At 33.1% G+C, this 72089-nt stretch overlaps 5 protein-coding genes across 8 annotated transcripts; 4 read left to right on the top strand and 1 right to left on the bottom strand.

Annotated features, from left to right (window-relative positions):
• Positions 1 to 12937: 12937 nt before the first annotated feature.
• On the top strand, positions 12938 to 15708 carry LOC108487361 (laccase-11-like). The gene is made up of 6 exons (XM_017791682.2): positions 12938 to 13451; positions 13533 to 13684; positions 13765 to 14009; positions 14090 to 14218; positions 14298 to 15221; positions 15312 to 15708. The coding sequence occupies exons 1-6, from the start codon at positions 13344 to 13346 to the stop codon at positions 15440 to 15442; spliced, it is 1689 nt and encodes a 562-aa protein (XP_017647171.1). The 5' UTR covers positions 12938 to 13343; the 3' UTR covers positions 15443 to 15708.
• A 387-nt stretch (positions 15709 to 16095) lies between these two features.
• Positions 16096 to 19046, bottom strand: LOC108487560 (uncharacterized). Its single transcript, XM_017791933.2, has 4 exons — positions 18258 to 19046; positions 18049 to 18151; positions 16769 to 16950; positions 16096 to 16597 (listed from the first exon to the last, which is right to left on the bottom strand). The coding sequence occupies exons 1-4, from the start codon at positions 18869 to 18871 to the stop codon at positions 16336 to 16338; spliced, it is 1161 nt and encodes a 386-aa protein (XP_017647422.1). The 5' UTR covers positions 18872 to 19046; the 3' UTR covers positions 16096 to 16335.
• Positions 19047 to 29126: 10080 nt separating this feature from the next.
• On the top strand, positions 29127 to 32341 carry LOC108487609 (uncharacterized). The gene is made up of 4 exons (XM_017791989.2): positions 29127 to 29335; positions 30279 to 31066; positions 31405 to 31833; positions 31934 to 32341. Exons 2-4 carry the CDS (start codon positions 30283 to 30285, stop codon positions 32128 to 32130), a joined length of 1410 nt encoding a protein of 469 aa, XP_017647478.1. The 5' UTR covers positions 29127 to 29335; positions 30279 to 30282; the 3' UTR covers positions 32131 to 32341.
• Positions 32342 to 33109: 768 nt separating this feature from the next.
• LOC108487012 (GTPase ERA-like, chloroplastic) lies at positions 33110 to 37952 on the top strand. 4 transcript variants are annotated; one of them, XM_017791206.2, is made up of 10 exons: positions 33110 to 33615; positions 34077 to 34222; positions 34427 to 34567; positions 34640 to 34753; positions 35460 to 35585; positions 35898 to 35996; positions 36090 to 36191; positions 36592 to 36672; positions 37211 to 37319; positions 37615 to 37952. In XM_017791206.2, the coding sequence occupies exons 1-9, from the start codon at positions 33243 to 33245 to the stop codon at positions 37295 to 37297; spliced, it is 1269 nt and encodes a 422-aa protein (XP_017646695.1). In that variant the 5' UTR covers positions 33110 to 33242; the 3' UTR covers positions 37298 to 37319; positions 37615 to 37952. The 4 variants fall into 4 exon arrangements, with proteins under 4 accessions (XP_017646695.1, XP_017646696.1, XP_017646694.1 ...); XM_017791207.2 differs by lacking the exon at positions 37615 to 37952 and adding an exon at positions 36873 to 36933 and having other exon boundaries at positions 37211 to 37556; XM_017791205.2 differs by having other exon boundaries at positions 37211 to 37952.
• Positions 37953 to 46471: 8519 nt separating this feature from the next.
• Positions 46472 to 47161, top strand: LOC108488002 (uncharacterized). Its single transcript, XM_017792322.1, has one exon. It carries the CDS (start codon positions 46472 to 46474, stop codon positions 47159 to 47161), a length of 690 nt encoding a protein of 229 aa, XP_017647811.1.
• Positions 47162 to 72089: the final 24928 nt, after the last annotated feature.

Consider the following 72089-nt stretch of genomic DNA (forward strand, 5'->3'; position numbering starts at 1 on the left):
TTTTCTAATAAAAAAAAGGGGTCAAAATAAGTAGCCGAACCACATGAGATGTGTAAGTTGAAGGATGCATGTGATATTGTGTCAGGGGATGGAAGTAGGTTAAAATTAAAGAGAGGTTAGACTGAGATGAAATCCTTAGTCAAATGACAACGGCGGCTTCACTTAATAATAAGAGTATATAAAATCTAAATTGGGTGAGTAAGTGGATGTTTTTGAATGACATGTGCCAACTTCTAGAACAACATCCACACTTTGATATTTACTATTTAGTTTTTCTTGAATGTTAGTGATTACATCATCAAATTCTGTTTGTCTTTTTCTAAACAATGGACCAAAAATTGAAATGAATAAATTTTGTGTGGATCTTGATATTAAATTAATTTTATCTAAAAAAGCATTTGAAATTTTAAAATTTTAGGTTGGGTTTGATTTTAGGAATTAAAATTTATTTTTTGTCTTTTTAGTAAATAAAAAGGATTATCTATTTGATACATTGACAAAGATTTTTTATAGTCCATAAATAATTTTATAAAACTGTTTTTTTAAAAATATTTTGCTATACTTTTATAGATAACTCGTCAACCCTTGACTCTATTTGTAAAGTCTAAAACTCAATTTATCAAATATTTTCTCAATAAAAATATTGAAGAAAAACTATTTAGTATACTCTTTAAAAATGAAAATGAAAATTAAACAAAAAATTATTTTCACTACAAATATTTTGTAAGACCGAAAAAGTTGAGGATTGTAACTTTAAAAAGTAAATTCACCCATTTTAAATTCATATAAAACACAAATAATTTTTTCAATATTTTTAAATATCAAACTTTATTAACATAGTTTGAATCCATATAAATGTAATGCATTTATTTCATGAGAAAATATTTGGCACAATTTCACAAACAGAGCAAAATATAAAAAAAAATATACAGAGCTAAAAAAGGACATAGTAAGTGTAACGTCCCCCCTACCCGAGACCGTTGCCGGAGTCAAGCAGGAGACATTACAAAACTTATCTTAGCACTTAAACAGTTTTCGTAGTAAACTATCCATCTGTGTCACAGTCGCTAAAAAAATCATATCTCGAGTTACGAAACTCGAAATCCAATTCCGTAAAATTTCCCTGAAACTAGACTCATATATCTACTTACTAATTTTTTTCTAGAATTTTTGGTCAGGCCAATTAGTACAGTTTATTATAAGAAGTCTCCCCTGTTTCAGGGTTCAGCTACTCTGACCCTTGTGCACTACGAATCAAATTTCTTCCTGTACAGAAATCCAATGACTATTCCATTTGTTTCAATTAAAAATAGACTCAATAAGGAATCCATACAAATAAAGTTTGAGTCCTAATTCTTAATACACAATTTATGGTGAATTTCTAAAGTCAGAATAGGGAATCCAGAAATTGTTCTAACCCTGTTTCACCAAAACGTAAATATCTCATAAAATACAACTCTTTTACCAATTTTGTTTCTTCCATATAAAATAGATTCATTAAGCTTCAATTACATATTTTATTCATCATCTAATTCACTTTATACTATTTTTGGTATATTTTCAAAGTTGGACTACTGTTACTGTCCAAATCTGTTTTAGTATAAAATGTTGATAACTAAGTTTATAACATCTTCATTTCTTCTTTCTACAACATTTACCAACAATTCCTCTTATTACTCTTCACTAACATATCAAAACATACCATTCTTAAGGTTTTGGTAACATTTACAAAACATACCAAAATATCATTTAACAACTTAGATACTTTCAATATAACCAAAAGACATCCTAGGTACAATGCCATTTTCCAAAAGATAGAAACTTCACCAATTTGAGTTTGGGGATCGGCTTGTATCTTTGAGTCCTTATACTTTCAGTACCTAGCTCACAGACGAAACAAACCGTCGCTGAGAATACTCTCAGTGGTATTTCCATAAACAATAGCTTAATCAACTTTAAAACATGGTAATTCAAACACATTATTGCTATTATTCAATATCAATCAAGACTTTAATAACCTTTACTTTATTTACCCTTATTAACATAACTTTCGGACACTAACGGATACACGGATCCAACCCACACTCGGGATAAGCACATAGTGCTTCATCGAACAAATCCGAACTTTAACATTATAGTACACAAAGTACTTCATCGGAACAAATCCGAACTTTAACAAGAGTCGACACATAGTGTCTCATCGACTCAATGTCGAATATCCCAATACTTCCAATTCCTATGACATGTCAACTATATCCGACTAGCCCGACACTCATAATAGGGTATTCAAAATCACATTCATTTCAATATGGTAAAAATACTTACCTCATTCACATTTTCATACAATATAAATATCAAATATAGCAATAACGATTAAGCTCGGTTTATAGAAATACAAACCACTATTTATCGAATTTAATCGATATCTTCGTTCACTTTCTCTTTTCCTTCTTTGATGACGTATCCGTGCTACGTTTGCTACTAACAATCATACAATTAAAATTCATTAATATACTAATTCATAAAACACATTTTCACTTTCTATCAAACTTTTACAAAATTCCAATTTCGTCCTTTTTCCATTACTAATCTTTTTCTTTAACTTAAGCTTCATATTCTCTTTTAATCAACTCATTAACAATTTCTAACTCATAAAATTCATTATAAAACATAAATTTTGAGCTCTATTCAACTTAATCCCCATTTAAACCTAACTTAGAATTCTTTTAATAAATCACTCAATTTTCACTTCTAACTTCAATTCCTATCAATTTAACCCATAAAACCTCAATTTATTCAACTAAATCAATATCTAAAATTTTCTATTTTTCTTCATTTTAACCTCATACATGTAGAACTTTGAATTAGGCATCCATAAACATAAAAATCATAAGAAAATGAGCTAAAACAACTTACCAATTAAACTTTAGGGCCTTAATCCTCAAATTTCCCTTTTCTTTGTCTTTCTTTCTTTCCTTCTTTCTTTCTCACGTTTGCTCTCTGTAACTCTTTCTATGTTTCTTTACTCATTATTATTTATTCATTATACTATATTATATTATTATTAACCTATAAAAATATAAATTAACATGTGTAATAGCTATAACATAAAATATCTTATAGCTATTACACATATATACCAACTATTACACATGTTATATCATACATTCACACACATGGCACTTAGGGTCTAATTGCTAGATTAGTCCTTTTACTTCTTTAATCTATAATTAAACTTTTATTCCTTATGCAATTTAATCCTTTAAACTAAATTCAAGCTACTTCACTTAATTAAACACTAAATAACCATTCAACTATAATTCATAAATATTTCTAATAAATATTCATGAATAAATTTCACTAAAACAAGACTCAAGACTCAATTTTCGATACCGTAACTTTCGGTTCATTACAATTCTCTCCCTTAATAAATTTCGTCCTCGAAATTTACGAAAAGAGATGGGGTATTGAGATCTCATCGTTTCTTCGGTTCCCATGTAGCTTCTTCAACACTGTGACTTCGCCATAGCACTTTTACTAAAGGAATACGTTTATTACGTAATTCTTTTACCTCTCGTGCTAGAATCTCAACCGGTTCTTCTTCATACGATAAGTCAGTCGAATCTCTACATTCTCGGTCGTAATAACATGTGAAAGATCCGATCGATATCTTCTTAGCATAGAAACATGGAAGACATCGTGCATTTTCGTAGTTCAGAGGTAAGGCCAATCGATACGCCATTGGTCCAATTCTCTCAATAACTTCGTAAGGCCCAATAAAACGAGGACTTAATTTTCCTTTTGACCAAATCTTAGAATTTTCTTCCAAGGTGAAACCTTTAAAATACTTTATCCCCGATCGAGTATTCAATATCCCGTCGTTTCAAATCTGCATACGATTTCGCCTATCAAAAGCGCTTTTCAATCTTTCCGAATTTTCTTAATCAGATTTTCCGCTTCTTGAACCAATTCAGTCCAATCATCTTCTTCTCATTCATTCATCTCTAACATACGGTGATCGGCATCTTCGTCCATACAAAGCCTCATACGGTGCCATCAGATACTTGATCGAAACTATTATTATACACAAATTCGCTAATGACAAATAATATTCCAGTTAGACTCAAAATCAATCATACAGCTCGAAGCATATCTTCTAAAATTTGTATTACCTGCTCGATTGACCATCGATCGTGGATGAAAAGTCGTACTAAAATGAAGTCGAGTATCGAAAGATTCATGTAATTGCTTCCAAAACCTTGACGTAAACCTTGGATCTCTGTAAATTATTGATTTTGGAATACCATGTAATCTAATGATTTCCGAACATAAACCTCAAGAAGTTTCTTTAACGACCAATCGGTTCTCACAGCTAAGAAATGAGCTGACTTCGTAAGTCGATCAACTATTACCCAAATAGCATTCTTTTTACTTGTAGACATCGGTAATCCCATCACAAAGTCCATCGTTATTCGGTCTCATTTCCATTCGTGAATATTGATGGGTTGAAGTAATCCGATGGAACTTGATGTTCTGCTTTCACTCGTTGACAAGTCAAACACTTTGCCACATATTCGTTATATCCTTTTCATTCCGACCACCAATACAATTCACGAAATCACGATACATTTTCATACCTCCGGGATGAAATGCAAATGGACTATTATGAGCTTCTCAAGAATTAACTCTTTCAACTCGTAATTATTCGAATGCAAAGTCGATTCGAAATCTTAAGCACCATTTCCATCAATGCTAAAATTTTCATTGTACCATTCAATCATCTCTTTTCTTTAACAACTTATCATCTTCTAACTGCGTCTGATCCGATCCGATCAAACATTACGGCTTTATTCTTAATTCACCAAAAGGCTTCCATCTTCAAGTGATACTAAGTTGTGCAAACATTGCTCGTAATTCAATCGCAGACTTTTCTACTCGGTCGTCGGCTACTACATTAGCCTTCCTCGGATGATAGTCTATGACACAATCATAGTCTTTTAGAAGCTCTATCCAACGCCTTTGTCTCGATTCAAATCTTTTGTGAAAGTAGATACTTCAAACTTTTATGATCCAGATAAACATAGCACTTTTCACCATAAAGATAGTGCCTCCAAATCTTCAAGGCAAAAATTACAATGCTAATTCTAAATCATGAGTTGGATAGTTGCGTTCATGCGGTTTCGATTGCCGTGAAGCATAAGCAATGACTTTCCTGCTCGCATCAAGACACATCCCATCCACTCAATGAAGCATCACCGTACACTACAAAATCTCTTTCGATTCGGTAAAGTCAACACCTGTGCCTCTGTTAACATTCGCTTTAATGCTTCAAAACTTTTCCGACATTGCTCATTCCAAACAAATGGAATATTTTTCGTAGTAGCTTGGTCATCGGTAAGGCTATCTTTGAAAATCCGTTGACGAATCTTCGATAGTAACCACCAATCTGAGAAAACTTCGTACTCGATACATTCTTAGGAACTTTCCACCGAATAACCGCTTCAATCTTCTTTGGATCCACTCTAATTCCATCCATTGATACGACATGACCAAGAAACACAACTTCGATAACGAAATTCACACTTGCTCAATTTTCCGTACAATTGCTTTTCTTGTAGTATTTGCAAAACAATCGGAGATGTTGCTCATGATCTTTTTCGACTTGGAATACACCAAAATATCATCGATAAAAACTACTACGGACCGATCCAAGTATGGTTGAAAATCCGATTCATAAGATCCATAAAAGCGGCGGGGCATTTGTCATCCAAATGGCATCACTAAAATTCATAATGCCCATACCTCGCATTTTAATGCCGTCTTCAATATGTCGCACTCTTTTACTTTCAACTGATAGTATCCCGACCTTAGATCAATCTTTGAAAATACGGAAGCTCCTTTCAGTTGATCAAACAAATCATCTATTCGGGGAAGTGGATACTTGTTCTTGACAGTCAATTTGTTGAGTTGTCGATAATCAATGCACAATCGCATCGACCCATCTTTCTTCTTAACAAATAACATTGGAGCTCCCCATGGTGATGTACTAGGTCGTATAAAACCTCTCGTCCAATAAGTCTTGCAACTGTACTTTTAATTCCTTTAGCTCAAGAGGTGCCATACTGCACGGAGGTATCGATCTGGGATCAGACTGGTAGACTTCAATCACAAATTCTACCTCTCGATCGGGGGTAATCCGGTAATTCCTCAAGGAATACATCGAAAATTCACATACAAATCCAATTTTACTACATCGACTTTCAACCGAATCCGAATTAATCACATATGCTAAGAAAGCATTACAACCTCGATGAAGAAGCTTGCTAGCTTTAATGGTCAAACAATACGAATTGATCCACTAGTCCGAATACCATTTACTTCAATTCTATCTTCACTTTCATTCGAACAATAAACTTCTTCTTATAACGGTCTAAAATCACTCCATGTTCTGATAACCAGTCCATTCCCAAAATAACATCAAAGTCGCCAAATGGCATAATCAACAGATCAACAGGGAATATTCTATCTTGAATCATTAACGAACATCTTTGACATATATGGTTCACTAAAGTAGTTTGTCCCAGTGGACTAGACACTTCTATTATAACTTTAGACAATTCAAACTCTAATTTTTTTGTCTCAACTACTTTCGTATTAACATATGAATGTGATGACCGTGGTCTATTAAAGCATAAACGGTCTTGAATTCAATAAGAATATACTGTCACCACATCGTGAGCATCTTTCTCTTCTCGAGTCCTCACAACATACGCCGAGCTGGAGCTCTAGCTTCAGATTGTTGTGTAGCACTCTCACTAGTTCTTCTAGTACCACCTCTAGCAAGCGAACTACTTGGCCCGATCCCGACCTCTGGAAGCAAATTCAGATCTTTGCACTCATGCTTGTGTTGTTCCGATATCTTTGGGCAATCTTTAATAAAGTGATCGGTAGCTCCACAACGGAAACAACCTCCATCAATTTTCTACACTCCTCTTTGTGTCGGTTTCCACAATGCTCACATATTGGAATTTCAGATTCGAATCGGACTTGATATCGCCAGAGACACACGAGTCTGTCTTTTCGACCTCGATCACTCCTTTCGATCGAGAACTAAATCTCAATTACCTCGTGATTCCTTTGACCGCTTAGGTCATGGACTTGAACTAACCATTCGGGACGTTTTTCAATCGAATGAGCAACTTCGGACTTTTTATCCCTTCCAAGAATTTGTTCAATCATCTTAGCTCTTTCCATTAAATCCATAAACTCGGTGATTCTAAGAGGCATCAACTCGTAGTCTAAATTCATCACGTAATCCTCTTAAAAATCTTTTACATCGGTTCGACTTCAATTGGTACAAACTCGATGGCATATCTGTTCAATCTCGTAAATTCTCGCTCATAATCCACTATAAGCATCTCACCTTGTTTCAGTGTTAAGAACTCTTGTCTTTTGTCTTCTATGTACATTTCTCCCAAATACTTATTTTGAAACTCTTTTGAAAGAAGTCCCAACTTATCTGTTCCTCAAGTACATTCTCAATCACCGATTCCCACCATACTAAAGCTTCCTCTTGCAGTAATGAGACAACACACACTAAGCTTTCTTGTGGTGTACATTCAAGTTGCTTCGAACTCTCTTTGTAGTCTTTAACCAATTTTCAGCGAGAGTCGAATCAATTCCTTGGCACCCAAAAATTCTGTAGCTCCATATTTTCTCAATTCTTTAATTGGAGCTCTTCGGTAGTAGGGATAGAGGACGTAGTAAGCATAGTTCCTACCGCTTTTGAAGGGCATCGGCGATTATTCTAAAGACTTCATTTGTCACTTCCAACATTCAGTTGATTTCCTCTGGATTCACACTTGGAGTTGCGAGACTCGATTCATTCACATTATACGGTTCATCATCTTCACTATACATCTCTTGATCAATATCCTCAATGCTTTTATCGACATTCTTAATGCTATAAAACAAAAATATTCAACAAACATATCAAGATCCAATCCCAACTCAAATTTGACTCAAGAATGGCATGTACCTCTAGATTCCCATTGACATTCGATTTAGTCCTAGAACCGAATAAACCTAAATAGCTCTGATACCAATCAATATTGTAACGTCCCCCTACCCGAGACCGCTGCGAGTCAAGCGGAGACATTACAAAACTTATCTTAGCACTTAAACAGTTTTCGTAGTAAACTATCCATCTGCATCACAGTCGCTAAAAATTCATATCTCGAGTTACGAAACTCGAAATCCAATTCCGTAAATTTTCCTGAAACTAGACTCATATATCTACTTACTAATTTTTTCTAGAATTTTGGTCAGGCCAATTAGTACAGTTTATTATAAGAAGTCTCCCTGTTTCAGGGTTCAGCTACTCTGACCCTTGTGCACTACGAATCAAATTTCTTCCTGTACAGAAATCCAATGACTATTCCATTTATTTCAATTAAAATAGACTCAATAAGGAATCCATACAAATAAAGTTTGAGTCCTAATTCTTAATACACAATTTATGGTGAATTTCTAAAGTCAGAATAGGGAATCCAGAAATTATTCTAACCCTGTTTCACCAAAACGTAAATATCTCATAAAATACAACTCTTTTACCAATTTTGTTTCTTCCATATAAAAATAGATTCATTAAGCTTCAATTACATATTTTATTCATCATCTAATTCACTTTATACTATTTTTGGTATATTTTCAAAGTTGGACTACTGTTACTGTCCAAATCTGTTTTAGTATAAAATGTTGATAACTAAGTTTATAACATCTTCATTTCTTCTTTCTACAACATTTACCAACAATTCCTCTTATTACTCTTCACTAACATATCAAAACATACCATTCTTAAGGTTTTGGTAACATTTACAAAACATACCAAAATATCATTTAACAACTTAGATACTTTCAATATAACCAAAAGACATCCTAGGTACAATGCCATTTTCCAAAAGATAGAAACTTCACCAATTTGAGTTTGGGGATCGGCTTGTATCTTTGAGTCCTTATACTTTCGTACCTAGCTCAAGCGACGAAACAAACCGTACGCTGAGAATACTCTCATGGTATTTCCATAAACAATAGCTTAATCAACTTTAAAACATGGTAATTCAAACACATTATTGCTATTATTCAATATCAATCAGACTTTAATAACCTTTACTTTATTTACCCTTATTAACATAACTCGGACACTAACGGATACACGGATCCAACCCACACTCGGGATAAGCACATAGTGCTTCATCGAACAAATCCGAACTTTAACATTATAGTACACAAAGTACTTCATCGGAACAAATCCGAACTTTAACAATGAGTCGACACATAGTGTCTCATCGACTCAATGTCGGAATATCCCAATACTTCCAATTCCTATGACATGTCAACTATATCCGACTAGCCCGACATCATTAATAGGGTATTCAAAATCACATTCATTTCAATATGGTAAAAATACTTACCTCATTCACATTTTCATACAATATAAATATCAAATATAGCAATAACGATTAAGCTCGGTTTATAGAAATACAAACCACTATTTATCGAATTTAATCGATATCTTCGTTCACTTTCTCTTTTCCTTCTTTGATGACGTATCCGTGCTACGTTTGCTACTAACAATCATACAATTAAAATTCATTAATATACTAATTCATAAAACACATTTTCACTTTCTATCAAACTTTTACAAAATTCCAATTTCGTCCTTTTTCCATTACTAATCTTTTTTCTTTAACTTAAGCTTCATATTCTCTTTAATCAACTCATTAACAATTTCTAACTCATAAAATTCATTATAAAACATAAATTTTGAGCTCTATTCAACTTAATCCCCATTTAAACCTAACTTAGAATTCTTTTAATAAATCACTCAATTTTCACTTCTAACTTCAATTCCTATCAATTTAACCCATAAAACCTCAATTTATTCAACTAAATCAATATCTAAAATTTTCTATTTTTCTTCATTTTAACCTCATACATGTAGAACTTTGAATTAGGCATCCATAAACATAAAAATCATAAGAAAATGAGCTAAAACAACTTACCAATTAAACTTTAGGGCCTTAATCCTCAAATTTCCCTTTTCTTTGTCTTTCTTTCTTTCCTTCTTTCTTTCTCACGTTTGCTCTCTGTAACTCTTTCTATGTTTCTTTACTCATTATTATTTATTCATTATACTATATTATATTATTATTAACCTATAAAAATATAATTAACATGTGTAATAGCTATAACATAAAATATCTTATAGCTATTACACATATATACCAACTATTACACATGTTATATCATACATTCACACACATGGCACTTAGGGTCTAATTGCTAGATTAGTCCTTTTACTTCTTTAATCTATAATTAAACTTTTATTCCTTATGCAATTTAATCCTTTAAACTAAATTCAAGCTACTTCACTTAATTAAACACTAAATAACCATTCAACTATAATTCATAAATATTTCTAATAAATATTCATGAATAAATTTCACGAAACAAGATACTCAAGACTCAATTTCCGATACCGTAACTTTCGGTTCATTACAGTAAGTGTAGTAAAAACTAACCCTTATTTTAATTTTTATGTTTCCATCATAAAAGTATCAAACATATTTTTTATTTCTATTTACCAAATATGTTTTTCAATTTCCAGGAAAGAAAAATATTAAAAAAAATCAAAAATCAAGGGAAATCTTATATTTTAAGATCAAATCTATTACAAATTTGTGTTTAAAAAGGAAAAAGATTATCCCATACAGAAAAGCAAGTTAAGGGTAAGATATGTGTTTTTATAATACATATTAAAAATATATATTCGATATATGAGTAGTAAAATTGAGGTTGAGATTTGGTCACATGTCTTATTTGTTTATTTATTTTTAGATACAACTTAAGAATACATAATAAAATTTCAACTTACTTATAGTGTTAAAATATTCCAAATAACAAGTGAAACACTTGCTATACTTTAATTTCGTCTCTCAAATTTATAAAACTCCAAAAGCTATGTCTTTATAAAAAGGAAAAAGAACTCAGTGATAAAAAATTATGTGAAGATTTGCATCCAAAAAAACAATTTTAAACATATAACTTATGTAAGTGATGTGGAATTGATGATTGAAATGCAACTTCAGTATAGATAGAAGGATAATGCGTTTCAGTGTAATCAAATTCATACCCTCCTACATTGATAACAATGTCTATACCAATTGAACTAAGATTCAATTGACCATTTATATCATTCTCTTTCCTCTAACTTCTTTTGCTTTTCTTTATTGAATTTTAACTTTTAAAATAACTTTATTAATTTAATTTTAATAAATTAATACATATGGTTTCAATGCATTTTATATTTCCGTTTCCAATTGCAATTTATTTACTTTTACTTATTTTGATTTAGAGGTTTTTAAACTTTTTTATTTATTATTTTATTATTATTATATATTGATTAAAATATTTAAATAATGTTACAATAAATTTTTAATTATGTATTAAATTTTCAAATAATTTATAAATTGAATTATATAAAACTTTTAATTTAACGAAGATAGCAAGGAGCAGCGATAACATTTTAAACTAATGCTTTTAATATTTTAAACACTTTAATATTTTTTAACTTTAAAATACATATATTTTTTAATTTTTATTATATATATTTATTTTAATTTATTATCCTTTATAGTCATTTATTACTATCATCTTGTGATTGAATCCAAACACATATCTCATCACTATTTTTAATTTCACTTTTACAATATTTTATCTCACTGCCGTAATAACTAATCTCATCACAACTATTATTTTTAATCTCACCGCCAAAACCTAAAGTTTTGAAGTTGGCGAGAGGGAGAGGTTTGTGGGTTTGATGCACAGTGCTCAACAATGGCCCTCTTAGTGATATGGTTTTGTTGGTCTCTTGGGCTAATTAGGCTCATATAAGTTAAACAGTTTGGGCTTTGCTAAATGTTTGGATGTCTAATATGTCTTTGCGGGCAATGCATCCAACTTCGGATAGCTGCAACCCAAAAATTAGGATAAATTCTATAATAAGTCACTCAATTATTAATATATTTTTTTGGTCACTTAATTTTATATTTTTCTGTATTAGTTATTAATGTTACCTAAATTTAATATTTTGGTTACTCTTCCGATAAACCACTAATGGAATGACATAATAACAAATTTATCTCTTCAATATTTACAAATTTTATCAATTTGATTCTAATTCTAAAAAATAAAAACCCTCAATTTTACACATTCTATCAATTTAATCTTGATTATTAAAATTTAAAAATAAAAAAATATTTAGAAGTACTTTTTACGATAAAATTATTATTTTAATAAAAAATGTCACCTTAGAAAATGAAAAAAAATATTTATGATTTTGTATGTATTTTTTAATAAAGTTTTATTGAAAAATGAATTTTTATTTATAATTTGGATTTTGATATTTATGCGATTACTATTTACAGGTTTGAGAAGCAAGATTGTGATTATTAGTGAAACCCATATAAGGAGAGTGAGAAAGATAAAGCTGAAATGAAAAAATTGCTAATAAAAAGCAGGTATTTCATGATTATAATAAATCCATCCAAAAACAACTATTCCACACAATGTTTCTCATTTCTTTACTTTAAGGTTGATATTCCTCCATTTCCATACTTCTTTTCTATTTTCAAAATGGTTTGGTAACAAGCAATACAAAGTTTCTCTGCAAAGCATATGTGCCCATTAATAAGCAAACTCAGACTTAGAAAGAAATGCTACAAAATGCTTAGAAGTAAGCCTTTCTCTATTAGTTTTTTAATCAATAAACAATGCTAAAAAGAATTCCACTAAAAATTTTGGTTAATTCGATTAATTATTGATGGTTGAATTCCTTAAACCAGATTTAAAATATAACATGTCATTTTATAAAGTAGAAAGGAGCATGCAACATGAGGTTAAAAAAAGTGCCTTCCTTAGCGGTAAAGCTTGGTGTTGTATGTAGGATTAGGTTGGTATATACCTTTCAATCTCAAATTTTTGAATCTTTTAAAAAAAATTGGATACGGGGAGTTTCTTTCAGCATTTTCCTTCCTTAGATTCACAATCTCAACCTCTACGCCTATCAATGGCACTGAATGTCTCTTTCAGTATTTTGCTTACAAGCTTTGACATATGGAGACTATGCAACTTTTACCTAATCAGCTTCATTCTCTTCTTCTTATATTCCTATAATTTTACCCCTTTCTTTTAAAGCTTATATAAATACTTGATATGTTCAACTTCATGTCTCACATCCATACAAGCACCGAAAAGTTTTAAAAGCTTTTAGCTCAGCTAGAATGGCTATCAATGGTGATTTCGTTTCCAAAACGACCCTTTTTCTGGTCGGTTTAATTGCTTTCATTTCTTTTCCAGCAGAAGCTGCTGTAAGGAAGTACCAGTTTGATGTGAGTCAATCAAAAACTGAGCATTTTATATAATTTTTGTAATATTTCAGCTGTTTCACTTGATGATGTGTTTTTAAACAGATTCAAGTGAAGAATGTTAGCAGACTGTGCCATGCAAAGCCAATCGTAACGGTAAACGGGAGGTTTCCAGGGCCTACAATCTATGCTAGAGAGGGAGACAGAGTTATTGTCAATGTTACAAACCATGCAAAATATAACATGTCCATTCACTGGTAAGATTTTTTATTAATATGCAGGAAAAAAAACATTGCAACAAGGTTTCTTATAATGTGTTGTTTGATGATCTGTTTAGGCATGGATTGAAGCAATATCGAAATGGTTGGGCGGATGGACCGGCTTACATAACACAATGTCCGATTAAGACAGGGAATAGCTACGTTTACGACTTCAATGTAACAGGGCAAAGAGGAACTTTATGGTGGCATGCACACATTCTTTGGCTAAGGGCTACGGTGTATGGAGCCATTGTCATCATGCCGAAACAAGGAATGCCATATCCGTTCCCGAAGCCGAACATGGAACAGCTTGTTGTATTAGGTCGGTTCCAGGGTTGATTTTTTTGATTGATTTACGAGTTCCTTTCTGTGATGATGATGAAAACTGTATTCATGGTGCAGGGGAATGGTGGCACAAAGATGTTGAAGAGATTGTCAAGCAAGGAAATAACATGGGATTGCCACCAAACATGTCGGATGCACACACTATCAATGGGAAACCTGGACCTCTTTTTCCATGTTCTGAGAAACGTAAGTTGAAACTTTGAAGAAATTTTGTTGGAAAACATGTTCTGTTACATGTTCAATCCTTAATGTTTTCACTTTTCAGATACATTTGCAATGGAAGTCGAATCCGGGAAAACATACTTGCTAAGAATCATCAATGCTGCCCTCAACGATGAGCTTTTCTTTGCGATTGCCAGTCATAACATGACAGTAGTAGAGGTGGACGCAGTTTATACAAAACCGTTCGTCACTCAAGCGATACTGATTGCACCAGGGCAAACCACAAACGTTCTAATACAAGCCAACCAATCCCCTGGGAGATATTTCATGGCTGCTAGGCCTTTCATGGATGCTCCAATACCTGTAGACAACAAAACCGCGACAGGGATATTCCAATACAACGGAATCCCCAACACTGTTCTTCCTACACTTCCTCAGTTACCAGCTTCCAATGACACAGATTTCGCTTTGAGTTACAACAAAAAGCTCAAGAGCTTAAACTCTGCAAATTTTCCTGCAAATGTTCCCCTTAAGGTTGATCGAAAACTGTTCTACACGGTTGGTTTCGGCAAAGATTCTTGCCCGACATGCGTTAATGGGACAAGAATCTTAGCCTCGTTGAACAATATTTCTTTTGTGATGCCTAAAATTGGACTTCTCCAAGCTCATTACTTCAACATCAGTGGAGTTTTTAGAACTGATTTCCCTGATAAACCTCCTAAGCCATTTAACTATACTGGTGCACCCTTAACAGCCAATCTTGGCACTGCACATGGGACAAGGCTTAGCAAAATAGCCTTCAATTCTACAGTTGAGCTAGTGCTACAAGACACTAATCTCCTTACAGTTGAGTCACATCCATTCCATCTCCATGGCTATAACTTCTTCGTGGTTGGAACCGGTATCGGAAACTTCGATCCTGTCAAAGATCCGGCAAAGTACAACTTGGTCGATCCTGTTGAAAGGAACACAGTTGGTGTTCCGACTGGAGGTTGGACCGCCATTCGGTTTAGAGCAGACAATCCAGGTACCATCACGAACTCAATTTGTTTTCATTATTGAATTGCTCGAGTTCAAGTAATATAACTTCAAATTTCATTGGATTTTGCTGGTTTAGGTGTTTGGTTTATGCATTGTCATTTGGAGCTCCATACTGGGTGGGGATTGAAAATGGCATTTGAGGTTGAAGATGGAAAAGGAGCTGATCAATCAATTCTGCCTCCACCCAAGGATTTGCCACCATGTTAAACTGTTAGAAAGAGCTTCTCAATGTTCAACAAACACCACCCAAGTTTGCTTATAAATGTATTTTCAAAAACCAAGTTTGTTTATGATATGTATTTCATGCTATATGTATGTTCTGCAAAAATTGCAGCACATATGAGGAATCAAATTTAAAGAAAAGAAAAAAGTAAAATTTCTAATTGTTTTTATATCCCAATTGTAATGGACTCCAAGAAAGTTTATTGTTTCAGTGATGTAGTTGAGTTGCAATGAACTATTGGAAAGGAAAATGAATATGTTAATATTTCTCTACTATATTATTTATGGCAGATTAAGCACTACACACAATAAGATTATGCACGAAATAAAACAATATCAGTTTTATCAAGTACTTAATTTAAGTCTTTTTTTAAACAAAATTTTTACTTTTGTTCTCCCCAAACTTCAAAGTTGCTTTCATTCTAAAAGTTGGCCACCCACTTGCATTTAAACAGTTGGCTCTAATCATGTATAATTACCTAATAAAAGCCTTATTTATTTCGACATTAAAAACTCTTTGCCAAACTAAAATCTTGTTAGCATTAGTGTGGCTTTTAACCACAAGAAACACAAGCTAAATAACCACAGCAACCCAAATGACAAGCCAACCTAACTCAACCAGTTTAGGCAAAAAATAATTATGAAATCAACAAAAATATCATAATCTTCATTTCCATGGCTACAAACAGCAGTAGAGTTTATAGCAGTGGCTAAAATATCTAATATATTTCAACAATCTGCCTCCAACGTTATGAGTACTGAAAGAATGCATCCATATAATAATAGACGCCGATGCATGGTATCTTTTTGGGGCTGTTCTGGAAGAAATATCAGAATACAAGAAAAAACAAATGGACTGACTCAAGTATTTGGAGGGTTCATCTTTGTTTAACAGCAAAACATTCTTTCAAAAAATTATGAAGCTGAGATGAATATATGTTTGGAAAAGCCCGATAGTGGTCGACGTGCGGAGATATGCCAAAGTTGAAGGAGAATACTTTTATCCCCTTCTTTCTCATCTCTTCAATACACAACTCGATTGATTTATACGGAGCGACTTTATCAGCTGTGCTATAAAGATATAGCTGAGGACAGGGAGGAGTGTGCTGCATGATAGCATTGATCGTTTTTCTTAACCTTCTGCATATAACGAGGAAAAAGTAATAGTTTGCATTAGTCCATCATTCCTCGCAATTACAAGATATGATCATATTCATAGAGCGTAGATTGTATGGCATGTAGGTGTGAAAGCATATTTAGGGTCATTTAACGTTATATGGAAACCAATAAATGGCATAAAGGGAAATGTACCGGTTAACATCGGGCATATTTAGAACAAATTTGAAGAGCTTTTCCAGGGCAGATAGCAGCACAGATTCAATTATCCCAGGTTCCACTTTCTGTAATTTTGAATCTGTCTCTACACTTTCTAGTCCATTTACTAAAGAGCTCTGTTTCTTCAGTATAGCAGCAGCGAAACCGGCTGCCCAGACCTGCAAAGATGAAGAGAATATGTAAATCATCACTACTTTCCCAGTTGATTTAATTAGAAAGGCCATTGTTTTCAAAATGAGCATACAATTACTTCATCAAAATCATATTACAAAGTCCAAGGCCGGAAACCTACAATCTTATATGGCAGCAAATGAGGTCAAAGAAATTTAACTGTGTTCTATTTTAATGCTAGAGATACAATGTGTAACTTCCCAGATTTTTTAAGGGAACAAAAGAAAACCGAAACAACTAGTCAGCTCAAATACTGAGTATTCTAGGATAGGATGAGAGTCCTGTCCAAGAAGCTCCCGACGTTGATGCCTTTAACCTCTTATTGTAAAATTACAGAGAGTCTTGGGAAAAAAATCAAAATAGTATGATAGAGAACTTAACAAAGTTGGAATAAGTAAAGATGTCAAAAAGTTGGAAGCCTATTATTTGACCATCCAGAGGACAGAAACATTTGCATCTGCCTGCAAATCAGTAGTCGCAGGTATAATTTTTCAGAACCAATATGATAATCTAATACACATTTCAGTCTTTTCCACTGTTAATACCTGAATCCAAGGTTTCAAGAGAGAGTAAACAAAGCATTACACGGAGATGTTAACTTCGATCAAATATATAGAGCTGCCAGCTGCAGAAATTTCCAAATGTTCATATCCACAACCTGGACACATTCTCATTCTCTTGGATCAAAGGCCAGATTAATCACAATCCATCATTTTTTTTTATTTTTTTTATTTACATAAGCTTGAATCTTATTAATTTCATGGTATGCTATTTAGGACCAGATCGATAGTAATATCAGTTAAACTCAAGTTCAAAATTTGACATAAAGATTTATTTCAAGACTCAAAGCGAACTCAGTAATCATCCATCATCCATCACCCATCCATCATACCCAAAGCTTGGATCTTATTAATTCCATTGTATCCTACCAAAAACCAGGTCTTTAGTAAATATCAGATAAAGAACTCAAGTACATAATTTGAGATAAAGCTTTATTTCAAAACTCAAATTCATGGATCAAAAACCATAATTAACATTAAAGCATCGTAACTAGACCTCATAGAATCAACACACAAAGCAAAAACCTTAGGATTTAAAGGGTCAGCTGCTCCTGAATCAATAATTACTCCTCTTATCTTCTCTTTCAATCCCTCTCTTCTCTGAAAGCTGTCAAGAAGTGAACCATATCTGCCCCCCAAAAAAAAAAATCAAAAACAAACGATACCCAAATTTACTTTCCACAACCCAAAATTTAAAGTGAAAAAGAGAAGAAAAAACCATTCGTTAAACTTACAGGAACCAGCCAGTGTTGCTAAAAGCATGGAAAATGAAGCACCTTTCACGACCATCTTCCTCTTCTTCCATAACCCACTTGGCCAACTCATTTCCCAATTCAGATACACGCTGCTCAAGCCTTGCACCAATATCAAACCATAGCAATTCCTTAACATCTACTAAAAAAGTAACCGCGTGGATTCCTCTTAAATTGTTCCATTCCACATATCGCTTTAAATGCTTGGTTTTAGCCCCAAGCCATCCCAAAAGAACCACTATTACGACCTTGTCCCTGCATCCAAAAGCCTCAGCTTTTCCATCTCCATTGATAACAATCTCCGGCGCTTTGTTCCAAGCTACGGCCGTGTCGTTTGCATTGGATTGAAGGAATGCGTTGAGAGAAGAAGAATGAATGGTTTTAGCAGAAACACTGGAATAGGCATCGTTTCGAAACCTTTGAGGGAGTTTGCGAAAATGGGTTATTGTATGTTTAGTAAGAAACGACGGTGTTGGAGCCGTTTTGCTGATGATTGAAGAAAAACAAAGAGCATTGGAGGAAGCAGCTCCCATGGTGGAAATTTTGAGCTGAGGATTTAGAAAAGGGAAAGGTTTATATATTGGCCTTCTCCACATTGAAAGTATCTAAAAGGGCTACTAAGAGGACAATAGACTATAGTACCTACTAATTGGAAGGTTGAAGATGAGAAAATTCAGAAGAAAAATGTCATATCCGATGTTGTTAGAGAAATTTAAGCGAAAATTAATAAAATAATTTCCTGTCCTGTTAGTTTGGTGTTGGTTTTTCTTTTATATATAGTCTAATGTGTTATTTTATTATAAAAGAAAACTACTATGGTTAGCCTTATATTAATTAAATTTTTTTCAGCAAATTATAGGAAAAAATAAAAATTTAAAGGTTGAAATATGTTTTATTTAATTTTAATATTTTTATTTTTAAAACTTAATTTATTTATTTATTGAATTTAAAATTTAGATTAATTAAAAATTGAGGTTAAACCCATTAAATTTTTTCTATTAAATTTTTGAAGTAATTTATTGAATTTTTATTTTTTAAGTAACTTGAATTTTGATAATAAAATATTGTATTAAAATGAAAGTCAATTTGAATAATAAATATTTTTTGCCCACATTCATATGCATTATGAATTAATTTCAAATAATAAATCTAATAGTTCAACCTACAATATATAAATCCATGAAAATAGATGGAATAGTATCAAATATTTATTTTTTATTATACTAAATATATTAGGGACGATTGTGTTAGCTACTGTTTATTTTCAAATATATGATTGTTTTGATCACTTTAACATACTTAAATTTGAGCTTTAATCATGATACTTTTATTTGGTATAATTTATGTTAGGTATAGAGTCTTTAGTCATATTATGATTTTAATCCTTTACTATGTATAAATTTAAGATTTTTAGACAAATAATAATCCTCTACTACTATTATAACAATATTAATTAATCTAAATAATTAAAATTTTTAACTATTTCAATAAAATGTTAATGCAGATTTGTTGTTAAAAACATTCAACTAACAAAATACAAGCCAAGTTGATGGGTTTATGGAAAAAGAAGGAAAAGTTTTGATATATTATTATAACAATATATGATTTGAGATAACGCCATGTTTGTCTAGGTCACTGTGTTAGTTACGTTGTAAGTATTTTGGTTAGGAATCAATTTGATAGACTAATTTGATATTTATTATTTTTGGATTCTCATTAATGTTACTCTCAGAATTTGTAGACCATTAAGTAGGACAAACTCTGAATTCAAGTGAGTTAAATTATAGTAAGTGAGTTAAGGCTATATATGTTTGTGGAAAAGTCCTTGAGAAGAGTTTTCTTCTTCTTGAATATACTATTCTCTGGTTCCTCTATTGTGATCCAACAATATTTCTTCCTCCATAAACTGAAAGCTCAAAATCTGGATTTAATCAATGGTTATTCCATCCCTGGGTAAGTATTACCATTTTGCATGTTAAATTCTAAATGAGTAAGTCGGTAAGAGGTGCATAAACAGTAAGATGTAAGTTTAAAGTTTTGCAAGGAAATTGTCAGTGTTTGACAAAATGATAAGAGGTATTTGAATAAGTTTAAATGATGTTCTTATGTTCTGTAAGCAGGGTGGGTGTTGTTGTTGTTTCATGATGGAAGTTGGATCTAAAGTTCAAGATTCTGTAAGTGAGTGTCAGGTGAGTCTCTACTCTGACCCTTGCATGTATATTGTCCATACTAAAGTATATCCACATGAAAATGATCAAACTATGAATTGGAAATCATGGATAAAATAGTATGAATATGATACTTATATGACTATAGGAATGAAATTATGTTAAAATTGATTGAGTCCATGAATGATTGTTGAAGATGGTATGCATAATGGATATGAAATCTGATAAGTCCAAATACATGAAGAAATGTGCATTGAGTTATGATAAGGTTAAGAAATAAATTAGTTTGTTTGAATGTGAGTTCTATTAGATGTATAATGAGTAATATGAAATATTGAGTCTGGGATATGTTTGAGTCTAAAGAGTTTAAAAAGTGAGTCGGGTCACTACGGGGGTAATTGATGAAATCCGCGGGATAATAAACACGAACTTTGATATGAAATTCTGAAGAAAAAGTCCATGACCATGGCACACTACTGTTGAACGACATTTATCTAATAGGGTTCTCTGCATCCTAATGCGGTGATGGGCAAACCTCATGCTATGTGAGTTTAGGCAAATCCATATCGCAAACACAACAATCTTGGGGTGCCTAAGTGCATCATGTTAACCTTTGTGGCGTACTCTAAATGGATTACCTTTGTGGCGTACTCTGAATGGATTGCCTTATGGCAAATTCTGTATAATTGCCCTTGTGGCGTATTCTGTAATAAGGCCTTATGGCATATTTTGTATATCATTTGTTTGCCTCTAATGTATATTCTTAGTATAGCCAGATAACGTATTCTGTTTGGATCTCTAACGTGTTCATATCCATAAGTATGGAATAAAATGATTGACTGTTGTATGATGAGTTCAGTATAAGTTTGATCAGTTGATAAGAAGGATAAGTTAATTGAAGTTAACTGAGAAAAACAGATCAGTGTGTAAATGTACAAGATGTTCGTAAATAGCAATGAAAACTCGTATATGTGAAAAAGTATCCACCAAATCTGACTATACAATGTTGACTTTGAGGTCATGATAACTGAATAATATTTTCACATGGAAAACAATGATATTTTGGTATAATGATTCGAATAACGTTTGATAGTAAAGGAAATTATTAGGACAGTGGGAGATGGTATAAGACTTAGTGAATTGGTGGAAAATGAATGGCACAGGTATCCATCAATCGTGTAAGTATATGCCCATGATTATTGTCTGTGATAGTTGTTTTGATTTAATTGAATAAGAGAATATATGTTAAGTATGTAAGGGTCTGGGAAAGGATAATTCATAGGTTATTAAGCAAGAGAAGAGTATAGAAACGTATGTTTAGACTATAAGTTAATTTGATAGATTGAAGACCTGATTCAAGTAAGAATGCAACAATTGGTGTACATGAGTAAATCTGGAATTGTGATGGTATTCGCTCAAGCTAAGTAAACGAGTAATAGTGCTTGCATTACATAAATATTAGCCAAAGGTACAACGATTTATCTCTCACTAAGTTCTTTTGAACTTGTTCATTTCGTTTTTATGTATCAGGTTTTATAACAAAGGTCTGCGCTTAGAAGGATACTTCCAGGACTACGCCAAGAAAGTGGCACATTGGATTATTATGCATATAGTGCCGCTGTAGAGTTATTAGGTAGGAGTTTAATATAATAAGCTTGTATTCATCAAATAATTGTGTTAAGAACGATTTATTTTGTATAACTATTTTTATTTAAATACATTGTTGATTTGTCGAAATGTAGTTCTGGAATGTAATTTTAAACTAGGATTGTTTGTAATTTGGAGTTGTTAGCCAAAGTTTGCTATTATAGGTTTTGTGTTCTATGTTAGAATACCCAAGATTCAGACCCGGTGAACTAGATCGAGTTGAGGGTGTTACATATAAAGTCATCAACAATGCATTATAACCAAATATTAAGAACATATCAACATCCTATCATTTAACCATTGAACTTCAGCTTGATGAACTATATGAACAAATACAGATACGTGTTTATCCACAAAAAACACGCCAAAATGCTCAATTGAGACAATCCAAGAAAGAACACACTTGACCACTAAGTGCCTAGCCCGTAGGCTAACATTCCTCCAGAAACACGCCTGGACACCAAGTGCCAAGCCCATAGGCTTTACATCTGCCCCTAGAAACACGCCAGAATCACTGTAAATATAACTTGGTAATTCGCAACAAATGCTGGACTCTAGTATATTTAGTGTATAATAACAAGTCAAGAATCATCATCTCATCATAAGTCAATCTCGTACAGCGCACAAAATAACTTATTGACATGCCAATTGTATCTTATCCTACGTTCATCCGGGCTCAATGCATTACAATTCAATTACTTTCTCGCCTTGTACCAATTTATGAAAATTTTATTATATATACACATAATCAATGAAGTACAATTCACAAGTCAATATAATATTACAAATTATACTAAAATAAACCATATGAACTTACCAATGCTAAACAACAAAGATTGTAATGTCAGGTACTAATAAACAATTTTCTCTTTTCCACAATTATCAACCGGCTCTTGATCTAAACAATAATTTATTTCAAATATCAGCTTCAATTACAAAATTACATCTAATTTGATGCAAATGACCTTTATTAGCATTTTTCACAATTTTCTAAAATTTTGCACTTTATTTAATTTAGTCTCTAAAACCGAAACAAGCTTATTTTTCATAATTAAGCCCAAAACTATTGTGTTGAATTCATTATCATCCTAAAACAGCCTCAAGTCACGAAATTTACAAGAATTTCATGCCATTTCAACAATTTAGCAATTTAGTCCTGAAACTCAAAACCATGCAAAATCACTTTACAAATTAGTCCAAACTCATCGTCAAGCTTCAAAGAAAACCATTAACAACTAAAAAACTTCAAAAATATAAATGGCAAGTTTTGAAAACTTTAATAAAATTACAAAATAATCCTTGAGCTAGAAAGATTAAGCCACAACAATCTTAAAAATATAAAATTTACGAAAAACTGATAATTAGAACAGTTACATGCATGAATCTTATATTATTCGAACTTCAAGCTCTATTCATGGTGTTTTTAGTCTTAGTATTTCGGTGGAAAATCAAATAAATATAATGAAAACTTTGTTTTACTATTTTAACGTTTGTTTAATTTAATAATAATATTATAAAACACATAATCTTAATTCAATTCTTCCATTAACCGTCCATGCTTTATCATTATGGTTTAATTACTATAAAAGTCCTCACCCATTAACTAAATAAGCCATTTAATTAATAAAACCAATTGTGAGTGAAGTTTGTAATTTTACGATTTAATCATTTTTCTTTAATTAGCTAGCCAAACATTAAAATTATTGGACCAAATTTTAATATACTAATATATTAACTCTATAAATATTTAATAAAAAATATTAACAAGCTTGGTTTACAGAAACGAGGTCTCGATATCTCATTTTTTCAAAACCACTTATACTTAAATATTTGTTCAATTAGCAAAAAAAAATATAATTCAAATGGTCATATTAAAATTCAATATAATACTCTATTTGAATCGTAAATATTAAATAATAATATTTACGGACTCACTGTGAGGTTTGTGTTTCCGAAACCACTATTTTTGACACCAATAAAAAATAGACTGTTACAATTGACCTCTATGAGACGCTTTTTATGCATTTGATCAACGAGTTGTGACACTAGGACCTTGTGGCAAAAAAATATGTGTGTGTGTGATTTGGCATCTGTAACACCCCTTACCCGTACCCGAGGCTGGGATAAGGTACGAGGCGTTACCGAACAAACATACAAACATTAAACTAAAATACAGGCCATAAAATTTCATTCATATTTCAAAACGTTCATTCACTTACACATAGTCCCTTATTTGAGTCTACGAAGCCCAAAACATACTTTAGAAAGGGTTCGGGACTAAACCGAGAACTTACGAAAATCTTAGAAATTTCATGCTTTAAGGCTCTACACACCCGTGTCCCAAAGTCGTGTTCCATACACGACTGAGACACATGGTCGTGTCTCTACCTGTGTGGAATATACCTAGGCTATTTTCCAAGCTTTGGTCAACCTTAATCTCTTACACACTTATACAAAATCAAAAGCATATAACATGGTATTCATTTAATGATTAAATATCCTCAATTAAACCACAAACATAGCATTTGTATGTCATCATACATGTGTGTCTCATACTCATTTTACCTTGTTTATTATAGTACCACTTATACATTTATACCAAGATTATCATCTTACAAAATATCTTCAGCTTAATCATCAAGCATTCATATTTAAAACTAGATCATATCTTTATAAAATACCACAATTCAGATCATAAAATAACATGTTTGCTCGAAACATTTCAATTCAACTCCATACCCAACAAGCATTACATTGAGACTAGTCATATATATATATATATATATATATATATATATATACATGTCATGATACATATCATTCTCTTTCTGTTTTCTTATAAACACATATCATTTATTTCATTATATCAATATTTCATATACCAAAGTTTCCATGTATTCCACATATATTTATTTTCCTCCTCCTCCTCTCCATTCCACATCCTTAATGTATATAGCGTTCTTGTAAGTACGATTTCACAATTTACTAATAAATACTCATATCAAACTGTCCACACGAGTCATAGTCACTTACTTATTTATAATTCGAGCTACAGAGCTCCAAATTAAGATCCGTAAATTTCCCCTAAAACTAGACTCACATATATTTCCACCATAAAATTTTTATAATTTTTGGTTTAGCCAATTAGTACAATTTATTCATTAAAATTTCCCCTGTTTCACTTTCTGACAGTTCTGACCTCTCTTCACTAAAAATTAATTATCTCACAGTACAGAACTCGGATAATGTTCTTGTTGTTAGGGATTTTAAAAATATAAGTTTAAGCCTCCAATTATTTTTATCCAAAATTTTGTGATTTTCCAAAGTCAGAACAAGGGATCACGTAATCATTCTAAACCAGTCTCACAAAAACATAAATATCTCAAAATATAGAACTCATTTTCTTGCTCTGTTTCTTTTATATGAAAATAGACTCTTTAAGCTTTAATTTGATATCTCATTCAGTCTCTGATTCTATTCTACTATTTTTGGTGATTTTTCAAAATCACGCCATCGCTCTCGTCCAAAACAGCTTTTATTGCTAATTCACTCATTCACACTTTCTTTGTATTAACCTCATTTTAACATACATATCACAAATCATTTTCACCACATTTCATACATCACAAGTATAGGCCCATGATCACAAGGTCACCATAAAATCATCCTCATGTATAACTTACTTGTTTATAACCTCACCACATCCTGGTCACTTAATGAACACATCATTCACATAATCAAGTTCCTACACTTATTTATTACAAAACTCACAAAGCAATACATAGAGAGTCTCCCGTTGAACACTTTGGATCAATCCTCGATACTTGGTGGTTTTAGCACATAGCTCCACCCATCATATAGTTTGGCTCTCTTGTACACATGGTGAACACTCAATACCACCCATGTGACCTAGCCAATTTATCTCGTAGCTCTCTTGTCTACATGGTGTCCTTCACCTGGAACCACGCATGCGACCTAGCTACATATATCCCGTAGCTCTCTTGTCTACATGGTGTACACATAGTATCACCCATGCGACCTAGCTACATCATAATGTCTTGTAGCTCTCTTGTACACATGATGTGCACTCATCACCATACATGTGACCTAGCTACATACTATCTCAGATCATCCAATCTTTCAAAGGTTCAACCGGATTTCTCTCTTTTCTAACAATTTCACCAATCAAGTAATTATCCACAAACATATTTCCAATATTATTATAAAATATCATAATACAAGTAATATTGATGTATTACTTACATATAAACTTACATCTCATTTAATATCAAGGCAATAACATTAAATTACACTTTGCCTTATTAAAAATCATATGAACTTACAATTTCCCATAATATCCCTAATCATAGAATCACATTTATGTATGATAATTCAATGCACTTCATGTACCATAGACATATTTTTAAATCAATTCATAAACTTGGCACCATAATCATTTAATTTAATATAATTCAATTAATTCACTAAATTTAACTTTCAAATATAAATTACAACATTATTGTCAGATTATTATCATACCAACTTGCATACTTTCAACACCTCGGAAATCATAATGAATATATAAATTTTACATTGAAACATGGATAAATTAATGCTTATTATACATATGAACTTACCTCGATACTAAAACGGCCATTTTACCAACTTTCCCAATTTTCGATTTTTCTCTCATTCTAGGTTCAAATCTCATTTTTCGGGATCTAAAACATCATATTTTACTTATTTAATTAATTTACCATTCAAAACAGTCCTTAACTCAACCTTTGGAAAAATTACAATTTTGCCCCTCAACTTTTGCATATTTACACTTTTGCCCCTAGGCTCGGGAATTAAACTTCATCCCTTATTCTTATGTTTTATGACATGCTGATCACTTTTCCCTTCTATGGAAACATCAAATTCTCACTCTAACATATACTTATGACTATTAGGTATTTTTACCGATTAAGCCCTTTTACTCGTTTTCACTCAAAACCGAGTAGCACAAGTTGTCTAACATAATTTAAAACCTCATATTCTATTATAAAACAGCAAAATAAACACATTTCACCTATGGGTATTTTTCCAAATATGAACCCTAGCTTAAATTATTGCTAGAATAAGCTTAATCAAATTACCGGGATTCTAAAAACGTAAAAAACTTGAAAAACGGGGTTATAACGGACTTACTATTGAGCTTGGAAAGCTTGAAAACCCTAGCCATGGCTTCCCCCATGCTAATTTCGGCCTCTATGAGAAAGATGAGTCAATTTTGGCTTTATTTTCCCTTTTTATTTCTTTTAATTACCAAATGACCAAAATGCCATTCCTTACTAAACTTTCAAAAATTCCATCTATGTCCAATTTTTGTCCATCACTTAGAAATTGGTCAAATTTCTATTTAAGACCTCCTAATTAATATTTCAAAGCAATTTCATACTAGAAACTTCTAGAATGCAAGTTTTGCAACTTATTCAATTTAGTCCTTAACTTCAAATTGAGCACTTTATGCATAGAATTTTTTCACGAAATTTTCACACAATCATGCAATCATATCATAGACCTCAAAATAATCATAAAATAATTATTTCTATCTCGGATTTTGTAGTCCCGAAACCTCTGTTCCAACTAGACCTAATTTTGGGCTATTACAGCATCCATGTGGCAAAAAATTAGGTTGCCTACGTCAATTGGGACCCTAAGACCTTATAATATAGAAAATATATAGTTTGTTACATAATTTTTTTAGATTTTATATAATTTTTTAGAAATTATGTATAAAATTTGATTAGTTTTAAATTTTTTACATAAGTACAATTTTAAAAATAAATAATAAATTTTAAAATTTTAAAGATTTTTATTGATATTTCTAGAATTTTATATAATTTAGAATTATAGTTAAAAAAGTTATAAATGTGCCAAATCGAATATTTTTAACTATGTTTTAAGGATCAAATTAGATATTAACCTTTGAACTAACGTGCCGCGTCACTTTTCCGTTAAGGTTGTAACGACTATTAACTAATGATGACCAAAATGTTATAATTTGATAATATTATTAATCAAAATGTAACTTTTATAATTTAATAAAAATTAATTAAGATTGAGAGATTATTTAACAGTTTATCCAATTTTAAAAAATCAAAATACATGTGGTAAGTCATCGAATTGAATTGAATCCACTAGTTGGAATAGGTTTCATCCATTTCTTTGAATTTCTTTTCCTGTTTTTATATAACATTTTAATTATTTTGCTCAACGGTTTGTTTGATAATTCATTAAAAAATAAAAATTAATATTTTTAATGATTTGATTTTTAACATATTATAATAAAATTAAATGATAAAATATTTTCAATGAAAAGTTGTGAAAAATGATAAATGATTACTTATCACTTATGTTACATTTGGTAGGAGTACTATTTATTTATCATGTTTTAGTATGTAAGTTAATAATAAATTAATTTCAATTAATAATTTTATTTTATTTCTTTAATGATTATCCTTTAAATATTTTTCCTTTAAAAATTTTAAAATTATATATATCAAACTGTCTAATCATATTTTACACTTAATTTTAAGAGGTATAACAAACAAATTTTATAATTTACTTGAATTTTCAACACTTAATTTTTAACACATAAATTTTAGTATTTAAATTTTCAATTTATCAAATAATATTTAAGTTGAAAATAAAATTTTATTACTATAAATATAGAAAATTAATTAAAATTAAATAAAAAACAAAATATGTTTTTGTTGGATCATTTTGATTGCTTAACTTATGAATTAAAATCAAATTTGAATATTTAGGAACAATTTTCGAAATTTTAGATTTTTTGTGTTTGGGAAGAAAGGAAGTTCCACATCTCAAACTTTTGACAACAAGAACACAAACCTTCCAAAACGACAACCATCTTCCGAACACTTTGGAGACATCCCATATATACTACACCTAAAATCCCGAAACTACCCTTACTATAAAGGGCGAATTCGACATTTCAGTTAATTCACAGCTAGGCAGCTCTGCTAGGAATAGCCAAAAAAAGAAAACTTCGTTCGAAACATTTGCGGGGATAAGCTGAGGCGGTCTTAAATTGCAACAAATCTAAAAATAAAAAGCCTCCCGTGGCATCTCTTTACTTCGCGCGCTCTTGTTTGATCCGGTTCTCTCTCGACGCGCCGTCGTCTCCATCACCATCGCCGCCGCTCCCACCTAGTTGTTTCTTCTATAAGTACGTATAAGGTAATGAATCGTCGCTCCTCTTCCATTGTTTTAGCCTTTTCTCCGCTTCCAAACGGAGCCTTCGCAAAAGAAAAGGAGTCTTGGATTCTTCAAATTTTCTTTATCTCTACTTCTTATTTTTTTTTTTGTTGTTAACTAGAAGAGGCAATTGTTTACACGGTGTTTTTTTCTTTTCAATTTTTGCATTGCTGGTCGTCTTGTTTCTCGGTTTGTGATTTTTTTTTTAGTTTTCTTTTCCATTTCCTGGATTCATCATGTAAACTTTTTTTGCTAATAGATTCATCATGTAGTTGGCATATATATATATATATATTAATTTTCTTTATTTTTCTGTTGGGTTTGGTTGCTGTTAAAATTAAGAGGAACTCTCATGCATTTCGCCTTTGCTGTTTCTAATAGGCATAGCACTTTTTTTTATTCACCTTTTCATTTACTTATATGACCTTTTGCTTATTTATGGTTGATGTTTAGCTCACAGTCCGAGGCAGGAGGAAAATGTTAACAAGTACTAAAATCTGAGTTTAAATGGTCCATTATTTTCGTCTTTACTTATTGCAGGCAAGAGTTAAAATAAAGAGTTTTTTAAGATTTTTTTGATTTTGAAACTACATACTCATTGTCGTTAAAAAGAGGAAATTTCACTTATTTTGACCCTTTCTTTGGATTCTTATTTAATTTTAATGGTGTCAAAAGATAAAACTACAAGAAAAACATAAAAATGGTGTTATATTCCTGTATAAGTTTAGATTTTTTAGTGGGGTCAATGTGCTAACGCCCCTGGCTGTAACTTAGTTAAGTGAACCTTCTCAAGTTCATGGAAAATATAATGTTCTAAAATGTAGTAAGAATGATATTCTTGTCCTTCGCTTTCCTCTAGTTCTTCTCCATGGATAATGATACATATGGCTTAGTGACTTCTGCTTTTGTTTGTTTGATTATGCAGGGCCATGCCACCGTTTACTGCTATAGCTTTGGATAGGTTAATTGAATCTGGAGATTCAAAATCTGTTGATAAATCTTCTCGTTATTTAAAACCACCTATCCCTCCGAACTCAAAGCTACGGAGGAGGAACAGTACATCAGCTGCAGAAAGGAAGGGTAACCGCCCCCAAATTTCACCTGCCTTGTATGCTACTCCAGATGCAACTCCACTACCTGATTCAACATCTTTTTTCCCTTCTTCTCCTTACATCGTCAATCACAAGCGACGTGGACCTTGCCTTTCGAGGAGCTCTTCCGAAATATTATCACGGCAAATAACCCTTGAAGAAGATGAAGTTAACAGCAAAATAAAGGTAGCAGACAAAGCATCACTGGCAGAAACAAAATATGTTGATTTATCGAAGGATGGTCCTTTTACTTCTAGCGTTCGTAAACCTAATGAAGAGAAGCATCGAAATGGTGTTTTTAATGGTCATGTCAATGCGGAGAAGGCAAATGTCCATGGTGGCTCCATTCAAGATGAGCACAAAAATGGCGTTGGGGATGGTGAATTGGGAAGCAATAATGGGGAAGTTGGAAGCTGCCTGATGAGTAATGGTTTGGCCAAGGATAGAGCTGTGCCAAACGTTGGACCGCCAAACTCGGACAGATATAGTGACAAAGAAGATTTCTTTGATCTGAATGAATCAACGAGTGCCACAAGTAATACTGATGGAGATGATCATACTGCGGCCGAAGGTGCTGGAAAATCTGCTGCATCAGGGGTAGAGTTTTATGATGCATGGGACGGTATGTAGAGTGTTAGTTTTATCTGCGTGTAATGTTCATATGTAGATGCATATCTAATAATTTAGGTGCCAATTGTTTGAAAAACTCGATATATAGGAGCATGGTAGCATTGATTGTGCTGGATTTCTTCTTGTTTAATTGTGTCTATGATATCTATGTTCATGTGCGCATATTTCATAGGTGTCTCGGTTTCCCTTTTATAGTAGAGATTATTGTTCAACTAATGAGAAATATGAAAACTTTCCCCATGGCTATTTGGTTAGCATTGGATAAGCCAACTAATGTGATGATTTCGTTGTCCTTTTAGCTAGCTTACCTACCTTTCTTGTTTCCTCCAGAGCTAAGCTCCAATAATGCACCACATACTTTTGTTCGCGACATTGAAGCTGAACTGCGTGAAATAAGATCGAATTTACTCGTAGAGATCGAAAAGAGGAAGAAGGCAGAAGAAACTTTGAACCAAATGCGATGCAAGTGGCAAAGAATCAGCCAAGAGTTTGCTGTAGCAGGATTGGCATTGCCAGTAGATCCGGTTGATGCGACAGATGATGAACTGGTGAAACCAGTTGAAGAACTGAGGCAGCAAGAGAGTGTTGCACGACTTGTATCTTTATCTGTGGGAAGAGGCGTTGCAAGGGCTGAGATGCAGATGGAGATGGAATCTCAAATTAAATTGAAGAACTTTGAAGTCGCCCGATTGTTGGACCGGTTGCACTATTACAAGGCTGTAAATCAGGAAATGTCTCAGAGGAACCAAGAGGCTATAGGTGAGAGTTTTATAAGCATGATGTTTACAAGTGTAATGATGCATTATATTTACAGGATTCCTTTTTCTGATATTTGCAATTTATCATTGTTTAATTACAGAGATGGCACGGCGTGATAGACAAAGGAAAAAAAGAAGACAAAAATGGGTCTGGGGTTCGATAGCCGCAGCAATTACCCTCGGCATGACAGCGCTGGCATGGTCTTACCTACCATCAGGAAAAGCATCATCGGCGTCTTCTGCCCGCATTACTCAGGCATCTGTTAGTGATGATGCAATCACAAAAACAGCAAAGTGAAAAAAATTATTCAATCATTAAAGCTGTGGTAGCCCCAATCTTGAGCTTAATTCTGCTGGTTAATATAGTCACTCCGTAAAAGTGACATTCAGCCGTTTTGTAGTTTGAATCTCGACTTCTGCACCTTTCTGTATCCTCACCCATTTGTATCCCAAAACTATAACCTCCTTTTTACAAAAAGAAAGGAAAAAAAAATGTTGCCCAAGCCAAATCTGAAGCGTTGAACACTTTTAACCATAAGTTCATCTTTTTGTTCTTTAACAAAGACGCCTTCGTTATTCCCAGAAATAGCAACATATAAAATTCAATCAAAACAATAAAAGCTACTCCGGCTTAAGGATATTAACATGAATTTATATAATAATGATTATTAACACGTTGAAATTTATTAAATGAAATATGAAATTAAGGACGTAATATGATGTTTATATATTTTATTAAATTATTTTTAGTTAAATTAGTTTTATTTATTTATTTTTGTTAAATTTAACTATCCATTATTTAAAAAGAGTCAAATTATTCTTTTAATGAAAATATTAACTAAAGTATTAATTTGTTAGTGATGTTGACATAACAGTTTACACTATTTTATATTGATGAGATATTATTTATTTTACATGTCATATTAACAAATATTAAAATATTATAAAAATATTTAAAAAATTAAAAATATTCTATAACATTAGTAAAAATTAAAGAAAATATAACGACATATTAATTACCATATTTAAAAAAGTAATGTTTTACTTAGTGTTTCTATTAAAAATAATAATTTATGTTTTTTAAAAGATGATGATCGAAATCGATTTCTTTTAAAAATTGAGGACTAAATTTATCTCATAAAATAATAAAGGTCAAATTAATAAAAGATGTAAATTTTGATGGTTAAATTTGACATTTAACCTAATGAATATCCTACATTTAAATTTAAGTTCAAAGGACGGATCCAAAACGCTGCGTTTTACTTATGCGAACCTGTATCAAAGGATAAATAAATACGATAAAAATCATGAATTATCCAATTGTCTGAAAACGCAGAAATGCTGAATCAGCTTCAGTGAAGCTGCCTATCAACAAGCGGAGAGAACAGCGGAGAGAAACGGACGGTGGTAATGGAGCTACTAGCTCTGCACATTTCTCCGACGTTAGCCAGAGAGTGTTTCTTAACGGCCAGCAATAATAACTCTTGTGTTTTCCCTCGCTACGTTCGAAATCGTCACGGAAAATCGCGGTTCCGATTCCAAGCTCGAAAAGGCGGTTCCAGGAGCTGGAATCCAAACAAGATTTCTAGGCTAGATTTAATCCAACAAGTACTTGAAAGAAACAATCTCATTGAAGATTCACAAGAAGAAGACGAAGACGAAATAAGTGGTGACGACTCGTCTTTTTTGTCTTTGAGTGAAAAACCAGATAGGAACATGGCTTTGCTTGACGAGTACGAGTTGGAAGAGCTTGATTTTACCTCTCCCACTAATCATCGCAGCGGTTCGTAAGCTTAGCTCATTGCTCCTTTTTTTTTGGTTTCTTTGTCATTTAATTCTCTGTTTTTGGTTATTATGTCTTTCAAAAAACAACGAGAAACATCATGTTTAATCCGCCTTTTTTTATGAAAAAAAGGGAAAAAAATCATAATTGATTAAAACGTTAAGCAATTCTAATACGCTTGGAGATATGGAAGTTAAATCTTGCTTTTTGTTACTCACAAATATTGTTTACAATCGAAATGCACTTTACCCCTTTTATCTCTTTAAGCAAAATGCAAATTGTACAAGTACCGTGGCAACAGAGCCTTTTTTTTGTAAAATATACTACCATAAGAGATGGCGAGACTGAGAGCAGATTGAATTTTTACAGATTGCGCTCAACTCCTTTTGTTGTAGTACGAACTTGTCAAAGATTTCATTTGTCTGTGGTGGTTTTATATCTTGATGGTGGGCCAAATGTAGGGTATGTTGCTGTTCTGGGAAAGCCGAATGTTGGAAAGAGCACACTTGCTAATCAAATGATAGGTCAGAAGTTGTCGATAGTTACGGATAAACCTCAAACCACCAGGCATCGAGTTCTTGGTATATGTTCAGGCCCGGAGTATCAGGTTTGAAGATTAGTTTCTTTTGTCATAACTTTTTTTTTTTTGACAAACTTTTGTCATAACTATTGTTTACCATGTTTTGGGTCATTTTTTTGGTATTGTCAACAACTTTAAAGATAATGTAGAAATTTTTGGGTCTAGTTTCTTAACCACATAGGACAATCATGTTCCATTCCTAATTCGTATGGCCTGGAGCTTTGCTTGCAGATGATACTGTATGACACTCCAGGTGTTATTGAGAAGAAAATGCACAAGTTGGATTCTATGATGATGAAGAATGTCCGAAGTGCTGCCTTGAATGCTGACTGTGTACTTGTTATTGTTGATGCATGTAAAGTGCCTGAAAATGTATGCTTCATGGTTTTTACATTCTCTGTTGAACATTTCTCCCTTTTTCTAAGTCCAGTTTCTTATGTCTAGATCAATGAAGTGTTAGAAGAAGGCGTAGGAGATTTTAAGTGTACACTGCCAACTTTACTGGTTTTGAATAAGAAAGATCTGATAAAACCTGGTGAAATTGCAAAAAAGCTTGAGGTAAGAATCTGTCAAGTTTTGTATGTGCGTTCATGTGGACGTCCTTAAAATTTAAGATGCATATTTGTTGGTGTCACAAGTGGGATGGTTGAGAAATAGTTACAGAAATTCTCTTATGTTGCCCTTTGGTTTTTTGCATTGCAAATATTTCTCACCTCATCTTTGTCTGTGAATAAAGTTTTGTGTTTACTTTCTGCTAGCAGACCTACAATAAGACAAAAGGCCATGGCTGTGCTTGCCGGTTTTCCTTGCAATGTATAGGGTATTTGCTTTACCATGTCCCAAAAGGCCATGTTCCTTGCAATTGAACTACCATGTAATATGCATCAAAATTCATAAATGTTAATGTTTTCATTATTGCAATATTGACAATTATCAAATTAGTTTTTCTTGTCATTGTAGTCTAGTTTTTGTAAATTTATGGTGCATGAAATGAAACAAAGAAACAATACAGATATGGTTAGTCCAACATTGGTCTTAAATGTTGCTTAAACCCTTAACCAAAGTTTGCAAAGGTGTTCTCTCTAAAATGTTAGCAGCAGTGTCTCCAGCATATTGTTATCACCACCTAGCATGCGAGTTCAACTTTGACTTGTCAAATTGTTAAGTTCATTCCCCATGTTCTGTGCTTTAACATTTGTAACACCTCGAATTGTTCTTCAGTCCTCAAGATTGGTTTCCTAAATAGAAATCCTATGCATTGCAGTGGTATGAGAAATTTACTGATGTCGACGAGGTTATACCTGTGAGTGCAAAGTATGGACATGGGGTAGATGATATCAAGGACTGGATACTGTCAAAACTTCCTACTGGGCCACCTTACTATCCAAAGGTATGTAGAAACTCAACATATATGTATGTGATTTTATTCCTCTCCAACTTATTTTCAAGAATGAAAAATGGTGGTAACTCTTATTATCTAGAATGTTACCTTAAACTTGTCAAATATTTGAATTTGTTTAATATTAAGGTAATGGTATGATTTTAATGTTGCACTATGTCGATAACCTAGTATTTTATTTGGCTTCATGTTAACTGTTGCCCAACTTTCCTCCCAAAATAAAATTTTTACCCAACTTTTGTGGGGCTTGAAAAATAAATTGCTTTGTTCATATGAACTGTAGTGCTTTTTATGCATTGCCAGGACATTGTAAGTGAACACCCAGAAAGGTTCTTTGTAGCTGAAATTGTCAGAGAAAAGATATTTATGCAGTATCGCAATGAGGTTCCTTACGCATGTCAGGTATGACTATAGTTATCACGCTTGCCAGCAAGATATAATCATCAGCAGAATGTCAAAACCCAACCCAACCAAAACTTCTTCAAAATTTTTCAGGTAAATGTAGTGAGCTACAAAACCAGGCCAAATGCAAAAGAGTTCATACAAGTAGAAATTGTTGTTGAGAAAGACTCCCAGAAAATCATTCTCATTGGAAAAGTAAGTATTATCCTGTGTCTTTATGCAATTTGCTTTATTCATTTTAGTGGTCCCTTGAGCTTGTTGAATATGTTTGACAAAAAAGAGTTTAATCTGACCAGTGTTTGATATTTTCAAATTTATTAATTTAATATGCAATCTCTACTAATATTAAATCCTTTACTAAGTATGGTGTCACCAGTCAACTGGGCACCAACTTAGTTGGTCAATAACAAAAATATCCCTATTTTACAAGGGAAATTATAGTTATATATTTTTTTTATAAATATATTTGTTCCATGATTTTGTTTTTTACCCACATCATGGGTGTGCCATAATCTAATCTAAATAACATACATTTGCATGTCCATGATATATTCTAAGCCTTCCATGTGATGCATTGTGCCCTCTACTATTGAAGGGAGGGAAAGCTCTGAAAATGCTTGCGACAGCTGCTCGGCTTGACATAGAAGATTTCTTACAGAAAAAAGTCTTCCTCGAGGTGTGAACTTGAATCACTATGCTTCTCATAATTATATATGGTGAAATGTGCATGGTTTACTTTCTTTTTAAGGTATTGTCTACTTTGGTGGTCAAAAAACAGTCCTCACAGTTTCCTTTGGAAAAAGGCTGAGGTTGGCCCTGCCTTTAAAATCCACAGTCCAATTCTTGGGTAGTTGATGTGGGATTGTTTTTCCCCAGGGTTTGATCCCATAGAGGCGCCATTGTTTATGCAAGGGTTGTTGGACTGAATTATTACGAGGTATTGTCCATTTTGGAGGTCTAAAGACTATTTTTTTGGTTTATCTTTCGAGGAAAATTTGCCTTATAAGGAAAGGCTCTCACTTTATCAAGTCATAGTCCAATCTTTGATTAGCGGATATGAGATGTTTTCCTTTTAACACGTCATTAACAGCATTTTCACTGTCATTATAACCAAAACGCCTGCATTAAGGAAATTCATTGATCCTAGTGATTTGGTCAAGCATGGTTAGCACTTGCCAGCCATATTAATCTGAAGCAACAAATTCTATATACAGGTTGAAGTGAAAGTAAAAGAGAATTGGCGGCAAGATGAAGGGCTTTTGAGATATTATGGTTATGGAGGGCAAATTCGAGCACTATAGCGTCTTTCCCCATTTCATACAGGTCACTTTTGTGTAATTTTAAAAAGTAGTTTTATGAAAATGTTTGAATCAGTTTTGACTAAGTAGGGGCTCAAGAAATGTGGGTTCTGTTTCAGATTTCATCTTACAATTTTGTTTTTCACCCATATCGTGAATTATTATGCCGATATACCCTTCCAGATCATTTCTTGAAATGTCTTAAATTATTTCTATACTAACATTTGTTTGCCGTTAATGTTAATATCCTTTGTTGAACAAATGATGAAATCTGCCTCCTGCCTTGAGTTTCTCAACTTCCCCGTGTCTGTGGTCGATAGGGCATGGGCTCATTGGACCAAGCTTGACCGGCCGCTTGCCCAGTTGGTTGACTACTTGTAAGGTAATTTTGTTCCTTCATTTGTTAAAATGATTTCTTACATTCTTGTAGTTATTAACAGCAACTCCAAATTCGAATCTCTATATATGAATTTGGTTTTCTAGTTGATTTGTTAGTAAGTTGTGTTTGAAGTATCTTCAATTCCAATTTAAAAACCATCTTTTGTCCCAAGAACAAATGGAGAAAAACAGTGAGACAAGACAAACTTATGAAGAATAAACAGATTGTAATATTACATCCTTTGAGATTAGTGATAGCCGACATTGTCGTTGAAATAAATTAAGTATAACTTTCTTCTATTGGAAACGGAATTAAGGAAACAACTTCAGGGCCGCAGCTTTATAAAAGTGACCAACTTGGCATACCGAGCTGAATCCGGTTGAAAGCCGATTGCCTCGCAATCACTTGAGTTTCCAATCTGAGTTCGTCACATTTGCGTTTAACAGCTCTAAGCCTTTCTCCTATTTTCATTTGATCCTCTCTTATGCTTGTTTGATCTTTTCTTATCTTTCCCATAACTTTTTTAATTCCTTGGATCCTTGCTTTCAAACTCTTCAATTTTGGTTTGGAAGCCTCCTCCTTGATGCTTTTGCTGGGCGCCACCATTGTTATTCTCAAAGCTGAAACAGAGTGCGATATGAACTTGGATGGATTGTAATGAGTGAAATGCCGATGCCATGAACAATGGATTTATAGCTAATTTTAGCAAAGCCACATCTCGAATTTGGAGGAAACAATTGAGGAAGATGAAGAGAAACTGGGGAAACATAAATTTTATGGTAGGAATCGGCTTACAATCGCTTCGTCTTTCAACTGGAATCGAACGATTTGTTGGGAGAAATATTTAATGCACGTGTTGAGAAATGATTGGATGACCCCGAAAATAAGCAGGATTTATGGTAAATTATTAGTACCTTTTATTTTTTTCGCAAAAAATAATTAACATGAATATCAAAACGAATTTAATCCATTCAACGAATTTAAATCTTGATGAAATTTTGAATTGGTATAGGCGTCGTAAATGTGATATGCAAGTTATATTATTATTATTATTTTGAGTTTAAGTTTTATTGTATGGGACTGTTTCGATTTATTTTAATATACATTCGGATATATTTTTTAATAAAAAGATTTGGATACCTTTTGGATTTTTAATTTATTGTGCTTTATAATAAGTTGATATGATATTTGTGATTGTAACTTGTAAACTCTTTACAAAAATAAATTTAATTCTAAAATAAGTTTTAGATTAATAAAACCAAAACTAGGGAAGCAAGAATTTGGGAGATTTGATTTGGAAGGTGTCTATTAAGGATTGAAATTGATGTGTAACCTAAAATTGTATGAAAAAATGAAAAGCAAAGAATTAGAAAGAAAAGTATTTTCATGGGACATGTACTTTGTGGACCTCTATTTTTAAAAACATAAATTATTAAATATTTAATGTTTATAGATTGATAATAATATATTTTACTTAGATCATATGACACCTATGGTGAAAAAATATATATTATGAGAATATGATACATTACACTTCCTTAGAGCATTGGTTAAAATTTCTTTATTAATAGCTTCCGGTTTCAAGTTCAAATAATTAATGGTAGTTTTTGGGTAAATTATTCATATAGCCACTTTAAAATTATATCATTCTTATTTTGATTATTCTTTTTTTTTTTTGAAATATAGCCCTGTCGTTAGTAAGTATTATTATTTTGGTCACTGTTATATTAAAACTCAAATGAAAAGCTAACTAGGATGCCATGTATTACCGACTGTTCTACTAATTGTGTATATAATTAAATATTTCAAAAATTAATTATAAACTCCATTACCATGTAATGCTCTTAACTTGGCACGATTAGCCGGTCTGGATCTCTAGTGTTACCTCACATATCACTTAAACCTTTTTTTTTTAAAAAAAATAGTTTACAAAATTCCAATTCTCTAATTATTTTATATAACAATTTCACTAAAAAATTTAACATCTAAGAACAAAGGAAGTATTATACAATAACCTGTTACATTAAATTTGATATGGATCTTTACAAAATAGAAGTTTATTTAAAATCAGACTCGACATGCGTATTTCAAGACTACGTCACAATTCCACTGTATGCATAATAGCCTATTTTGCCGAAACTTAGACGCACACCTAACAACGTCCCTCTGGCATAAACTCTTCCCAAATACCGGTGACATAACAACAAACATTGTAAGCACTAGAGTACTAAGTGAGCTTTACTACAAAAATACCTTGATGAATACTTTGCATTCTGGTATGAGCCATTGTGCCCAACCATTCTTCTAAACCATTTATTACAATGGATACCACTACAGTTTTGTCCACACATGTATGCTAGAAATCATACTCTTCAAAATACCAATTCTAACTTATCTGGCTATTGAAGAGTCTTTAATACATTACTTGATTTTCCTTGTTACTTAAGTACTACCCTACAAAATATACCTTCAAAATCTGTTTCATATGTACTAGATTTTAATATTTACGCTCTGCTTTAGTTAATTGTTCAAAGACATGTTTACAGGCGATTACAACACATTTGGAAATTATTCACCCATAACTGATTACCACAAACTCTTATTCAAATCATTCCTTAGTTCATCATCACACAAATCCATGATTATGATATACTACATATATAAATCAGAAGAATTCCACATCAATTTCATTAGAAACCACAAATATTCAGAATACCCATATTCCAGCTTTCATAGGATTTTAGGAAAGGTCATTAAATTCCAGACATAACCTCAATATGATAGATTCCAAGAACTTTGATTCAATCATTTCTTAACCCAAACAAACTCATAATGAAAGATCCTTAAATCTCGCATAGATACAATTATATATATATACTCAACCTTTTCAAATCATCATGGCGAATACCTTTATCATCATGTAGAAACACATTTGTTTTCAATAACTTAATCCATTAATTCACAGATCTTACTCAACCTTTAATTGTGAGCATAACAGTACTTTAGTTGAGTCATACTTATTTCAGAACAAACATATTTATCCATAACTCACCTAGTAATAGATAGACACATCTTGCAAACATACATAACAGGTCACGCCACAAGGGCCAAATAGAACGCGCCATAAAGGCATTACACAGATTATACCATAGAAGCATCATACAAAGTCTCGTATTTACTGTCTTGACAAACTTCACATATGGTGTCATGGTTTTTTTTTCATGAAATTATACAGAGGTTCATGTATTGTGATCTGCCATTTCGATTTACATATTATCCAATGCTACACCATGAACATACATACAAACATATTATATCATGTCATGGGTCTTAACCACATGGTCTTTCTCACCTTCATGTATTGTGTTCTACCTTCTAGTCTCATTTTACTGGAGGCTACATCATAAATGGTTCCAGATTATACTAAGCTGCCATAGGTCTCTACCTTATAGTCTTACACTCGTTTTCAATTCATGATATGCTAGTCTGGTTAGCATTGTAACTGCCCTACCAGAGGCTACACAATGAGACATTTCTCATTATCTACTTACTTAAATGTAATCGTATTCTTAACTGACATTCCTCTTGTATCACAACCATATATGCATTCTTACCGATCAATATTCTTCTCAATAGAACTTTTCACATATCATCATAACACTCATTTCATCTTTACTATTATCATACATTTACCAACTATTATAGATACTAACATCCTTTATATATATCCTTCTACCTAAAAAGTTTACGCAAGAAAGTTAGAGTAAAGACTTACCTAAACTGTATTTCGAAGCTCCATACTTGGTCATTTAACACGATCCAACAGAAACAACTGCTTACAGAACATAAAAACACTATTAAAACTTATTTGTATACTTTCTACCATCATCTCAAACACTGACAACCCCCATGTAAGACTTTTTTCTTACATCATACTGTTCATACACTTTTTACAGGCTTACTCTTTTCAAACTTAACATGCATAATTATAATACCTGCCCAAAGATGAAATAATCATTGATTAGATTTAGATCCTTACCTTTCAGTTTATAGAGGTAGAAATACTATTAAATCACAGTAGGGGAACTAGTGAATAGAATAATCAGGAACCTCTCCCCTCGAAACTATTATACACACACACACACACATATATATATATATATATATATATATATATAACCTTAACTCACTTATAGAGATTCAACAAGTGTCACTTGAATTCAGAGTTTTTCCTTCTTAACAGTCTATAGTTTCTAAAGAGAACATAAATGAGGATCTTAATAATAAATATCAGATCAGTTTGTCCAATTGGTTCCTAACTAGATTTCCTTACAACTTAACTAGCACAATACTTCAAACTAACTGGACTTATTATACCTTTGGCTATAGCTCATATCATCGATACTCTGAAATAAAATCCTCCTCTTCATATAGCAAAATTTCTGAAAGAAAGTCTTTACTTACAATCTTGACAATTCCTATATGTCCATTCTATTCACCAAAAAGAGACATTTTGGTGGACAACACTTCGCCAATAGGTTACTTCATACCTACATGCCAACTTACACCTGTCAGATTTGGATGTTACATACCATTCTTAACCTTAAAATCAAACTCTAAAGCCCTAAATCATTAAACCTTAAACTTTATTATCATCTTTATCCCTAAAATCAATCCTTAAACCCCTAAACCATTAAACTATAAACCTTCTTATCATCCTTATCCTCGAAATCAAACCCCAAACCTCAAATTTATTAAACCTTAAACCCTCTTTATCATCGCATTTATTTGATTTTCCTTAACATCCCTGTAGTGGCCTAAATTCAAGGTTATGGAACAGTGGTTTCGTAACCACAAATCCAATTTAAAGATAAATTATTTTAAAAATTATTGCATTAATATTAATATAATAGAAAAATCGTATGAAAATATCGATAGAAAAATTTTACTGATTTAGTGGTTAGTTAGAAAAAGAAATTATTGAAGAAATTGGGTAAAAATAAGGTATCGAGATCTCGATCTGATAAAACCGAGTCGAAAATATTTTTATAAATATTTATGAAATATTATAGATGTGGTATTAAAATTTCGTTAGGAAATTTTAATGTTTGGGTAGTCAATAAAATGAAAAGAACTAAATTGGAAAAGGTGTAAAAGTTGCTAGAATGATTAAATAGCTTAAGTGTCTAATGAGAAAGGATTTAAAAGACAATTAGACCCAAAATTTATTTGGGCTGGACGGAAAGGGCATGAAATCAACAGGAAAATTGATGATTTAAGGGCAAAATTAGAAAATTGCATAATTAACTAAATAAAGATAGGACTAAATAGGAAATATCTAGATTTCTCTTCATTCTTATCAGCCAAAATGCCATAGGAGGGGTTCTTTAAGCTGGTATTCCATAATTTTTGCACCAAATGAGTTAATCCTTGCCTTTTTCTTATAATTTTTGTGTTTTTAAGACTTTTACAACTAGGTCCTACTATTAAATTCATTAGTTTTTTATTTCATGAATGAAATTGAAAGTCACCATGGTTGAGTGCTGTAAGTTTATGATGAAATAGCATGAAATTGAAGCTTTAATTTGTTTATGAGATGATTTTATTAGGTAATTTCAATAGAAATTGATTTTTAGGACCTAATTGTGAAAATGTTTGGAATTAAAGTCTAGTGCTGAAATTCTGATTCCCAAAGGTTATAAAGTAGTTTAAAGTGATAGAAAAAATTGTTAATTGAGAAAAATCAGCTCAATTGAGAGGCTAATTGAGTAGGGACGAAATTATTATTTATTAAAAGCTTAGGGGAAAAATGGTAATAAACATCTTGCACTAAAACAGTTTAGAAAGCAACAGTAGGCTAACTTTGAAAAATTACCATAAATTGTGAAAATCAAATTAGAAGATGAAAAAAATATGGAATTAAATCTTATTGAGTCTAGTTTCTCATAGAAGAAACAGTGTAAGTAATGAAATTATAAATCATGAGATATAATAAATTTTGTGAGACAAGGTCAGAATGAATTCGGGTTCCCCTGTTCTGGATTTGAAAAATCATAAAAAATTGAAGAAAAAATAATTATGGGCTTAAATTTAATGTTTAGAATCCTGAATGAGTCTATTTTCAAGAGAAATGAACAGGAACATCATCCAAATCCTGTATGAAGAGATAATTAATTTTTAGTGAAGAAGGGTCAGAACTATCAGACAACAGAACAGAGGTTAATTTAAAGAATAAACTGTACTTATTGGCTGAACCAAAAATTCTAAAAATTTTATGGTAAGAAGATATGTGAGTCTAGTTTCAGGAAAAATTAGCGGATCCTAATTTAGAGTTCTGTAGCTCAAGATAAAAATAATTTAGTGACTATAACTCAAGTAGATAGCTTTGAATGAACTACAAATAATAGTGGACTTATAGAGAATGGTGCATATAAACATGAAATGTATTAAATTGATGATTAAATTTATTTATTTAGATCCAGAAAATTCAAATACGAAGCTAGATCGAGGAAAAGAAAAAGTTCGGGATTAATAGATTTGTGTATACAAACAAGTATCGAGGTAAGCTCGTGTAACTTGAATTGTATTCTTAAATGCTTGAAATGTATGTTATTGATGTGAATATGATTTGAATGTTCATTGTATGAAAATTGATGTAACATTGATATATTTGATAAAAAGTGGAAGAAATCTCGGTTGAATGAAAGGAAAATTCGATGGATCTTTGAAAAGGAATTGACGGTAAAAAGGATCTAGCCCGAACAGATGATCCTATCCTGATATAGCCCTCCTGAAGAAAATGTGTGAAATGGATTTAGCCTGGACGGGTAATCCAAATTAGGGTCTAAATTTAGCCTGGACTGGTAATTCAGATCCAAGCTCATTAGAGTAATTGTCGTTGCAGGGGATTTAGCATGGACTAGTAATCCCGCTTTAAGAATGAGGTTCGCGGGAGTGTACTTTCTGAAATGGAAATGTGCGCACATGAATATGAATTAACGGACCCAGAAATTGTACACTAAAAGTGTACCTCTAAGAATCCATTAAAAATTCTGAGAAATTCAACGGGATAAATATGGAAAAATAATAAGGGAATGGAAATCATGGTATTGATGAGCTCATCAATCATGGTATATATATTATTGTCATATGGAAATTATTGGACTAACTTGAATGTTGAGTTTGTGCATGTTAGGGTAATAATGCATTGAATGGATATTTGAATATTTATTGCATTGTATTGAAAATGTTAGGTAAGTATAATTCTTGTTACATGTGCTTACTAAGCACAAAATGCTTACCCTGTTTCTTTTTCCCCTATTTTATAGTGTTAAGAGCTCAGAGGTCGGATTCGGTCGGAGACATATCACACTATCAATCTCAAGATTTCGGTATATAAAGAAACTTTACTTTGGAAATCAATGGCATGTATAAACTAATATAGTAAATGTTAATGTGAAATGATTGTAAGGTCAGCTATTGGTATGTCTAACAAATCTTAGTTTTGGTAGGTGATGAGGTTATCTTATAAATATACATGAATCTATCTTGAAAATATGTTGAATTGGATTGGTTGATGTGGATTGGTCTTGATTTAAAATTGTAGGGAATGTTAGATATCTATATGGGGTTATATTGAGTTAAAAAAAATTAAATTAATTCATAAACTCCGGTAATACCTCGTACCCTATTCCAGCAACAAATACGGGTAGGGAGTGTTACAATCCCAACTATTTGTTTGGGTATTGATGAAATGCGATGATGAAGGGGGCTTAATGTTTATTGATTTTAGAATTTAAGGTTTGATTTTGGGGTTAGGAATCATAATAGGGATTTAAGATTCAATGATTTTGGGATTTAGATGTTGATTTTGAGTTTAGGGATGGTAATGGGGTTTAAAGTTTAATGATTTTTGGGTTTAGGGTTTGATTTTAAGGTTAAAGATGGTAATAAGGGTTTATAATTAATTTTTGAAATATTTAATTATATATACAATTGGTAGAACAATCAACAATATGTGGCATCCTAGCTAGCTTTCCATTTGGGGTTTTCACGAAACAATGCCAAAACAAGAATACTTACTAACAACAATGCTATATTTGACAGAAATATTTTAGAGTGACCAAAACATGAATGAAATAATTTTAGAGTGATCTAGATAATTTACCCTAGTTTTTTTTAATACATAATTTAGTTTGATTTTGAAAAGTTCTTTTAAAATTTTACATAAACTATTAAAAAACATAAGTTATGAATATAGGTCGAGTGATAATAAACTTGTATTTTAATATTATTGAGTATGTGTTTCATCTTTGAATTTGTAATTTGTAATTCTTTTATTTAAAGATGATATATAAGTAGCCAATTGAGTCCTAGTTTGATTGATATGGACATTGTTTTCAATACAAGAGGATGTGAGTTTGAGTGTGTTGAAACGTAATATCTTTCTATTTATGAGAAAAAACAAATATAATCATAGAAAATAAGCTTTTGTTTATTAATATTTTTTAGTACTAGATAGAAATTTCATTAAAGTAAAATATTTTTTCTTTAAAAAATTAAAATCACTAAGAATAATTGTAATTCCATGACTTTATCATTCGATTGAAGCATTTGACCAAGTTTCAGATGATTTAACTCCATATCCGTACCCACTCTCTCTCCATATTTTTCTTATTCATTTTCCCGGAAAAACTTAAATCAGTTTCCAGGGAATCAAACGGAAATTCTAAACGTTTCAAGTTTCTTTCGGTCATTCAACGTTCGTTTTCATTATGGATTCGTATGATTTCGATAGCATGAAAGAAGAGAAAGCTAAGGCGATGAAGAGGTACAATTGGCTTCGAGCCCCAGCGAAGGTGTTCCATTTTTTGGAATTGCTTATAGCTTTGCTGTTTTTAGCATGGACATTCGAGCGCCTGCCGTTCGCCGTCAAAATCTCCGGCGACTTCGTTCTAAAACTCTGCGGTGTCATCGCGAGTCCGCTCTTTGTTTTCCTCGTCTGTAACGTCATCATCGCCATTCTCATTGCTAAGTCTGGCATCTTCTCCACCGTTAACAATGCAGATCCCAAACTCTACGAGGAAATTACCAAAAATGTTGAGGAGGATCGTTCCAAATTGGAGTCTCAAGAAGAAGATGAGGATCGTGATAAGGAAATCATCTCTGAAGTGAAGAAATGCACTCGCACGAGGGAAGAAATGGAGTGGCCATCGGAGTCCGACTCCGAAGTTGATAATCCGGGAGTGTATAGAACGAGTAAGTCGGAGAAGTTGGCGGTAAAAAAGAACAAGGAGAAAGTGAAAAAGGAATTACGACGATCAGCGAGCGAGAAGTGCCGAAAAAATGAAAACATCGATGATGAATTGCTTCCAGAAGACGAACTGAGTAACGAAGAGTTTCAACGAACAATCGAAGATTTCATCAATAAACAATTGAGGTTTCGCCGGGAAGAGTCCCTGTCCATTGTTCTCCAGAGGTATGCTTGACAAATAAAAGTTTTCTGTAGTAATTTTTAACCACCAAATAATTCAAAATTTCACTTAAATTTTGATTCATTCCGTTGTATGATCCAAAAATTTTAATTTGGTGTAAAATTTTCATTTTAAATAATTACATTTTCTTTATAAAATAATTATATTTTTCCGTCATTATATCATCACAAATAAAGGTATTTGAATTAGGAGCGAATTTATGCTTTTACTCTTTTTACTCAAAATATAAATAATTTAATCTCTATATATTAAATTAAAGAATAATTAAATAGTAATGTGTATACAGAGGTTAGCAGTAATATAAATGAGTGAAAATTTTTTAGCAGAAAGATTAATTTATTTTTAATCTAATATATAAAAATTAATTTATATATTATTTTAATAAAAAAATAAATATAATTCCTATTATAGCAACTTTTATGATACTTTTATCCCAATAAAATATCTTAAACAATAGCGGAATACACCCAAGTTTCAAAATCTGTCTACCAAATTTACTGAAGAATATTGAAAAATTAGAAAGAAAAGAAGATAAGACATTTTTAAAAAATATCACGTTGATTTTGAAAATTGCTCCGAATGTGTGTTTTTTATTCAAAACATTTTTGAATAAAACAGAACTCTCCATATTTCTAAGGCAATCCAAACTCCTAGGCTAGCACATTAGAGAAATTTCCAGAATATTTTGCGAATGTTTCACGAGAGAAATTCCCCTAGTTTATACTTAGTGGATTGAGTAGAGGCTGAACCGAAAGGTTGTGGAGCATAATATGGTTGTCTAAACTTGGTTTGGTTTAGAATATTGGTTTAAAATTTTATCACGTCCCTTATATTTGTATATAACTAATATAAATTCATTTTAGGTTGATTCAAATTTTTAAATTTTAAAAATATATTTATAATTATTTTATTTTAATATTTATTAATTTTATATATTTTTATTTTTATAATTTTATATATAGCGATATTATATTTTTTAATGTTTATATCATAGTAGTATTATATATTTTATAAATTTAAATTTTATGTATTATAAATTATATAAAATAAAATATTACAAACTTAAAAATCGATTAAATTTGAGCCTTAAATGTTCAAGTCTAATCTTAACCTATATTTTAAACAGACTTAAATTTTTTATCAAACCTATTTTTAAGCCTAATATTTCTATTTAAATTTTTTATAATTTTGAACGGATGTTTAAATCTAAATGTGTAAGTCAAAGGTATATTGGCAAAAGGTACTATTTGAATAAAATGAAAGCTCAAATTTGTCTACTCAGACAAGAGAGTATATTTTGAACCTTATTCTATCTCGAATTCAATCTCTTGCACATGGATTTGGTCGCTGGAATTTTTAAATTTCGCTGCACCTACTATCATCCAACAATCCAACATATGTTTCCTTTTATCAATACTTCTATATATGTATGGTTATATTTAGAATATATATATATATATATATATATATATATATATATATATATATAAACGTGTGTTTTATATATTACATGCAAGAAAAATTTGGAATCTTTTTGTTTGCCAATTAAAATTATAAATTAAATAGATAAATTTTAGAAATTATGAGTTAAAATATTATTATATATTTAATGCAAATATTTATTAATAATAAAGATTATTGTGAAATAATAATAAATATTATTGTGGTAGATACCTTGATTATTGCATAAGATATTGTGAAATATTATTATATATTTAATAGTTTTGTAATGGTATGTAATTAGAGAGAGTTCAGTCACGATGCTATAATGAAATGACTTCGTGATTAAGTGAGTTTATAATTAATAGGTGAAAAGCTAGAACTTTATTATACATTATTTCATCCTTAATTATATATGTCCAATCGGTCCCTCTACTAGCTCGTTGAGACTAAAAATGAATTGCACAAAGAATCAAATGAACAAAAATGGATGGAAATGATGAAGTTACAGAAATAAGTCACATTCGGAAATGAATATATGTTCTCACTAAGTATGAAAATGATTTGAGAATTAATTTAAGTTTTTCAATTATTATTTAATCAAATACTTGAAGTTTGAAAATAGAATTAAATTAATTAGTCATTGTGAATCCGTTGAATATGAAAATTAAATATATTTTCTCATAAATTCTTTTATGGTAAAGTTAAATAGATGACATTGGTAGGGCTAAACACACTCAACTTTGAGATTTTGTTATTCTACCAAAAAATAGTGAGGATTTATTTTATATGTTTAAATTATATATTCTGAGAATAACAATTCTATCGATTTCTATTAAGAAAGAGATTTTACTTTCCTACTGAAAGTAAGAAATTGTTCCTAGTTTTATGTTTGATTCGTGATTATTCAGTCCACACTCGAAGCTATTTGTGGTACAAAAATAGCGAAGAAAGCATTCAGTTGAAAGCAGTGAATGGTTAAGGATCTGTCTTGCACAAAACACGTGTATTTTTTGGGAAAAGTTATTTGCTATAAATATTACAAAATGACTCAATTTTTAAAATTTTAAGTTTTCGTTATGATAAAATCATTTTCAAACCAGATTTTTTTTTCCAACATGAAGTTGTAATGAGTGTGAATAAGTTGTGCTTAAATATTCTCTAGTGTTGAGTGTGAATAAGTTGTGCTTAAATATTCTCTAGTGTTGTTGAAATTATAATAGATTATTCTCTGAGAAAGGCCTTACAAGTGTAGGATTGGATCCAAACTACATAACCAATTGGCCCTTTTTTATTTTTTTACATTTCCAATCTTTAGCTGTTTTTGTAAATGCAATCATGTAACAACTGAATCAACAACTTAACTCTTACAATTGGCATAAGATCTAGACGCCAAATGAACTTGGTGAAGATCCTGTTGATGATTTATTGAACCATGTAAGGAAGCTCAATCTTCATGCCACCTATGCTTGATAGGTTAAACTATGCTTACTATATTTGTCTTGACATGTAGGGATTTGAGAAAATTGACGTAGGGCTATGCTTTTGTCTTAGGTTGCGGGGCCATAATTTAGAGTGTGAAGAAAACTTGTACTATTGACTCTACTATGGAAACTTATACTGTTGACTCTACTATGAAGGTTAAATATGTGACTGCTTTTAAGGTAACAAAAGAAGCAGTTTGGCTTCATAAGTTCTTAATAGAACTTAAAGTTGTTCCTATATGGAAAAAACTATCACATAATATTGTGATAATGGTGCAATAATGGCTAATTCTAAGGAAATAAGAAATTTTAAGAGGAAAAAACACATTAATTATAAATTTCATATCATTTGAGAAGCAGTAGATGTAGTCAAAATCGCATTTGAGGATAACCTTCTAGATCTGTTTACCAAGACTTTAGTGACTAGGAGTTTTGAGAAACATGTTGAGGACATGAGAAAGTGAAATTTGACTCATCATAATCTACTTGTAATCTTTCAAATTGATTGAATAAAAAAAGTACCACATAATTATTTAATTTCTTTGTATGTTTGTCCTTGGTTTTCACAAGTAAAACAAAATGAACAAGTAAATATTGACTCACCGATTACCTAAATTTTAATTAATATTAAGTTGCATTATATGGCCAGATCATAATGCAAGAATACAACTTATATAAGTAGGTAATCTAAATTGTTCGTAGTCCATGAAATCAGATTGAGAAATGATTCATGTTAAGACTATTATGTTATCTATAAGTCTAATTGATGAGATAACTTGTCTTGGTTATTAGAGTTGTATTTACTCCAAAAAATAGAGACATATATGTGATTGTTTGGACTAATAATGTTCGAATAAGATCCAAGTTGAATTTAATTTAATTTTTTTTATGGATTATTCACTTGCGGTGCTCATGATGCGACTTACCTAAATCCTAAGTGAATGACCATGTGTATAATTTATGTACTTTGATATATTGTAAACATTCTCATGGTAGCGGGCTAAAAATTGGTATGTTGAGTCTATGACCTATGCACGGTATGAATTTACCCACAATAATAGCATCATAGCTTAATTATAAGAGAAAGTAATTATCGGGACCTGCTTCCCATTAATTCTAAAAATATTGGCTTAGTGTAGTTATTTCTATGTACCTATATATCGAATAAATTAAATTGGATCCCAATAATGTTAAAAAATTTCCTTACATTATACATTTGTATTTAAATAAAATTAAAGCTTAAATGCTAAAAGCTTAAACCACAAGATTTGGCCTATTGGTCAAATGTGTTCACCATATCCATAAGGTCATGAGATCGATCCACAAGGAATGCTATGTGATAATTTAAATGGGTGTGTAACACCCCATATGCAGCTTAGACGTTTAGACCAAGTCTGGAGGCTACATTAAATGTTTCGGTAAAACCAACCTTAAAGTAATTTAAAGTTCATCATTTAGAAATACCAACCCAGTCAAACCAACGTGGAGTTTACAAATCGAAATAAAACATACATTAGTCCAAATATAGACAAACAGTAGAGTATATAATAAAGAGAGAGGACCGAGCTTCCGACACGCCGAGCCCTCTAAGTTTGTGGGTTACCTGCAATGCAGTCAACAAATAAAATGAGTTAATAACTCAACGTGTGTAACCGATATATAGGCAAGAAAAAAATATATAGATATAATAGTACTTGTCCAATTTCAGATAATTAATTAGAAACATATGATACTTAATAATATTGTAACAATTCAGATGTAGACTCAAAATAAATCAAATGAAGATGCAGAACAGATCGGAATCAGATGTAATTTCCTACTCCTAACCACTACACACTAAGGTATCAAATACCCATCCAGCCCTACATTCCAAATAGTGTCGGTATGACACATTATAGAGTGATTACAGACTAGTTGTCAGATCAGTATGCGATAAATTACCAGAATCAGATACAGAATTATGGCTTAGCCACTCAATCCGACAGATCATTAAACTGCCCACACTTCCTTCTTTATACCATTCTCACCCAATGAAGATGCAAATTACAGATATCAAATATTAGGGATTTACATACAATTATTTAACTTCAATTCATAATCAAATAATATAGATCAATATCATTTAACAATTATCGCAACAATTATACATGCAGAATATTAAATATCAAGTTATATAGTCTAGTTCAGATCATACGGACCCTGCAGGAGGCTTACATTTGATTTGGACGACATGACCCTAGGGAAAATTTTAGTATTTTGGCTCACATGCCTGTGTGGATTCACATGGCCTGACGTCTCGCCTATGTGGTCCACACGGCCGTTTGCTCAAAATAGCGAGTTACACGGCCTGACACATGGCCAAGCACATGTCCATGTCACTTGGCCATGTGACCCTAAATCTAAAACAGTAAGTTACACAACCTAGATACATGCTCGTATGACCTAAAGTACAAATAGTGAGTTACACAGCCTGGACACAAGCCCATGTCTCTAGCCTGTGTGCATCCAATTCATAAACAATGAGTTACACAGCCTACCACACGACCTGTCACACGGCCATGTGACTCACAAGGCTTAACACAATGTTGTGTGGTGTCAACGATCATGTTTTTCAGCGTTCAAAAATTATATAAAATCGGGTTTTTAGTACACACTTGATATAAATTCGAAGTAGGAATGACGCAGAAGAATCCTGGGACTTAAAACGACCATCCAATAACCAAGTAAACAACTTACTAGACAAAAATCACACAATTTAGCATAGAAGTAACTATGTTGAAAGTTTCAACGCAAATCTCTCAAATAAAACCAACACTTACCTTCGAATCACTAGCGATTACTCAAATTAGCGTCTTGGGAATCACTACCTTCGATATCTATGCTTAAAAAGAAAGACAGACGATCGTTTAATAGAGAATTCAAGGGAAACAACAGAAAAGCCCAATTCAGAACAAATGAGTGAAGAACAACATAAATTTCACGGAAATAGGAGGAGATAACAAGAAAAACTTATGCAATCGCTTTCCAATCGATACAGCGAACAATGTAAACCCTCAGTTAGACCCGTTAGCAAAATTATTGAAGAAAATCAAAAGAAAAGGAAAAGAAAAACAAAGAAATTGAAAAATAAAGGAGAAATAAGAAAAAGAAAAAATAAAAAGAAGAAGGAACGTTAACTAGACTTTTTTAATTAAAACCTATAACTAAAATTTTGATTGTTAGCAAAAATATTTCTTAACGCATGCGCCGAGACTCGAACACAAAACTAGAGAGAATATAAAAGCTTAACCATTGAACTAGCAGGCTCATTCCTAACTCAAATTCACATAGAATTAAACTTAAATAAATGTTTAAGGATAAAGATTAAATCAAATTAGAATAGCAAGAATTTTCAAAAACAGTGCTCAAACCCCTGACCTCAATCACATAAACAGAGTATTTAACCACAGAAACAAAAACTTAGTTACCAACAGAAATTAACAAACAACAGTTCAAAAAAATTTAGGGTGTTACAAGGTGTATGTGTGTATAAGTCTTTTAGTTTAAGATGTGGAAACATACCACATTGAGAGATGTCTTAATCGATTTATAAAAGAGTAGAAAATTTTATAATATTTCATAATTTTCATAGTAATTTATTTTTTCTATATTTTATAGTTTTCTAAATTTTTAATATTTTAATAATTTTTAACAATTAAAAAACTTTATAATAAAAATTATTACTCCTTTTGTTTCCCCCAATAGTGTTTAATATGATACCTCAGTCCATCCTTATCAACTTCCTTTGCATCACCTCTTTTCAATCAAAACCATTACTTGCCACTCACCTTAAGCCACCAAACATTGACGACACATTTGGTTAACTGAAATGGAATAATGTTGGAATGTAGTAGTTATTTGATAGGAATGGAATAGAGAAGTAATAGGTATTATGTTGTTTGGTTGATTGAATGTAATGGATAATTAGTAGGGCTAAATTAGCCAAAAGAGCTATTTTTTTAAAATTTAATGGAATGGGTTGATTTCTGACATATTTACTAGAATAGACCGGTTCTAGAAAGAAAGGGTGAAAAACGTCTAACTGGATGCGTTTTCCCCTAACGGTAACCTTTTCCAACGTAGAATTCCCCAACAACCATAAAAATGACTAGTTTTATTTCTATATAAACGCAAATCTTTTCCTCATTTTTTCATTCAAATCCAATTCTATCAATTCTCTCAAATCTCTCAAGATTTTAGTTCTAAAATTTTAACTAAAATTCTTTCAAGTTCATCTTAATTTAATTATGTTTTTCGATTTTTATTTGTTTTAGTTCAATTTTGGAATGACAAATGTAATAACCCGTTTCTGCCCGGGCCCATAATTAAATAAATAAAACCAAAAACAAAAAATAAATAAACAAAGGAATGTTTATTACAGTCCATTTACAGTACATGGCCCATTAACCCGTAGGCCCAAATCAGTACCTAAAATACTACCCCATAGCCCGTTACAACAACCCGATTACACCCGTGACCCAAAGAACCTAAACCCAATACATAAATTAAGTCGGTCCAAACAAATCAGACCCAATAAGCTTTGTGGCCCGACGGTTCAAATCTGTTTTCAGATTTGGGAACCCTAGGGTTTTCAACTGCCTTTTTGCGCCGCAGCTCTCATGAAGCCTCAGCCTTCACCGTCGCCATCTCCGTACATCACGCGCGCGCTCACCGCCGGATCTCTCGGGGTTTACCTGCAAGAAGAGAAAGAAATGAAAGACATGCAAGAAATCGGGGATAATTTGCTATACCAAATTTGTACACTAAAATAGAGGCTATAAAAGCCCTTTTAAATCTGTAAAACGGACATACACATAGACAAAAAAGAAAACTCGCATATTCAAGCAATAAACTTATAGTTTCGTTTTTTTTAAGGTATTTTTTAGTTCTTACATCATTCTGTTCTCTATTTCTTGTTTTGACATATATATTAACCCCTTTTTTAGTTTACGAATGACGAAAATAAAAAGAGATCCTTTACCTTTCTATTTTTCGCCTGAAATCGAGATTTTTGACCACCAACGACAGCGTGTGGCGGTGTGAGAGGTGGCGCGTGGGCGCGTGTATGCCCGATGACCGGAGCTTGGCCTGAAGGAGGCCAAAGCCCGGAGGGCCTTTTCTCTCCCCTTTCTCAGAGAATTTTTTTTAGTTTCTTTTTTAAAACCGGTTTCAAAATGATTTTTGAGCCAAAATTTGGATTATATAACCTTACTCGAACGACGTCATTTGGCTTAAAACGATAAGCTCCAAAACGGCGTCGTATCGGTGCCAAGATCCGCGTGTTGACCCGATTACCCGGGGAAGATCCACGTGTTTTCAAAGAATGGGTTAATTACCCAATTGGTCCTCCTACATTTTTAAATATTTATAATTTCATTTTATTTATTTTTAATTTAACCCCAATATTTTAATTTTGATTCAATTTGGTCCTCACAGTGACTTTAAAGCTGAATTTGTGGAAACGGTGTCGTTTTGGGATTAGGGCAAATTGCCCAGTGAGTCCCTCGGCTTTAGTCCGTGTTCCAATTTGGCCCAGTTTTCTTTATTTATTTGTAATTAACCCTAAATTCCTTAATTAAATTTAATTTTAATCCCTATATACCTTTAATTTAATTTATTTAAAATACTTTATATATATATTTTAATAAACATTAGTTATGTATATAATATATTATTTTATTTATATCACTTGTAACATTATATATATAGATTTTATTATATGTTATATATTTTATTATATTATTTATTTCATTATATTCATATATGTAAAATATTTGTTACATTATTATTATAATACATATTTCATGTTATATTTTGTTTATGTATTTTTATTACATATTATATTTACTATCTGTCATAATAGTTTTATATATTATATTATATATTTTTATATTATATAATTTATATTATTATATGTTTTTATTTGTAAATTATGTTATACACTACATATATTATACTATATTTCCTTACATTACCTTTATATTATTATAAAGTATACATTATTTTATTATTTATTAATATACATTTTAAAATTTTATAAATAAATGTAATATTAATGCTTGGTATATTTTTACATATAGTTATTATACCTTATAACATGATTTATGTGTATGTATCATTTTTAAAAAGGAGGGAGTTCTCTTTTATCATTCTTATATTATTCAACATATTTTTAAATATCTTATTTCTATTTTTTATATACATTTTAATTTACTTATTTATCTTTGGTTTTCTCTTATTTTGATATTGTTTAGTTGGTTAAATGTTCCATATTATTTATTTTGTATATTAGCATGAAATTAATTATTTATGGTGATTTGCATAAGACATTATCATATATGTATATTGCAATTTATATTTGTTGTATTTGTTATGCATTATATGGTGTTTAGCATGGAATAATAATGCATGAACATTTATGTTGTTTATGATGTATAAAGTGATAATGTATATTGTGTAATTTATGCCATTATTACTATTTTCTATACTATATTTGCATGAAATGATAAATCATGTATATTGTAATTAGATTTATTTAATTCCTTGTGATATACAAAACACATCATTATTTTTTTAAACCAAAAGATATATTCCACGTAAGTCAAAAAAAGAATTTTAAAAGTGAGGCAATGTTTTGATGTTTGGAAGCTTCGAGAAAAGTAGTGCCCTAACTTACTGGGTTGCAACTTTTCTCGTTGAGTTCGAATAGTCAAGCACCCTTCTAAGTTTTAAGGTTTTTCAAAATACGAGCAACTATCTTGGGATTTCAAAACATTGTGTCCTAACTTACTGGATGTGGCGTTTTGTCGTTTTGAGATAGAGATTTTCAAAAAGGGCTAGCTTAGCTTTGAATGTCTTAAAAATATTGCTTCCTAACTTATTGGATGTAATATTTTGATTCATTTGATACAAGCGAACCCTAATTTTCAAAATTAAAATATTCTAAAGAGGATTGCATCTTAAAAATTTTTAAACTTTCGACATTAAAGACATTTGATAGTCAATTAGGTACCAGTTTTTGGCGTTACGAGGGTGCTAACCCTTCCTCGTTCCTAACCGACTCCCGAATCCATTTTCTCGACTTTCGTAGACCAAAATTAATCTTTTAAAACAAAACATTTTATAAGGTGATCCAATCACACCTAAAAAGATTGGTGGCGACTCCCGTTTTCGTTTTGCTTAAAGTCGATTCTCATTTTCCAAAACTCGATTTAAAAATGGTCTTGACAGCTTGGCGATTCCGTTGGGGACTAATAAGAGAGTCAAGCCGTGTAATTGATTATCTCTTGTCTTAATGTCGGAAATTAAAAATTTTAAAATTTAATCCTCTTTGCATTACATGTGTTTGTATTATTGCATGTGTTGCTATATTCTGATACGCATTGCATTTGCATGACCGTTGTGGTCACACCCTTAAGTGGGAGTGAGAAGCTACGCCTTCGTGAGGTTTTTCCCTCCGTGCAGGATAGTGGATCACTTTTGGGATACATTCATACCTATGGTTTCGTGAGATTTTCATCTCCGTGTAGCCATAGGGAAATGTATTCCCCTGAACTAAAATCGATTCAAATGAGCCTATAATGGGTGAGGATCGAGGAATCTGCTGGTTCAGGTACCTTAAACTTTAGAACTAAAACCTCATATAGAAAAACCGTAAGAGCTCAATTTGGATAGTGGTACTCTAGATTATTACCCTTATAAGTTATTTATCATATGATACTGACAATTTGTTTTTCTTTGTTGCATTTCATATTACATCTAAAAGGTATTGATTCACGGTCGATTTCTAAGTTAGGAAATTTTATTATGGAGAACGGACTTCTTGATAGAGTGGAGGGCAACGTTAACGTCCATAGATGGTTGGAGCAAACTCAGCTAGGAAAAGGGGATAGCATAACTGTGGGATATATGTCGGAGTTGTCAGGGTTGTGACAGCCTTAATTTGACCCTAGTCGGAAAGTGGTTTCGGGACCACAAAACCGAGTCACAAAAATAATTAACTATTATATTCTATGCTTATAATATGTGTAAATGCATGTGAGAAAGTTTCATGCTTTGATTTTGTCATTTGTATGTGAAATTTATTAAATAGGACTTATGTGAGACATTTTTGAAATGTGATATGTTAATTTTAAAATGGTCTATTAATGCATGTAATCAAAAAAGTGGACTTGCATGTCAAATTCCCCACTTTAATAGTAGTGGCCGGCCATGATAATGATGATAAGCAATATGTGTTATGTAATAATATTATAAAATGGTAATGGCTTAATTTATGGAATAAAAAAAATAGTAAATTAAAAAGATATTAGAAAAACAAAAGAAAAAGGCTTGTATCATCTTCTTCCTTAGTAGCCGAATATTAGAGAAAGAAAAGGGAGGAAATAGCATTCGGTCACTTTGAGCTTGAAATAAGGTATGTTAATGTGATTTTTATGTAATTGTTTATGAAATTAAATTGGTAAGTGCTTAGTATAGTTAACCCATGGTTTAAATTCATGAATCATTGAATATATATGCATTCGGCAAGTTACTAAATTTGTGTTATTTTGATAAGTTTTTGGAAGGTGTTATTTAGATGTTAAAGTAGCTTAAATGATGGTTGAATAAGTTGAATTCATTGTTGAGAGGTATGAATCGAAGTTGCCGTATGTATATATATGCATTTTGGAAAGAAAATTTTGTTGTTATTTGAGTTTTTATATATATGCACATTCGGTCATGGGGGATTTAAGATGAATTTAATTGTTATAGATTGCTTTTAAGGTTTGTTAAATTGTTGTGGTCATTGCCGAATATATGTTTAGTTAAAGAAAATTTTTAAATTGTTTAGTTAATTAGTAGGTTAATGGTGTGTGCATAAATTATTTGAAATATAAACTTTGTATGAGTATTAAAAGTTGTATATGAATTTGACCTTGGGAGAAATGTTAGTATAAAAATGCTTGAAAGTTAAATAGGTGATTGCTTTAATGACCAAATGTGCCAAAGAATAATGCATGATCTAGCTGACCAATATGTGTTAAGGGAACATGAATAAATATATTTTGATGAGCTATACATTCGGTTATAGTATGAAATGCAATGTTAATACTTAGTTGCTAGTATGTATATGTGTGCTAGCCGAATTTGAACTTGAATAATGATTTGAACACGATGTATTGTATTGAGATTATGCTTAAGTGAAATTATAGAATTGTGATGAAATTGATTGGTGATATACATGTTTAAAAAATATGAATGCAAAGAGTTGTGAAAGAGTAAATTGTAGTAAATCTGCTTGGGACAGCAGCTGTAACATGAATTTGGAAAATCACCATAAATTGTGGGAGTGGAGTTAGAAGCTGAATAAATTATTTAATTAAAGCTTAATGAGTCTAGTTTCTAATGAAATCAACGAGAACATATTTTGACTTCTGTACAATTAGAAATTTGATTCGTAGTAAAGGGTGGTCAGACTAGTCAAGCAGTGAAACAGGGGAAACTTTAAGAAAAATCTGGTATTGATTGGCCAAACTAAAAATTCTGAAAATTTTATGGATAAAAGATATATGAGTTTATTTTCAGGGAAATTTTACGGCAATTGTTTTGGAGTTTTTTAGCTCCAATTATAAATAATTTAGTGACTGTTGCTCAGGAAGACAGCTTATTGTGAATTTGTGATTATGAGGTAATCATTGATAAAAATTTGTTAAGGAGTTGCTTAATGTTTTCTTAAAAACTTACTATGATCTATGTGTGTGAAATTCAAATATATATATTATATTTCTGAAGAAATGCTTGAATAGTCAAATAATGACTAGTTTAAAATTTTTGAATTTAAGCTCAAGAGCAAAGAGGGTCGAAGTTGGATAGGGGAAAAGAGAAAGTAATTGAGTAGCCTTTCCGCAACCGTTTAAGTATATCCGAAGTAAGTTTTGAATAGTCACATTTAGTACATAATTGATAATGTCTTGATATGTGTATGATAATTGTACTGCGATCTATTGATTTCATTTGAATATAGTTGAGTGACAAATAATTTATGTTTAAGACTTAAAGTCGAATAGACATTAGAAGTTAAGCTTGGAAAGTAAAATGGACATATATTCTTATGTATGTTATTGAGCCAAAAGTTATATGAATGGTGCCCATGTTATGCTATTATTCGAATGGAATAAATGAACTATGACTGTGAGATGTTATTTGAATTGAATTTTCTTGTGAATAAGTATGCATGACATTCAGTGATGTATATCCGGACTTAGGGTCCGCAGGCTATGTGCTGAAATTATATCCGGACTTAGGATCCGCAGGCTATGTGCTGGAATTATATCCGGACTTAAGGTCCGCAGGCTACGTGCTGGAAATATGTCCTGGCTAAAGTCCCGTAGGCTTCGAGCTGGTACTATACCGGGTTTAAATTCCCGCAGGCTTGTGCTGGCAATTGGTTTCAAGTCCTAAGACCTGACAGGCTTAATGCCAGTAAGTTAAGTAAGATTACGATATTGAATGTTCGCAGTAAACCATCGTCGAGTAAGTACTATACATTTAAAATGTTCAGGTATGTATTACTTACTCATCGGTGAATTGATTTCGAAGTGAATCATTAGCATCAAAGAAGAATATATATATAAATATGATTGATGGTTATATTTATGAATATGAGAATGATTTAATCGGTCATGGTATATTTGTATATGAATTATATGTTAAAATTTCTTTATGTACTCATGTACATTCAGTTAATGATTTTGTGAATTATTAGTATTAAAGAATGATACTTAAGTGTGAATGATTGTTATATCTCTGAGTAAAACAATGACCTGTTCGGTCAAATGTTGTTAATATATGAGATTATTTGATTTAAATGCATTTTATGAATTTTAAGTAGAAGAAAAATATGTGTTGAGAAATCTATGTTTATGTTTATGTGTATTCGGCCATGAAGCAATTTGAATTGAAAATAAGTCTGTTTAAATGAATGTTTCGATTTTCGATAAGTCTTTAATTGTTTGTGATGCTTAAAACTTACTAAGTTTTGAAAGCTTACTCTGTTCTTTATTTCTCTGTTTATAGATTGTTGATTTTGGCCATCGACTCGGGGATCGTCGTGATTCATCACACTATCGATCTTTTGGTAGAGTTATATTTTGGACTCGATATGGCATGTATAGGTTAGGTGATGATAACTATGTTTTGAAATTGTAAATATTTTGGCCATACGAAAATGGCGATAACTTAAATATCGAGATGTATTTCAGCTCGATCTCTATTTATGTTTATTGACACTATGAATGAGATAATTAAATGTTTAGTTCGGTAATACCTCTTAGCCTTAATCCGGCAATCAGATTTGGGTTAGGGGTGTTACAAGACTACACTCGTATCAGTGTCACACAGAATAATCTACAAGAGCTTAAGGCGATTTGGGATCAGTGGGGCAATGAGACCAAGCAATCATTCTACGGTAATTATGGAGATTTGCCCTATTTGTTTGATATTCAGGTTAATAAGCATTTGTTTCGAGCTCTCTCTCAGTTTTGGAACCCAGCATACAGTTGTTTTACCTTTGGGGAGGTAGATTTAGTGCCTACTATGGAGGAGTACACAGCCTTACTTCGGTGTCTTAAATTTCAGTGTGATAGGATTTATTCTCGAGCTGCTTGTGTCCCAACTTTTGGTAAGAAGCTGATAATGGCTAGAATTAAGGAAAAGGGTAAGAGTAAGTGCACTCCGTGGGGAGCTTTGAAAGATCTGACTCAGACACATCCAGACGAGGCGAAGAGGGTAAACATTTTTGCCTTAAGCTTATACGGATTGATGGTTTTCCCCAGGGCCTTGGGATATGTGGACGAGGTGACCACGGATCTCTTCCATCGACTTAGCAAACGAGTCACTTCTGTTCCTGCGATTTTGGCGGAGACATTCAGGTCATTGAAAGCATGTAGGAGGGCCAGTGCGGGCTGGTTTGTTGGTTGTGCTCAGTTACTTTTAGCTTGGTTCTACAGTCATTTCCGATTGATAGATAGGGTGGTTTGTCGGGTCTTCTTCGAGGATTACTCCCCATTGATGGACATAGCAGCTTCAACTAGGAATGTTGATGTTCCTGAAAAAAATTGGATAGCGCTACTTCAGAATCTGCAGTCAAAGGACATAGAGTGGAGGCTCCATGGATAATTCCTAGTGAGATTCTTTACTGATGCGGCAGTTTTGATTGGGTCCCTCTGTTGGGAATTTGGGGTGCCATTGGTTTTGCCCCTTTGCTTGTGCTGAGGCAACATGGATTGAGACAGTTCATACCGGCAACTTACGGTTTAGTTCAGAGTGAGTTCATGTATAGAGGAGCTTACTACAAGAGGAAGGTCAGTGAGATCTCTAGTGCTTGGAACAAGACTTGTCGATTAAAGGGAGTAGTTATTAGCCATGCTACGACTCCGGAGTACGTCTAGTGGAGAGGTAGAAGGATTAATGATAATATCCCTAAGCCAAGCTTGGAAGGAGCTCGATCGATAGAGGAATATTTACAAGTGACGCCCTCGGAGTTAGAAATTATGAAGCAAGAGTTCGAGAGAAAGAACTTGAAGCTCGAGAAGAGGATAGCAAAACTTGAAAAAGAAAACATGTACTTGAGCCTAGACGTCGACGTTCAAAATATGGAGGTCGAGAAAGAGAGGAAAGAAAAAAAGAAGATCGAGGAGGACCGAGACGATTTAAAAAAGCACTACAAAAGGGCACAAGTAGTTTTAAAGAGAGCAGGACTAGGAAGTTTTTAGATCAGGGGAAGAAGGAGGTCCAAGAGGAAAAAGCTAAAGCTGAATATTGGGAGAAGAAGTTTCAAGAGATGCAATCATGGAATTTGACCTTAGAAAAAGAAAATCAAGATTTAAAGACTAAAGTAACTGAGCTCGGGCGATCCCTTCATCTGCATTGAAGTCATGATTCTACAGTTGAAGTAAAGAAATTAAAAGGCAAAGTTGAGAAGTTGGAATTAGTATTGCAGGATAGTAAGCTCCTAATCGAGCAGCTTGGGGTACGAGAAGATCATTTGAAGGGAGAGCTTCATCAGTCTAAAGGACAGGTCAGAGAAAGGGATCACGTCATTGGAGAAGCGTAGCCCAGATTCGAGAGGTTGCTGAGCACGTGCAAGACTTGGCAATACGAGCTGATGTATTGAGTTTGATGTATGAGTCATCGTCGGATATAGGACGAGAGTTAGCCCTTTTATTAGATAGAGTTAAAACTTTGGGCATTAGGACGAAAGCATATTTGTAATCCTCTTATATGTAAAGATATTCTTTTTCTAAATAAAGTTTTCTAAATGAGATTGAATCAGAATCGATGTCCTTTTTGCATTCATGCATTGGCATCTCATAGCATTTCATCGCATCGTTTGCATTCAAAGTTATAGAAGACCCTAATTAGTTAAAATTACGACAGAAGTAGAAAAGAAAATCTAGAAACCACGCATCAGTACAGAACTCGTGAAAAATCTAGGAATATGGATCAAAGGTTTGAACAGCTACAAAAGGATATGCAGGACCAATTGCAAGAGCAATTGGCCAAGATGCAAAATGACATGAGGGAGCAAATGCTAGAGGCTCAGAGGAATATGATGACTGAGATGGCTCAGTTGCTGAGGGCCACTAATAAGGGAAAAGCCCCTATGGCAATCACTGGTGAGGAGGAAGAGGATCATCCTCCAGGCTTTACTCCACCCCACGGGCCTACACAAACCGAGGCACTTCTTAGGAAGCCGTCTGTCACTATAAGGCCTCAACATGGACCGATTGATGCTGGGATCCACATAAATAACCCAACTGGTTCGGGATTCAATTTGGGTGACAACCCTACCAATCCTCTCATTCCTGACTTGGACGTGGCTGAAAAGGAAGATTTGAGAGCCGAATCTGCAAAACAGTTGGAGGAGCGTTGTAGATGGTTGGAGGAGAAATTTAAGACTCTAGAGAGTGCTGTGGAGTTGATGCCAAAGATCTAAATTTGGTCCCAGACTTGGTGCTTCCTCATAAATTCAAAATGCCGGAGTTTGAAAAATACAACGGGACTACTTGCCCAGAGGCCCACATTATGATGTTCTGTAGGAGGATGACCGAATATGTAAACAATGATCAACTGTTGATTTATTATTTTTAAGACAGTTTAGTGGGAACGGTAGCCAGGTGGTACAATCAGTTGAGCCGGGCAGGAATAATTTCATGGAGGGATCTTGCGCAAGCCTTCATGCAGCAGTATAATTATGTGACTGACATGACTCCTGATAGGATCACGCTGCAAAACATGGAGAAAAAGCCTAGTGAGAATTTTAGGCAATATGCTCTAAGATGGAGAGAGGTTTCCATGCAAGTTCATCCACCATTGTTGGAGAAGGAGATCACCATGTTGTTCATCAACACTCTGAAGGCTCCATTCATTACTCATATGATTGGAAGCACTACCAAAAGTTTTGCGGACATAGTCATGGCGGGAGAGATGATTGAGAACACCATAAGAGGTGGCAAAATTGAGGGTGAAGCGGCCAAAATATCGGCCCCAAGGAGAAGAGACAATGAGGTGAACAACACAAGTAGCTTCAACTCGAAGGCAGTCACAGTTGGTCAACCCAAAGTAGCTGCGGTTGGATAACAAGGTTCTCAAAGGCAGGAATCAAGCACAAGGCACGAGAGGATGCAATTCACACCTATCCCTGTGACGTATCGTGAGCTTTATCAAAGCTTATACGATGCACATGCTATTGCTCCTTTCCACTTGAAACCATTACAATTCTAAATGGTATGATGCAAACGCTAGATGCGAGTACCATGCTGGAATATTGGGGCACTCAATTGAAAATTGTACCGGATTCAAGAAGGCCGTGGAGAGGTTGATCAAGATGAGGGTTGTGAAATTTGATAATACCCCAAATACTGAAAACCTTTTGCCAAATCATGACGATCAAGGAGTGAATGTCATTGGCGAAGCTAGTGAGAGAAAGATGAAAGAAAATGTTGCTGTGTTGAGGATGCCTATGAAGGTGATTTGGGAGGAGATGATGAAGAGAGGGATGATAACCTTTAGGAGAGAAAGAGAAAAAACGGGGAACTACTGTGAGTTCCATGGAGAAGAGGGTCATGAGACCCAAAAATGTGAAGAATTCAGAGCCTTGGTGCAAGGCTTTATAGATAATAAAGAGCTACAAATTTTTGAAGGTAGCTCTTATCAAGGAGAAATAAATGTGCTGGAAGATGAATAAATAGGAACCAGCCGGCTAAGGATTATTATCTCCCTACATAACGAAGTGAAGACACTAGCAGTGCCCAAGGTCATTATCCATAAGCCTACTCATTTCTCTTATAAGGATAGCAAGAGAGTACCATGGAGTTATGACTGTAGTGTGATAGTACCGGAAAAAGAAAATATAGCTAGCACATCTAAATACGTGTAAGTTGAAGGTTCCCACACGCGGAGTGGGAAGCGTTATGATACGGGGGGCGTCAGAGTGGAGCCCATAAAAACAAAAGGTGTCAAGGTTGAGAAGGAGAAAGAGACCGAAGTACCCATCAATGAACCAGTAAAGGAAGAAGAGGCTAAGGAATTTCTAAAGTTCCTTAAGCATTGCGAGTATAGCGTGGTCGAGCAATTGCGTAAGCAGCCGGCTCGCATATCAGTATTGGCTCTACTTTTGAGTTCTGAGGCGCATAGGGAAGCATTGATGAATGTGCTTAACAAAACATATGTCACCCATGACATATCTGTTAATAAGCTGGACCGATTGGTGAATAACATTAGTGCGGATAATTTCATCTATTTTAATGATGATAAAATCCCACCGGGGGGCAGAGGGTCAACTAAGGCTTTGCACATTACCACTCTATGCAAGGGGTACACACTTCCAAGCGTGCTGATTGATAATGGATCAGCTTTGAATGTTCTACCATTGTCTACATTAAACAGATTACCCATTGACGATTCTCACATGAAGACATGTCAGAATATGGTAAGAGCCTTCGACGGTACAGAAAGGAAGGTGATGGGAAGAATTGACATTCCCTTGGAAATTGGGCCGAACATGTATGAAGTAGATTTCTTGTTAATGGATATCAAGCCTTCCTACAATTGCTTATTAGGCAAGCCATGGATACACTCAGCAGGAGCGGTGCCCTCGTCGTTGCACCAGAAATTGAAATTAGTGACCGATGGACGGTTAATAACCATCAATGCGAAGGACTTATAGCCGCAGTCACTAGTAAGGCCCCTTATGTCGAGACAAATGAAGAATCTATTGAGTGTTCATTTCGCTCTTTAGAATTCGTAAATGCGACTTTCATTTCAAAAGGAAGTGAGCTACCAGTGCCAAGGATAGCAAGAGCTACGATGATGGCTCTACAAATGATGGCAGGAAAGGGAGCCTTACCAGGAAGAGGTTTAGAAAAGTATTTGCAAGGAGGGACTCAGATCCCAAAGTTGATTGAGAAGAAAGACCGCTTTGGTTTGGGCTTCAAGCCAGACTATAAGCAAAGGAGGAAAGACATCGAGAAGCGCCAAGAAAGGAGAAGGGCGCGTTTAGATAGAAGAGAAGTGGGGTAGGAATCGATGACATTCCCTCTTATATCCAAAACCTTTATATCAAGAGGATTACTTGTAGAAGAGAGTCATCAGATTAATGCTGCACACGATGAAGGATCGGAGCAAAGGAACCTTGAGGGAATTCGCCCTTACGAACCGAGAAGCTCTCTGAACAATTGGACTGTGGAGGAACTTCCTGTAGTCTTTAGGAATTCTTCAGAGTAATTCTCGAAACATTCTTGTTACTCTAGAGCCTAGGAGTAATAGGATTACATTTGTGAAAATTAGCTTACGATCATTTATTATTTTTTTAATAAAACGTAACTTTTATCAATTCGAACGAGTGTTGTTTCCTTTTTGTCAACCAATATTCCTTTAAATTTTAGGAATTCTTATTCTTTCATTCATAGCACGTAAATAATCATTCTTAAATTCATTTATTGTATATTCTTTATACTTCACAGATCTCTAGATATTAATGACATGAGTACTGATATTACAAATCCTGATTTCTCTCGTGAGCAAGACATGTGTTTAGAGGAATCTTAGGATTTTGAAAATGTCCAGGATTGTGATGTGGCTCCAGATCTGTTGAGAATGGTAAAACAGGAGGAGAAACAAATCATGCCACATGAGAAAGAGGAAATAGAGAATGTAGCCCTAGAGGAAGGGAAAGAGGTGAAAATTGGGACACTTATTACCAAGGACACAAGGCAAAGACTGATTGAGTTGCTACGTGAATTCAAGGATATCTTCACATGGTCCTATCAGGATATGCCAGGGTTAAATACCGATATTGTGGTGCATTGTCTTCCAATAAGACAGGATTGTAAGCCAGTCTAACAAAAGTTGCGGAGAATAAGGCCAGATATTGTTCTAAAAATAAAGGACGAAGTTAAGAAGTAGTTCGATGCGGGTTTCTTACAAGAAGTAAAGTACTCGGAATGGGTAGCTAACATTGTGCCTGTTCCAAAAAAGGATGGAAAGGTACGAATGTGCGTTGATTACAGAGATCTGAACAAAGCTAACCCAAAGGACAATTTTCCTTTGCCACACATCGACACTTTTGTAGACAACACGGCAGGATATTCGTTGTTCTCTTTCATGGATGGTTTCTCGGGGTACAATCAGATAAAGATGCATCCAGAGGACATGGACAAAACTACCTTCATAACCTTATGGGGTACCTTTTGCTACAAAGTGATGCCGTTTGGGTTGAAGAATGCGGGGGCAACATACCAACGGGCCATGGTGAACTTGTTCCACGACATGATGCATAAGGATATTGAGGTGTATGTTGATGATATGATTGCCAAGTCGTGAACAGAAAAAGAGCACATTGAGGTCTTGAGAAGATTATTTTTGAGATTGAGAAAGTTTCAGTTGAAGCTCAATCCAGCAAAGTGTACCTTTAGAGCTAGATCGGAAAAGTTATTAGGCTTCGTAGTCAGTGAAAAATGAATTGAAGTTGACTTAGAAAAGGTCAGAGCCATACGAGAATTACCTCCACCACAAACTCAGAAGGAAGTTCAAGGATTTCTAGGAAGACTGAATTACATTGCTCGGTTTATTTCACAATTAACTGAGAAGTGTGATCCCATCTTTCGCCTCCTTGGAAGGCACAATCAAGGTACTTGGGATGAGGAATGCCAGAATGCTTTTGAAAAGGTCAAACAGTACTTGTTGAATGCTCCGGTGTTATCTCCGCCCAGTCCAGATAGACCACTAATACTGTACTTATCAGTATTCAGCAATTCCATGGGATGTGTGCTTGGTCAACATGACGAGTCGGGAAGAAAGGAGAAGGCGATATACTACCTCAGTAAGAAATTTACAGAGTGTGAGATGAGATATTCGCCAATTGAGAAATTGTGTTGTGCTTTAATTTAGACAACTCGGAGGTTAAAACAGTACATGCTATATCATACTATTTGGCTTATTTCAAAACTTGACCCTTTGAAGTATATGATGGAGTCAACAGCTTTGAATGGGAGAATGGCGAGGTGGCAAATTTTGCTTTCAGAGTTTGACATAGTCTATGTAAGCCAGAAGGCTATAAAAGGAAGCACGATAGCAGAATTTCTGGCTAGTAGAGCCCTAGAGGACTATGAGCCGCTGAATTTCGATTTCCCAAATGAGGAGTTGATGTATGTAGCAACTACAGAGGATTGTCCTTGGAAGTTGAGCTTTGATGGGGCATCCAATGCAGTGGGAAATAGAATTGGGGCAGTCCTCATATCCTCAAATGGCTATTATTATCCATTCACATGCAAGTTGGATTTTGATTGCACAAACAATATGGCTGAGTATGAAGCATGCATCATGGGACTCCGACCGACTATAGAGCGAGGAATAAGAACCTTGGAGGTATATGGAGACTTTGCGTTGGTAATTTATCAGCTTAGAGGCGAATATGAGACAAGGGATCCTAAACTGATCAATTATCGAAAGGTAGTTTTGGGGTTATTTGAGGAGTTTGATGACATCACTTTCAACTATATCCTACGAGACGAAAACCAAATGCCAGATGCTCTAACAACCTTGGCTTCAATGATTAAAGTGAATAAAGAGGAAGAGATGAGACCCATTCAGATGAGTATCTTTGAGGCTCCAACTCACTGTTGTAATATTGAGGAAGAAGAAAAGGATGATAACCTTTAGTATCAAGATATATTGCGATATATGAGAGATCGTAAGTACCCAGAACAAGCAATTGAAAATGATAAGCGAACTTTAAGGAGATTAGCTTGCGATTACGTTTTGGATGGGGATATCTTGTATAAAAGAAGAAAGGACCAAGTACTGTTGAGATGTGTTGATGCCATGGAAGCTAAGTTAATCTTAGAAGAAGTTCACGAGGGTGTTTGTGGGACGCATGCTAATAGTTTCATGATGGCTAGACAAATCATGAGGTTTGGATATTATTGGTCTACCATGGAAGGGGATTGTATCAACTACGCCAAGAAATGCCATAAATGTCAGATTTATAGAGACAAGATACATGCACTACCTTCACTTCTACATGTTATGACTTCTCCATGGCCCTTTTCCATGTAGGGCATGGATGTCATTGGGCCAATATCACCGAAAACTTCGAATGGGCATTGGTTTATCTTTGTGGTCATTGACTACTTCGCAAAATGGGTAGAGGTCGCTTCTTATGCAAATGTTACTAAGCCAGCTATGAGTCGATTCTTGAAGAAAGAGATCATTTGTTGATATGGGATGCCTAAGAGAATCATATCAGGCAATGCATTGAACTTGAACAACAGAACGATAGCAGAAATTTGTAGTCAATTCAAAATTAAGCATCATAACTCTTCTCCATATCGCCCAAAAATGAATGGGGCAGTAGAAGCAGCCAACAAGAACATCAAGAGGATAGTGAGGAAGATGACTGAGACTTATAGAGATTGGCATGAGAAACTACCATTTGCACTTCTAGCTTATCGAACGTCCGTCAGAACTTCTATAGGGGCAACTCCTTTCTCATTAGTTTATGGGATGGAAGCAGTGTTACCCATTGAAGTAGAGATACCGTCTCTCCGAGTCTTGTCAGAAATAAAGTTGGATGAGGCTGAATGGATACAATCGCGATATGATCAGTTGAACTTGATTGAGGAAAAGAGGCTAAGGGCCATTTGTCATGGTCAGATGTATCAGAAGCGAATGATGCGGGCTTACGACAAGAAAGAGCAACCAAAAGAATTCCATGAGGGGGACCTTGTGCTAAAAAAGATCCTTCCCGTTCAGAAAGACTTTAGAGGAAAATGGATGCCGAATTGGGAGGGGCCGTATGTTGTAAAGAAAGCTTTCTCTGGAGGTGCATTGATTTTGACAGAAATGGATGGGAAGAGTTTACCCAACCCAGTGAATTAAGATTCGGTCAAAAAGTACTTTGTCTAAAGGAGAGGAGAATCCAAGGTGAAAACCGCAAAGGGCGCCTTGAGTTTTCAAAAAAAAAAGAAAAAAAATTTGGAGAGGCCAAGGTGAAAACCCGCAAAGGGTGCTTTGTGACCAAAGGGGTTTTTGAGTTGAAAACCCGAAAGGGCAGCTCAAATTTTGAAGGGCATACAGTAATCTTGCTCAACAAGGAGCAAAGCACATTGCATATCGGGGCCTCAACAAAGTACTTTGATCTTTTAAATACATGTTGAACTCAAGAAAGACTTCATGGAGCTGATGTATAGATGCTCAAGCGGCGATATCTAGGGAATCTAACTTTGGTCCTGCTTGCTATCTTTAGATTCTATTTCTTCTCAAAGATAGGCTTTTAGATTAATTTCCCTTGTATTTTTGACAAATTCATTCAAATCTAATTATTCTCAAGATTAATTCATCTTCCATTATGTTGCATCGAATAGTGATAGATGAACTAAATAATTTTCACAAATGAAGTTTTACTTATTACTCTGGAAATTTCTAGATAATACAAGAAACTAAAACGGAACAATTGTTCGAGAAATTCACGTAAGTGAGGGTTGAAAGAACTTGAGAAATTTCTTTCTTCCAGTCTAAAATGATGATTGGACAAATCAAACGATTCGATTCTAAGAAAAGATCATCTTACAGATATTCTCAGTGGGTCGTAGCATTTGAAGAATGATACAAGCCTGCAGGCTGAGCAGGAATAATACTTTGAGAGAAGTAAAGATAAACGAAGGAATAAGTGGTAACATCTGGAATAGAAGTCATATTCATAACATTTTGCATCATAACATGTATAATTAGGAGCATTTGACTCATTTCGATTATAGCATCCTAATCATCAGGCATGAGGACATATGCATTCTACAAGTTATGTAGACCAAAGATGATGCGCCTTAACCCCCTAAGCAGTAGGGTAACAGACCAAGGGATAGCAGATCTGGCCTTCACGTGTTTACACTGAAGCAGATCCAAGATAACAGATCTGGCATCTCCATTTCGACGGAGAGCAGATACATAGCAGATCTAACCTTCAGATGATTTCACTGGAGCAGATCCAAGATGATTTGGCATCCTTGTGTTTACAAGGAACAAATCGAAGACATAGCAGATTTGACTTTCGGATGTTCCCACACCAACGCACATCCAAGATAACAGATCTGGCATCTCTATTTCGACGGAGAGCAGATACATAGCAGATCTAACCTTCAGATGATTTCATTGAAGCAGATCCAAGATGATTTGGCATCCTTGTGTTCACAAGGAGCAAATCTAAGACACAGCAGATTTGGCTTTCACGTGTTTATGTTGAAGCAGATCTAAGATGATTTGGCATCTCTGTATTGTCAGAAAACAAATCTAAGAAGTAGATTTGGCGTCTCTGTGTTCGACGGAGAGTAGATCGAAGATATCAACATGGCATTTCTGAGGTTGCAGGGAGCAGGTTGAAGATAGTAGATATTGCCTTCCTGAAGTTACAAGTGAAGCAA

Source organism: Gossypium arboreum, chromosome 10 (assembly GCF_025698485.1).
Source record: "Gossypium arboreum isolate Shixiya-1 chromosome 10, ASM2569848v2, whole genome shotgun sequence".
Taxonomy (NCBI): Eukaryota; Viridiplantae; Streptophyta; class Magnoliopsida; order Malvales; family Malvaceae; genus Gossypium; species Gossypium arboreum.

Excerpts from the sequence above, each read along its gene's own strand:
- LOC108487560 (XM_017791933.2), bottom strand. The coding sequence starts at position 18,871 with ATGTGGAGAAGGCCAATATATAAACCTTTCCCTTTTCTAAATCCTCAG. Across the intron at positions 16,951-18,048 it reads CTGACCCTTTAAATCCTAAG|GTCTGGGCAGCCGGTTTCGC; the intron begins GTTTTTGCTTTG and ends TCATCTTTGCAG. Across the intron at positions 16,598-16,768 it reads AATATGCCCGATGTTAACCG|AAGGTTAAGAAAAACGATCA; the intron begins GTACATTTCCCT and ends CGTTATATGCAG.
- LOC108487012 (XM_017791205.2), top strand. The coding sequence starts at position 33,243 with ATGGAGCTACTAGCTCTGCACATTTCTCCGACGTTAGCCAGAGAGTGT. Across the intron at positions 35,586-35,897 it reads GGCCACCTTACTATCCAAAG|GACATTGTAAGTGAACACCC; the intron begins GTATGTAGAAAC and ends ATGCATTGCCAG. Across the intron at positions 35,997-36,089 it reads AGGTTCCTTACGCATGTCAG|GTAAATGTAGTGAGCTACAA; the intron begins GTATGACTATAG and ends AAAATTTTTCAG.
- LOC108488002 (XM_017792322.1), top strand. The coding sequence starts at position 46,472 with ATGAAAGAAGAGAAAGCTAAGGCGATGAAGAGGTACAATTGGCTTCGA.
- LOC108487609 (XM_017791989.2), top strand. The coding sequence starts at position 30,283 with ATGCCACCGTTTACTGCTATAGCTTTGGATAGGTTAATTGAATCTGGA. Across the intron at positions 31,067-31,404 it reads GTTTTATGATGCATGGGACG|AGCTAAGCTCCAATAATGCA; the intron begins GTATGTAGAGTG and ends TGTTTCCTCCAG. Across the intron at positions 31,834-31,933 it reads GAGGAACCAAGAGGCTATAG|AGATGGCACGGCGTGATAGA; the intron begins GTGAGAGTTTTA and ends GTTTAATTACAG.
- LOC108487361 (XM_017791682.2), top strand. The coding sequence starts at position 13,344 with ATGGCTATCAATGGTGATTTCGTTTCCAAAACGACCCTTTTTCTGGTC. Across the intron at positions 14,219-14,297 it reads TTTTCCATGTTCTGAGAAAC|ATACATTTGCAATGGAAGTC; the intron begins GTAAGTTGAAAC and ends TTCACTTTTCAG. Across the intron at positions 15,222-15,311 it reads GTTTAGAGCAGACAATCCAG|GTGTTTGGTTTATGCATTGT; the intron begins GTACCATCACGA and ends TTGCTGGTTTAG.